This window comes from Nicotiana tabacum, chromosome 13 (genome assembly GCF_000715075.1).
Source record: "Nicotiana tabacum cultivar K326 chromosome 13, ASM71507v2, whole genome shotgun sequence".
NCBI classification, from domain to species: Eukaryota; Viridiplantae; Streptophyta; class Magnoliopsida; order Solanales; family Solanaceae; genus Nicotiana; species Nicotiana tabacum.
The window spans coordinates 120676024-120748112 of record NC_134092.1 but is presented as its reverse complement, the minus strand read 5'-3'; the positions used below and the strand labels follow the sequence as shown (position 1 = coordinate 120748112).

General features: G+C 36.1%; 1 protein-coding gene and 1 non-coding gene across 2 annotated transcripts; one reads left to right on the top strand and one right to left on the bottom strand.

The window, feature by feature from the left end:
- Positions 1-43536: 43536 nt before the first annotated feature.
- On the bottom strand, positions 43537-43639 carry LOC142168539 (small nucleolar RNA R71). The gene has a single exon (XR_012698393.1). It is a non-coding gene; the product is annotated as a small nucleolar RNA R71 (small nucleolar RNA).
- Positions 43640-47646: 4007 nt separating this feature from the next.
- LOC142168331 (uncharacterized) lies at positions 47647-48560 on the top strand. Its single transcript, XM_075228999.1, has 3 exons — positions 47647-47763; positions 47962-48072; positions 48147-48560. The coding sequence occupies exons 1-3, from the start codon at positions 47647-47649 to the stop codon at positions 48558-48560; spliced, it is 642 nt and encodes a 213-aa protein (XP_075085100.1).
- The last annotated feature ends 23529 nt before the right edge of the window (positions 48561-72089 follow it).

Below are 72089 nucleotides of genomic sequence, written 5' to 3'. Positions count from 1 at the left end.
TTGGTTTGCATAATAATTTTCTTACTTAACCATTATGACTTAATATATATTTTTAATTCATTAAATCACTTAGATAGTTGATGTGGTTGGTGCAAACATCTAGTGCCGATAATTTCACAAGTTTTGTTTCCATTTTCAAAGGACAACTTCCCATTTCTAGAAATGTACGCAATTTTAATTCACGTGATTCTAGCTAGTACTTCTTTAAGAATATTACTAAAGAGATGCTCTTGCTCAAAGTTACGCCCATAAATGCGTCTGCTGCCTAGGGTCTATAGACATGCACCCCTGCTAGAGAGACATAGATTAATAGCCTATTTGACTAAGCCGGAGAAATCAACTTTTGAGAAATGTTTTTTTAAAAAATATTTTTGGAGAGAAATAATTTGTGTTTGGCTAATTACTCTGAAAAATACTTTTTAGTAATAATTTGTGTTTGACTTAACTTTTCAGAAAGTGATTTTAAGTATCAAATTATGAATAAGGACATGAATAGATTTACTTAATAGTTAATATTATAAGTAAATAAATAATCTTAAAATTTTATTATTACAGGCAAGAATTAAATCTTTTTATTTTACTTAAGTAAAATATAAAAATAAAATTTAAAAATACTTAATTCTTTTAATATAAGTTAAATATATTAAAAATCATTCAACAAATATAAAAGTATTCACCCCCTAAAGTCACTATATATTAGAAATTTATTCTAATAATAATAAAAAATATTTATGCATTAATATCCTAAGTATTAGGTTTAACAGTTATTTTGATATATACTATATTTTGTTAAGGATATTTTTGTTAATAAAAAAAGTCAAAACCGTTTCTGCTTCTGCTTTTGGAAAGAAGCTACTTTTTCTGCTTCTCAAAAACTTATTATGTTTCTTCCCAAAAGTACTTTTTGTTTTGTTTAAAAAGTATTTTTTGAAAAATTTAAGGAGTTTGGCCAAAATGAAAAAGTATTTTTAGCAGCATCGGAAGCAATTTTTATGCTTTTGGGGAGAAACTATAAATTCTAGTTTCTCAAAAAACAGAAGCAAAAAATTAATTTATTCAAGACAAATTTAACCTTATAATAAATTTATATTTTCCAAATTATATCCCTCATTAAGTTACGTTTCTTTTCTTTTCCTTTTTCTTTTTATTCTACTATACATTTCTTCTCTTTTTTACTTTAATCATATTTTTATTCTCTTTCTCCTATTCCTAAGAGTAGAATTTAAATTTATATTTAATGATGTATTTTGACATATTTAAATTTTCATGTAAACAATAAATAATACCAAACACTCAATGTTATTACTTTGGAATAACTATATTTTATATTGATTGAAATTTTTAATTTATATTTTTACTTTACGTTTTCTATTTTAATTGAATTCTTTTATAATAAATGTTTAAATTTATTTTTCTTTTATAAATAATAAAAGTTGCAAATTGAACCCTTAATGTCATTTTTCGTAATTTGATATTTAAAAATGATTTTTGAAAAGATTGGCCAAGCATAGTAAACTTGTAAAAAGCTACTCAAACGAATTGGCCAAATACAAACTGATATTTTGCAAAAATACTTTTTTAAAAAGCACTTTTCAAAAAAAATAGTTTTTGACATCTGGGCCCAACAGGCTCTAAGAGAGAGAAGCAAATGACATCCACCTAATTTGAAAATAATAATGTCACGTAAAATAGACATATAAAAGTTAAAATATTATTCTCTCTAAGGAGAAGGTATCCTAGATGAATGGCCGTTGGGAAATGTTTCTGCCAAAAAAAAAAAACAGAAGAATACAAAAATGTTGGGAAAATTATGCAGTATATCAGTTCCCAAAAATAATAGCAGGCAAAATATATCTTTTTTGTATATATAGTATATAATATATATTTGAATATTTGACTTGCGAATATTATTATTTTTTAGCGACCGGCCAAATGTGTAACTTGCACAAATATTTTGCGCCTAGTTTGAGCGTTAGTTAAATCAAGTCCAGAGTTATTGGGCCATTATAACATTGTCATATAAAAAATATAAGGCCCATTAAGACTCACCGGTCTACACGGCCCATACGGAAAATGCTTAAAGAGATTCTTGTGAAAATTTCCTTCAAACGAAAAAAGAAAAACAAAATGGGACTTTTTCGTATAGATGCGAAATTTCAAACTTATTTACACGATTTATCAATATTTTCTATTTACAGAAAGTAACTAAAGTTTTTTATAAAATATAAGTAAATTCGGTCCAAATCTATAATTTATCTACAAATTAAAATACAATATTTTTTCTATAGGATTCGGTCAAAAACTACAATTTACATACAAATTATATACAATTATCAATACTAGAAAACTAACATATTTCGTCCAAAGCATATCTACCGAACTCGGTCTGAAAGTAAGTAAGTTGGTCGCAAAAGTCAAAGAAAATATTTCTGACAATAGAAATAGTGGTCCCACAGCAAAAAAATAAAAATTTTGACCGATTTCGATCGGAAATTGGTCAATATTTGACCAAGACCTGGTCATACTTGTATATAATCTATAAAAATAGTATTTTATTAAACTTTTTCAAAATTTCCGATCGATTTCGGTTGGAATGTTGTTGTTAGATAATTATTGTTGTTGTTAGTTAATTGTTGTTGTTGTTGTTGTTAGTTAGTTAGTTAATTATTGTTGTTGTTGATTAATTATGGTTGAATGACACCAATGTAATGCTGTCATTATAGGATGGATATTGGTATAGTATATATACTAAATATATATATATATATATATATATATATATATATATATATATATATATATAAGTATTAAATATTATTTATTTAAAATCTATTTATATGAATTGAATTAATATTTTAAAAATTAAAATACCGACCGAAATCGGTTGGTATTGGTCGGGTCAAACGGTCAAACATTTTTTAACTTTTCCGACCGAAATCGATCGGAAATCTCGCAATTAGACCAGCCCAGACGGGGAACTCCCCAATTTTCATCTTCTAACTCCGTTCCTTCTATCTCTCATCCATCTCCCTTCCCCACAAATTTTTGGCCTAACCACCCAAAATCAAGTCACCCACCCCCAAATAACGAAGCCTCACCTCTTCTCTCTCACGCCTAATCTGCCGCCACCACTGTTCCGCTCCTCCACCACCGCCACCACCACCACTGCCATTGTTGTTCAAGGTTAGTAATCTACCTTAATTATTAGATTTTTAATTTTTAATTTTCGGAATATAATTTTATGTAATTATTTTAGGATTTTTGTCTATTTAGGATTTGTGTGACTAAATAGGGTTTTTGAACTAAATTAGATTTAGATTTAGTATTGAACTACCTAAAATTATAATTTTTTAGGGTTTTTAGTTTGAACTACATTACATTTAGAATTAAGGTATAAATTATGATCTTAATGTATAAATTATGAACTACTTTAAATTATGAACTTATGGTTCTTAATAGAATTCAAATTAATGATATAACTATCTTAAATTATGAACCTTGAGTTAATATAATTGAATTAGTCTAATTGAATGGCTTAACTAATTTATTGTCTAGCGAGTCTAATTATATGATTAATGATAGAAATTTAGGATTTATTAATTTAGGAGATAATATTGTTCTATTAGTGTTTATTGCTTTTAAAAAATTAGGCTTAACTAATTATGCTAGATTAATTGAGTGTGCTGACAAATTATAATTTATTATGCAACTTAATTCTATAAATTAATTTAAATTATGATTAATATAACATGTAATTTATTTGGTTAATTATTGTTGTTGTTGTTAGATAATTGTTGTTGTTGTTGTTAGTTAGTTAATTGTTGTTGTTAGTTAGTTAATTGTTGTTGTTGCTGTTGTTAGTTAATTATTGTTGTTGTTAGTTAGTTAATTATTATTGTTATTGATTAATTATGGTTGAACGACAGCAGTGTAATGATGCCATTATAGTATGGATATTGATTGTAATTGACAGGTGATGTAGCTTAAAAGCATGCATTTTTTGTTCACTTTTTACCTAGAAAATCGACCGAAATCGGTCGAAAATATCATTTGTTTGCCCAGAAATTCAAACTTTCCGACCGAATTCGGCCGGAAATTTCAAATGAAATCTCCAGTTTTTTGAAATTTCCGACCGAATTCGGTCGGAAATTATGAATTTAAATTTATTTAAATAAATTAATAATTTATTACAATTTATAAATAATTATATATTTAAATAAAATTATTATTTATTTAAAATTCCGATTGATTTCGGTCGGTATTTGAAAATTAAATAAATAAAAATTTATTTAATACCAACCGATTTCGGTTGGTAAATGAAGTTTGACAGTCAGTCAACGCTTTAAATAAACCGACCGATTTCGGTCGGAAAATTTCGACCGATTTTTGTCGCAACACGTTAGCGACCATCATTTTTTCGACTAATTAAAAGCGGTCGAAAATCGGTCGTTTTTTTTTCCAGTTTCCTACCGATTTCGATCGGTTTTCATGAACGAATTTAAGCAGTTTTTTAGTAGTGTATGTTAGTTGTATATATTTTATATGCTGTTTCTACACCCAACATACAAAATGTATACAATTTATTTATGTATTATTTTTCGAGTTTCAATATGAAATTTTAACAAAAATCATCTCGAATCTTCACCAAAATCTCTGAAAATTGAGATATATGAACTCCAAATGATATTTCCAATCATTTACAACAACACCCAATCCAAACAAATAATAATTTCACAAAATTTAATTTTTCAATTCAATGCTTCGAAATGTTTTAATGGTTGTTAATGGCTATTCACTAAAGAGATGGTGATAAGAAACTTTATATCTTAACTGTTTGAGTTAATTTAATTCAAATAAACTTCTTTTTTTCTTTTGAAAACTTTCAAACCAATTGATTTTGGAAACGCCATTGCCATTAGTAATGAGTGGATCCTTCATTGAGAGAGATGAGTGAAATGGGGAGGAAAGAAGAGGGAGAGAAAATGGGTGACATTGAAGTATAGTGCATTATTTTGCATATAATTGGTAAATTGTATATTTGTAATTAAGTTAAAAGTTTAATATTGAAGGTAAATAAATTTTAAAACTAGTATAGAAATGTAAAAATCTCAAAGAAAACGTTACTGCGTGTTTGTTAGACGCATTTTATTTTGATGGAATCAGACTTTTGTTCCAAGTTCTAAGCTATTATATTTTTTTCTTTTGTAACATTCAGCTAATTATTGTAAGAAAAAAATGCAATTAAACATGGACAATATCTTAGTTGGCTTTCAAGGGACTCGTGACCCTTAAACAAACAGTAAACTACTAAGGTGACAATCAGGTGATCATATATTTTTATTATTTATTGTGAAAGAAATTAGTATTTTTTGCAATAAAACTTATTAGATTCAACCCTTTTCACATATTAAGAAAAAAGGAGCAAGTTAGTATTTTAGGAATTGAATGAATGGGTCAATAATTTGTGCATTTAAATTATACTGTTGAATCAAATCTCTTACTTTCTTAAGAGTAACAATTTGTGTTTAAAGGGAAAATTCCCTTACCAACTAATCACTAATGACAATTATATTTAAAAAGGTGAGAAATATTATTTTAATACTAATTCAAATAGAATTTGCAGGGGAATTTTAGATAGTGTTTGAACATAGATTTGGTTGAAATTTTTAAAAACAGTTTTTGAAGCTGTGTTGAAAACAAATTTTTGGAAGTTGAAGTTGTGTTTGAATATGCATTTTATTAAAAAAAAAAATTGAAGTTTTGTGAGCGGAAGAAATATTTTTGCCTAAAAAAAAACTTGAAAAAATTATTTTTTTTCCTCAAAAGCTGATCATATCCCATGAACAAATTGTATTTTTAATAAATTTTGAAAAAAAAATAGCCAAAATCTATAGTCAAACGAGAGCTTAATAATCCAATTAGTTAACAACCAGAATTTTCACGTTCTTGGTGAGGTATGATTTCCCATCTCGTAATTCATTTCCCATTTCCCATTTCCCATTTCCCATCTTAAAAAATAGTGACTGTAGTGTTAGATAATGACCCAAAAATTAAATATCAGTTTAAACTAGAATTATACTGGTACAATATTAAACAAAGATGAAAATTTCAATTTAGACTAGAATTTTGACCTTGTACGACGACTTACAAGTCAAGCAACTGTCTCAGATAAATTGAGGCTTTTATCTTTAATATCTTGTACCAAAATACGCCATATTTCAGCTGAAATTGATTACCAAGTGGGAGAGAGATATTCAATTGAGTCCTAATTGTGATCACTTCCGTCTATATTTTAGGTTAATTACACTAAACATCTTTATTATATGACTCAATTTCGAATGTATTCTTGCATTTTAAAATCAAACACTTACGTCTTTTATACTATGAAAATTTTACACTTACATCCTCTGTGAGGTATATTTATAACTATCTTGAAAATCTTATAGACTATTGGGATATTTACAAAAATACTATAAAAAATCCCATAATCTTTTGGCATATTAAGACATAAAATAATATCGTGATCAAAGGATCACATTCTTATTGATAAGCATATACTTCAAGAAGAAGATCCTCGACTTTTATGGAGATCAAATAAATCCAAAGGAGGTTTGTCACATCCTATGTTCGAAAAATACGTTGATTCAATTCCTGAATCACGGAGAACAATCCAAAAGAAGAATCAAACGAACAAATAGAATTGTACCCATAAAGGCTTGTATATCAATAAAATTAATTTTTCTTCAAAAAAAAGAAGAAGGTATATTCATAATTAAGTATATAAATTTCGATTCTCCATCTCATAATTTCCTCTTCTCATTTTTATTCATTTAAGGAGATAGAAAGTAGAGGCGGAGTCAGGATTTCAAACTTATGAATTCAGGTTTTTTATCGTTTTAAGTTATTGAGCTTTAAATTAATAATTTATATATATTTAATAAATTTTTAAGATAAATACAACGTTCGAATCAAAGCTACTATATTCGACTGAACCCGCTTCCGACACTCTAGTTTCGTCCGTGATAGAAAAAGTGTGTTATGAACTTACGATCGTTAAATCGACCTAATTGCGGTCCAGTGCCCTTTATTGACGCTGCCCAAAACTTGGTCTAATTTCAGTCGGCCAGTCATTAGGTCCGTACTGCAGTAGTTGAGGGGAAAGGTACTAATGGGCCATTGGCTGCTACCAGTCCTGTCAACGACCACTAATTTTTGGTGTATTGTAACAAAGTTATTATAAACAAAAAAACAAGGAATTCCTATCGTTTTATTCTACACGTCACTTTCAGATAACACGTTTTTTTCAGTTTTCAATATTTCCTTTCGAGGCCCGACAAATTTGAATTTACCCCGTATAAGATTCATTAACAGCTTGTTTGGATGGTTGTTATTAGCCGCAGATTTAAGATTTAAACTTTATGAGTTCAATGTTTGAGTTTTTTAGTATTGAACTCATTATATTTTTAAAGTTATGGGTTCATAACTACTATTTGTTGCAATGTTAATAAATTTTTACATATAAATTATGCCCCGCATCAAAAGTATTGGGTTCAGATGAACCCGGTACCATAAGGCCAGATACGCCCCTGTGGTTGTTATGACAACAACAACAACAACCCGGTAAAATCCCACGAGTGTGGTTTGAGGAGGATAACGTGTACGCAAACCTTACCCCTACTCGAGGGAGTAAGAGACTGTTTCCAATAAACCCTCGGCTTAAGAAGACGAAAAGAGACACCATATCAGTACCATCAACAACAAACCAAGAAATTTAGTCATTATGTATCGTTTCATAATATATTATATAGTATTGTATCGTTTTGATGTATACGATATTTGGATAGATTGTATTGTTTGACGTCGTTTCATGATGTCATGCACTAACAATATGAAAAATAAACTTGTAATATTGTAAAGAAAAACTAAGGCACGAGATAAAATTATTATATAAAATGGTAGGATAAAAGATAAAACAGGATTATTTAATAATAAGGAAGGGCAAGATGAGAGAAAAAAAATAAGTAACGAAGCAACCACATCAAATCGATTGTTCCATAAAATGACATTTTTTGTCGTTACGTAGCAAGAGATTTAATAATATGATATAATAAAATTTAAGTAATAATCAAAATAAATATTATATTTAAAGTAATCATACAATACAATATAATATATAACAATCATCCAAACAAGCTGTAAAGGATAAAACACTTTCTACTGAAAACAATTTATTCCTAAATTCGAATTAGAAATCTCTAATTAAAGGCGAACAAATTATATCTATCTCAATTCTCACCGTAGTGTTTGGTGATTTCTAGATAGCACGTCATCCTTGTATTTCTTGTACTTTTCGGAAAAATTAGTTTGACTTTTAAGATGACACGTCGGATTTTTGGTATCTAGTATATAAAGTATTTTTTAAAATCATATTATGGAATGTACTAATTCAAAGATAACGTATAAATATGAGATATCTTGTTAACTTCATTATTTTTAAATCGGCGAACGTCCAAATATATCCTTGTACTTTTAAAAATGGTTTAAGAATACCTCTCGTTATATTATTGAGTTATTTATACCCATCCAGTCATACTTTAGGTTCAAATATACCTCTCATTTAAACGGATGGACACATATCATCGTTCTGTTGGCCAATTCTAAATATCTCCTAATTAATTAAAAAAACATATGACCTATACCCGAAAAGTAATTTTCTAAAGCAATTTTTTTTTGTAAAAAACTAGAAAAAACTGAAATTGTTTTTACTAAAAACTGAAAAAAACGAATTTTTTTTTCCAGTTTTTACAAAAAAGCTGCTTTAAAAAAACTGAAAATTATTTTCTAAAATAATATTTTTATAAAAATTGAAAAAAAAACTGAAAAGTAATTTTCTAAAGCAATTAAAAACTGGAAAAACTAAAAAAAATTTAACTAAAAACTGAAAAAATAAGAAAATATTTATTTTTTCAGTTTTTATAAAAACATTGCTTTAGAAAATTGCTTTTCAGTTTTTTTTAGTTTTTACAAAAAATATTGCTTTAGAAATTATTTTTTATTTTTTTAAAGCAATATTTTTCTAAAAACTGGAAAAAAATATTTTCGATTTTTTCAGTTTTTAGTAAAAAATACATTCAATTTTTTCCAGTTTTTACAAAAATATTGCTTTAGAAAATTGATTTTCAGTTTTTACAAAAATATTATTTTAGAAAATATTTTTTAGTTTTTTTAAAATAATTTTTGTAAAAACTGGAAAAAAAATATTTTTTATTTATTTTCAGTTTTTAGTAAAAACAATTTAGTTTTTTTTTAAGTTTTTACAAAAAAATATTGCTTTTGAAAATTGATTCTCGGGTATGGGTAATGAGTCTTTTTAATTAATTAGGAGATATTTAGAATTGGCCAAGAGGACGATGACACGTGTCCCTCCGTTTAGATGATGGATATATTTGAACCAAAAGTATGACTGCATGAATATGAATAACCCAATAGTATAACGATAGGTATATTTGGCCCTTTTCCGTTTTTAAATAGACAAATATTAGTGTATCATTTGTCTAGTACGATTGATTTATGATAAGAAAACAAGATAAATATTCGTGTTTTAAAAATTATGACTTCCTCGTTTTGTATCTCGACTGCTAAACTGCTAATTGATGATTTCTTAATATTGTGACATCTTAATATCAATCAACACAGAAATCACGTGTGAAGTTTTTCTTTCTTCTTCCATCTAATTTCGACATCTTAATATCAATCAACACAGAAATCACGTGTGAAGTTTTTCTTTCTTCTTCCATCTAATTTCGATATTTTTTAATCTTAAATATACAGCATAAAAAGTTATACAAAAATGTTAAACATTGTCGATTTCTGAATAATTGTTATTCGATTAAAATGCAATAACTTTCTTTTCTAACTAATGGAGATAGAATTTAAAAAATGCACAAAAATGACTTATTTATTCTCTTAATATTGTTGAAACAAAATAAATGCTAGCTTTTATTACTGTATATTAAGAGGAGTTACTTGTTTGCACAATAGAGGCCGCAAATTAGGTAGAAAACACACATTTTGCTGTTTGTAAGATTTTTGCAATTATATAATCGCAATTCTAATGATTAAAAATGATGAATTATCATTATATGGTTTTGTGTGTGTGTTTGAGAGAGAGAGAACGCGGGGGGGTTGTCCTTGCATTCACAAGCAAATCAGTAGTAAATAACGGATTTGCTAATAAACAGACGATGATTTTTGCATTCACAAAAATTAACTTTCATTTTACAAATTTTGGAAAATTTTAACTCATATTTTTAGTAGTTATATAGCTTCCTTAAACTTGTAAGTTATTACTTGTCTTGTCTTGATTTTGTTTTTCAAACTATTATATCTCCCTAGAGCCGTCAAAATGGGCTTGACTTATTAGGCCAGCCCAACCCAGCCCGCTACTTGGGTGTCACGACCCAATTTACTCTTCTTATTACGTCGTGACGGCACCAAGTCTCTACGACTAGGTAAACCTAATATTTTTGCGGAATAATGAAATGAAAACATAAATTTAACAACATAACTGGGTACTATGCCGCTTGGCATGTACAAAAACCAACTATTCAAAAATAAATACACAGTAATCCCCAAACCCGGAACATCGTGAATCACAAACTACAGAAGAAAAATTTAGTGTCTCTATACATCAGAGTCTAACAAAAGAAAAATACAGAAGATAATGGACATGTGAAAGAGTAGAAGGGGACTCCGAGGTCTGCGGACGCGACAGATATACCTTGAAGTCTCCAAAACTGTCTCGGCTCACTGACAGTGCGGCTGATAAGGAGCACCTGGATCTGCACACGAAAAACATGTGCAGAGAGTAGCATGAGTACACTACAATCGGTACCCAGTAAGTGCTAAGCCTAACCTCGGTCGAGTAGTGACGAGGTCAGGTCAGGACCCTACTGGTATATATAATAACAAAGCAAGGCAAGAATAAAATATCGCAGTAAAATAAAGACTGAAATTTAACAAGAAAGAATTCATAGAAGATAACAACTCAGTACACAGAAATACAATGGGGGATCTCTCGAGATACCGTCTCGTGGTCCCAAACGTAAATGTGTAGGGGATCTCCCGGAATACCGTTTCGTAGTCCCAAAGTAAATATGCAAGACATGAGGATCTTCCGGAATACCGTTTCGTAGTCCCAAAATAAATATGCAGTATAGAGGAATCTCCCGAAATACCGTTCCGTAGTCCCAAAGTAAATATGCAAGACAGGGGGATCTCCCGGAATACCATTCCGTAGTCCCAAAATAAATATACAGTACAGGGGGATCTCCCGAAATATTGTTCCGTAGTCCCAAAGTAAATATGAAGCTCAACCAACAGAAATAACACTTACAGCAGGAAAAAAACTACAATTGAGACTAAGTTCAAATCAAGGAAAAACAGGAATTTCACTAAAACATGCTGCATGGAGTTCAGACAAACAATTAAGGCAAATAGGTATGCTATTTTAGTCTAACAGGATACTACACATGTTGATAAGACTCAAATAAGAAGGAAAAACGGGTTATTACTTAGTAAAAATCGGATTTTTACAATAATTAGCCCGTGTACGTACTCGTCACCCCACGTACACGGCACTCACATATCAAAATAGTACCAAATCCTAAGGGGATTTCTCCCACATAAAATTAGGCAAGTCACTTACCTCGAACCGAGCTCAATCAATCGGTAAGAATGCCTTTTTCATGAATATCCGACTCTGAATATCTCGAATCTAGCCAAAATAATTCGATAAAGTCAATAAAAATTATACGAATCAATTTCATAGGAAAATATTATATTTTTCAATAAAAATCCGAAATTAACTCAAAAATCGCCCGTGGGACCCACATCTCGAAATCCGGAGAAACTCACAAAATTCGATAACCCATTCAATTACGACTCCAACCATACTAGTTTCACTCAAATCCGAATCCAAATCGACACCGAAATCTCAAAAATTCGTTTCTATGAATTTCTAAAGTTTTTCCCAAATTTCAATCTCAAAATACTAATTAAATGGTGAAAACAAATGATGGATTAGGGTAATCTAACCATAATTGAGTTAAGAATATTTACCCCGATGTTTTCTCTGAAAAATCTCCCAAATATTGCCTCTCCCCAAGCTCCGATTTGTCAAAAATGGAAAATGGGGCGAAGTCCTCTGCTTTATAACTTACAGTTCTGTCCAGGCTTCCCTCGACCCTCGATCCTCAGCCTTCGGTCCTGCCCCCGAATTTCCAACAGAATAAAAATTGCAGCAGCTGTTTAAGTCCAACTTTTGATCCGTTAACCATCCGAAACTCACCCGAGGTCCTCGGGACCTCAACCAAATATACCAACAAGTCCTAAAATATCATACAAACTTAGTTGAAACCTCAAATCACATCAAATAATGCTAAAATCACAATTCACACCCCAATTAAAACTTAATGAAACTTAAGAATTTCCAACTTCTAGATTCGATGTCGAAACCTATCAAATCAAGTCCGATTGACCTCAAATTTTGCACATAAGTCATAATGACATAACGAAGTTATGAAACTTTTCAGAACTAGATTCCGACCCCGATATTAAAAGCTCAACTCCCCGGTCAAACTTCCACACTTCAATTCTTATTTTATCCATTTTAAGCCTATTTTAACTACGGACTTTCAAATAAAATTCCGAACACGCCCCTAAGTCTAAAATCACCATACGGAGCTGTTGGAATCATCAAAATTCTATTCCGGAGTCGTTTGCACATAAGTCGACATCTAATCACTATTTAAACTTAAGCTTTAAAACTTAGAACTAAGTGTTCCAATTCATTCCAAAACCTCATTGGACCCGAACCGACTACCCCGACAAGTTACATAACAGTTATAAAGCACAAAATGAGTAGTCAATAGGGGAGTGGGGCTACAACTTTTAAAATAACTGACCAAGTCGTTACATCCTCCCCCTCTTAAAATAATCGTTCGTCCTCGAACGAGCATAGAGACATACGTGAAGTGGTGAAAAGATGAGGATAACGGCTGCGCATATCCTGCTCGGTCTCCCAAGTTGCCTCCTCGACCGGATAACCCCTCCACTGAACCTTCACGGAATCAATGTCCTTTAACCTCAACTTTCGAACCTGCCTGTCCAAAATAGTCAGTGGTTCCTCAACATAAGATAGATCCTTGTCCAGCTGAACTGAACTGAAGTCTAACACATGAGACGGATCGCCGTGATACTTCCGGAGCATGGAAACATGGAACACTGGATGAACTGCAGAGAGACTAGGTGGTAGTGCAAGTCTGTAAGACATCTCCCCAACTCTCTCAAGAATCTCAAACGATCCAATATACCTAGGGTTCAACTTGTCCTTCTTCTCGAACCTCATAACACCCTTCATAGGCGAAACCCGGAGCAAGACCCGCTCGCCAACCATGAATGCAACATCACGAACCTTTCGATCCGCATAACTCTTCTGTCTAGATTGGGATGTACGAAGTCGATCCTGAATCAATTTAACCTTTTCCAAAGCATCTTGAACCAGGCCTGTACCTAATAGCCTAGCCTCGCCCGACTCAAACAAACCCACCAGAGACCGACATCACCTCCCATACAAGGCCTCATACGGAGCCATATGAATGCTTGACTTGTAGTTGTTGTTTAGGAAAACTCCACAAGTGGCAAGAACTGATCCCAAGCACCCCCAAAATCTATCACACACGCATGAAGCATATCCTCTAGTATCTGAATAGTGCGCTCGGACTATCCATCCGTCTGAGGGTAAAATGTTATGCTCAACTCAACCCGAGTACCCAACTCATGCTGTACAGCTCTCCAGAACCGTGATGTAAATTGCGTACCCCGGTCAGATATGATGGATACCGGTACGCCATGAAGTCTGACGATCTCGCGGACATAAATTCGAGCCAACTGCTCGGAAGAATATGTAGTCATCACAGAAATGAAATGAGCTGACTTAGTCAGCCTGTCCACAATCACCCAAACTGCATCAAACTTTCGCTGAGTCCGTGGGAGTCCAACAACGAAATCTATAGTGATTCGCTCCCATTTCCACTCCGGAATCTCTATCTTCTGAAGAAACCCACTTGGCCACTGATGCTCATACTTTACATGCTGGCAATTTAGACATCGGGCCACATATTCTACTATGTTCTTCTTCATCCTCCTCCACCAGTAATGATGTCTCAAGTCCTGATACATCTTTGCGGCACCAGGATGAATAGAGTACCGCGAACTGTAAGCCTCTTGGAGATTCAACTCACACAAACCATCTACATTGGGCACACATAGCTTGCCCTGCATCCTCAATGCACTATCATCTCCAATAGTGACATCTCTACCATCACCTCTCCGAACCCTATCCTGAAGGACGAGCAGATGGGGGTCATCATACTGACGCTCCCTGATACGATCATAAAGAGAAAATCGAGAGGCCTCACAAGCCAATACTCGACTCGAAGAATTCCACTGAGTCTAGCCAAAATTCACACTTTGAAAATTTTGCATATAACTTCGTCTCTCAAGGTCTGAAGTGCAGTTCTCAGGTGCTGCTCGTGATCCTCCTGAGTCTGAGAGTACACCAGAATGTCGTCAATAAATACAATGACGAATAAGTCAAGATAAGGCCGGAACACACTATGCATCAAGTGCATAAAAGCTGCTGGGGCATTGCCAGCCCAAAAGACATAACAAGAAACTCATAGTGACTATATCTGGTCCTGAAAGCAGTCTTCGAGATATCTGGCTCCCGAATCTTCAACTGATGATAGCCTGAGCGTAAGTCAATCTTGGAAAACACTTTGTCACCCTGTAACTGATCAAATAAGTCATCAATACAAGGCAATGGATACCTGTTCTTCAATGTGACTTTGTTCAATTAGCGGTAGTCAATACACATCCGTATAGAACCATCTTTCTTCTTCACAAATAAGACAGGAGCACCCCAAGGTAACACACTGGGCCGAATGAAGCCCTTATCAAGAAACTCATGTAACTGCTCCTTCAACTCCTTCAACTCAAGAGGAGCCATATGATATGGAAGAATAGAGATGGGCTGAGTGCCCGATAACAAATCAATGCCAAAATCAATATCTCTGTCGGGCGGCATGCCCGGAAGATTAGCTGGAAACACATCTGGAAAGTCCCTCACTACTGGAACTAACTCAACTGTAGGGGTATCAATACTGACATCTCTCACATAAACTAGATACGCATCATACCCCTTCTCAACCATTCATTGAGCTTTAATAAATGAAATAACTCTGCTGGGAGTATACTCTAAGGTAACTCTTCATTCTAATCGTAGAAATCCTGGTATAGCAAGCGTCACGGTCTTAGCGTGACAATTAAGAATAGCATAATGGGGCGACAACTAGCCCATGCCCAAAATAATATCAAAGTCTACCATTTTGAGCAATAATAAATCGGCTCTGGTCTCAAAACCACTAAGACCAATGAAACACGACCGATACACGCGGTCCACAACAAGAGAATCTCCCACAGGAGTAGACACATAAATAGGGGAACTCAAAGAATCCCGAGATACGCCTAAATACGGGGCAAAATAAGAGGACACATAGGAATATATAGAGCATGGGTCAAATAATACCGACGCATCTCTATGACAGACCGTAACAATACCTGTAATGACAGAATCAAAAGCAACTGCCTCTGTACGAGCAAGAAGGGTATAATATCTAGCCTGGCCTCCCCATCTAGGGCGATATCTACCTCCCCGACCTCCATCTCGGGCTGGCTGTGCAGGTGGGGTGGCAGCTAGTGCTGTAATCATAGCCTGAGGACCCGGTGGAGCACACTGTGGCTGAGAAGTCTGTGGCGGTGCACCCCTTCTGAACCTGGGATAATCCTTCACCATATGGCGAGTGTCACCACACTCAAAACAAGCTCTAGGAGGGCGTAACTGGCTCGGGCCAGGTCTGCTGGACTGGTCGCTAGGAACACCCCGTGCAGGAGGCACACTAGATAATGGCGGTGCATAATAAGGCTCCTGGGGCCTAGAAGGAGCTGGAACACCGCTGGCGGCCGGAAGAGTTGAATGAACGAGGCGACTCACATAACCCCTACCATGTTGAGCTGCTGGGGCACGAGCATCGGAATAAGAACCAGTCTCTCGAGACCTCTTGGCCTCCCTCTCCTCTCTATCCCGGGCAAGCATGCCCTTTAATCTCCTGACAATATTCACAACCTGCTGATAAGAAATATCCATCTCCAACTCCTTGGACAAACTAATCCGGATACTAGGGTGGAGTCCCTCAATAAACAGTTGAACCCTCTCTCGAACTGTGGCAACCAAGGCTAGTGCATGTCGGGCCAAATCACTGAAACAGACTGCATACTCTGACACAGTCATGGATCCCTGGCGTAGCTGCTCAAACTCCATGCGCCATGAGTCCCTGAGGCTCTGAGGGACATACTCTCTCAAAAACATGTCCGAGAACTGAGTCCATGTAAGTGAAGCTGCCTCAGCTAGACTACTTAACTCATAAGCACGCCACCACTGATAGGCTACTCCTCTAAGCTAGAATGTAGTAAAAGAAACCCCGCTCGTCTCCGCTACACCCATAGTACGGAGAATACGATGACACTCCTCCAGAAAACCCTGAGAATCATCTGTAGCCAATCCGCTGAAGGTAGGTGGGTGGTACTTCTTGTACTTCTCAAGTCTGAGATGTTCCACCTCAGAAACTGCTACCCTAACCTCGGGCTGAGCTGGAGCTACCGACTGCGTTGGTACAATTTCTGGAACCTGGTCGACTTGAACCCGCTGCTCTGGAGTACCAGCAACGGGAGTTTGTGCTCCTCCCCCGGCTTGAGATATGGCAGGAGCAAGTGGTGTCAATCCAGCCTGAGCTAAGATGCTGAACATGCTCAGAAACTGGGTTAGAGTCTCCTGGAGGGCTGGTGCAGAAATAGGTACCTCAGGTGTCTGCCCTCCAGTTGGAGCTACTTGGGGCTCCTCTGTAGCAGCTCGTGCGGGTGCCCTGGCTGCACCACGTGGACTTCCTCGGCCTCTACCCCGGCCCCGGCCTCTCGCAGCTCTAGCAGGGGGCGCGCGTGCCTGGTCATCAGATCCGCTCATACGTGTCCTCACCATCTATGAGAGAATAGAATACAGAAGTTTAGAATTTTTTTTTTGAAGTCAATAAATTTTCGCACGACAAGGAATCAAAGTAGTGAAATTTTCATAACAGTTCCATATCCTCCCGAAGATAAGTACAGACGTCTCCGTACTGATCTGCGAGACTCTAATAAATCGGCGTGTGACTCACGACACCTACGAACCTAGAACTCTGATACCATCTTGTCACGACCCAACTTCCCTTCCTTATTACATCGTGACGGCACCTAGTCTCTACGACTAGGTAAGCCAAACATTTTTGCGGAATAATGAAATGAAAACATAAATTTAACAACATAACTGGGTACCATGCCGCTTGGCATGTACAATAACCAACTATTCAAAAATCAAATACACAGTAATACCAAAACCCGAAACATCGTGAATCATAAACTACAGAAGAAAAATCTAGTGTCTCTATACATCAGCGTCTAACAAAAGAAAAATACAGAAGATAATGGACATGTGAAAGATTAGAAGGGGACTCCGAGGTCTGCGGACGCGACAGATATACCTTGAAGTCTCCAAAGCTGTCTCGGCTCACTGACAGTGCGGCTGATAAGGAGCACCTGGATCTGCACACGAAAAATATGTGCAGGGAGTAGCATGAGTACACCACAATCGGTACCCAGTAAGTGCCAAGCCTAAACTCGGTCAAGTAGTGACGAGGTCAGGTTAGGACCCTACTGGTATATATAATAACAAAGCAAGGCAAGAATAAAATATCGCAGTAAAATAAAGACTGAAATTTAACAAGAAAGAATTCATAGAAGATAACAGCTCAGTATACAGAAATACAACAGAGGATCTCCCGAGATACCATCTCGTAGTCCCAAACGTAAATGTGCAGGGGGGATCTCCCGGAATACCATTCCGTAGTCCCAAAGTAAATATGCAAGACAGGGGGATCTCCCGGAATACCGTTCCGTAGTCCCAAAATAAATATACAGTACAGGAGGATCTGCCGGAATACTGTTCCGTAGTCCCAAAGTAAATATGCAAGACAAGGGGATCTCCCGGAATTCCGTTCTGTAGTCCCAAAATAAATATGCAGTATAGGGGGATCTCCCAGAATACTGTTCCGTAGTCCCAAAGTAAATATGCATCTCAACCAACAGAAATAATAGTTACAACAGGAAAAAACTACAATTGAGACTAAGTTCAAGTCAAGGAAAAATATGAATTTCACTAAAATATGCTACACGGAGTTCAGATAATTAATTAACGCAAGTAGACATGCTATTTTAATCTAACAGGATACTACACATGTTGATAAGACTCAAATAAGAAGGAAAAACAGGTTATTACGTAGTAGAAATTGTGTTTTTACAACAATTAGCGTGTGTACGTACTCGTCACCCCACGTAAATGGCGCTCACATATCAAAACAATACCAAATCCTAAGGGGATTTCCCTCACACAAAATTAGGCTAGCCACTTACCTCGAACCAAGCTCAATCAATCGGTAAGACTACCTTTTCCACGAATATCTGACTTTGAATGGCACGAATCTAGCCAAAATAATTCGATACAGTCAACAAAAATTATACAAATCAATTTCATAAGAAAATACTATATTTTTCAATAAAACTCCGAAATTAACTCAAAAATTGCCAGTGGGGCCAATGTCTCGGAATCTGGCGAAACTTATAAAATCCGATAACCCATTCAATTACGAGTCCAACCATACCAGTTTCACCCAAATCCGACTCCAAATCGATACCGAAATCTCAAAAATTTATTTCTATGAATTTCTAATTTTTCCCCCAAATTTCAATCTCAAAACACTAATTAAATGGTAAAAACAAATGATGGATTTGGGTAATCTAATCATAATTGAGTTAAGAACACTTGTCCCGATATTTTCTCTGAAAAATCTCCCAAAAATCGCCTCTCCCCAAGCTCCAATTTGTCAAAAATGGAAAATGGGGGGAAGTCCCCTGCTTTATAACTTACAGTTCTGTTCAGGCTGCCCTTGACCCTCGGCCCTCAACCCTCGGCCCTCGATCCTCGGCCTTCGGTCCTCGATCCTCGGCCTTCGGCCCTCGATCCTCGGCCTTCGGCCCTCGATCCTCGGCCTTCGGTCATCGGTCATCGGGCTTCGGTACTCGGTCTTCAGTCCTGCCCCCGAATTTCCAGCAGAATAAAAATTGCAGCAGCTGTTTAAGTCCAACTTTTGATCCGAGGCCCTCGGGACCTCGGGATCTCAACCTAATACACCAACAAGTCCTAAAACATCATACGAACTTAGTTGAAACCTCAAATCACATTAAACAACGCTAAAATCACAATTTACACCCCAATTCAAGCTTAATGAAACTTAAAAATTTCCAACTTCTATATTCGATGTCGAAACCTATCAAATCATGTCCGATTGACCTCAAATTTTGCACACAAGTCATAATGACATAACAGAGCTATGAAAATTTTCAGAACTGGATTCCGACCCCGATATCAAAAAGTCAACTCTCCGGTCAAACTTCCAAACTTAAATTCCTATTTTAGCCATTTCAGGTCTATTTTAACTACAGACTTCCAAATAAAATTTCGAACACGCCCCTACATTCAAAATCATTATATAGATCTGTTGGAATCATCAAAATTCTATTCCAAGGTCGTTTGCACATAAGTCGACATCCAGTCAATATTTGAACTTAAGCTTTAAAACTTGGAACTAAGTGTTCCAATTCATTCCAAAACCTCACCGGACCCGAACCGACTACCCCGACAAGTTACATAACAGTTATAAAGCACAGAATGAGTAGTAAATAGGGGAGTGAGGCTACAACTTTTCAAACAACTGGCCGGGTCGTTACATCGGGTAGGGTTGGACTAAAATTTTTTGAGCTCATTTAAAACTGAGGCTTATAAGTCCGACCCAAGTCAGCCCGCTGGCCCTTGAGGCTTGACCGAGGCTGGGCATGGGCCGGCCCGTGGGCCAAAAATTAATTAAATTCAAATTAAGTAACTATTAAATATTTAATATTTTAAAAAAGTAAAAACTAAAAAAACTATTAACTATAATCCTCATTCCCCAACCCTAGATTTACCCTTCCATATCAACTAGAATTTAGATTTTTAACATGCATGTAATATGATAAAATTAGTTTTTCTTTTGCTTAATTAATAACGAACTCGAAAAGTTTTAGGTGGCCAATAATAATCTTTTTTCAAAAAAAAAAAATTACTTTAAGTGGCCAATGATCAGTTTGAATTACTTTAATATATTATTAATATTTAAACTGCTCTTCAGTATAGAAACAGATCAATTTTAAATGCACAAAAAAAGAATTGACCACTAGAAAATTTCAGGAATTTTAAAAAATTTATGGACTCTAATGAAATCAACAAATGATGTTAATTCTAAATTAAATAACTTCGACATATAAACTTATTGAAGCAATCCGTGAATCTGAAGAAAATGAAAGAAAAGCATTACGAAAATATTTATGTAACTTTAAAAAAGAAGAGCTAGAGATATAGAAAATTTGTATTTTAATTACTAGATTCCTCGTCAAATATCAAGCTTTTTGTACGCTCTAATCAATCAGAAGTTGTTTACATGATTTATCGACTATGTCACGAAAAAATATTTTAGGATTTAAAGAAATTATTTTTTTCTAAAAATTATTGAAGGGCCGGCCCGCAACCTTCTTAGGGCTGGGTTGGGCTGGCTATTTCAAGGCTCATTCATGTGGCGGGCCGGCCCGTCCTAGTACACCAAATTTAAAAGTCCACGAGACTTGGGCTGGGATGACCCTTTTTGACAATTCTATATCTCACCAATTAAATTTCATATTCCGCTCATATGTTTGTCCACTTAAAAGCATCTTACTAGTAGATTTATTCAATATTTTTGAAAAGGTATTTCAGCCCGCCCTGCGCATAATTTTAAACTCACATCGCTACGCATAGCCTTAAACCCGTACCGCGTTGTACCCACACCGTCCTGTTTGCCCTCCCTATTCAACTCTTATAAATCACCATTTGAATATCGTTATTCCCTTTCGATATTTAGCTTTGATTATATCGGCTGGTTTGTTATCATCAAAATTAATGTGTGAAATTGATCCTATGATATAATTAAGATCTAATAAACCCTACAAAATATACTAGATCTCTAATGCCACTCTTCTCATTTTCATTGTCCATGTAAGTTTTTTAAATATAAATTAAATATAATAGGTTGATATTTTACAAAAATAGAAAGTCTTGCCAACCTACTACCCATTTTTGGAATTTCACCAAAAAAGCTTTATATCTTTGCTTTAAGTGCGATGAAATTAAAGAATTTCTCTTATAGGGGACCAAGTCCATTGTAGCCCCTCCCCCCCCCCCCAAACCCCCCTCCCTCTTTTTTTTTTCTAACTTTTGTACTGTAGCCAATCTGTATATGTAATTAAATTCGAGTTCTTCTTTTGCATTGATTTATTTTAGTTACTATTTCCATGCGATGTATGTAAAATAGCAATTCAGATGAATCTATTGTTGTGACTACTGTTATATTCCTCCATTTTAACTTAGTAATCATTTACAAACTTATTATAGTAAAAGTAAGGGGAGTGCATTTTGTGTATTAGCTAGGCAAAATGTGATGAGTTAATGCTCTAAATTGTCAATTCAAGCACAAACACATGTGCCAATTCTTGATTCACGAGCTTATACCTAAATTAGAATATGATATCAATAAATTGAGATTTGATAAAACATCCAAATTGAGCAGAAACTATGTTTTACTATTCCAATTTTATCGGATCAGAAAGGAACTATCACTTATTGGAATTCGAATGTGCTTTAATTTCAAGTTGCAAATAGGATTACAATATGAAAGATAAAATCCTAGATTTGCCAATTCTTGATACACGAGCTTATACCTAAATTAGAATGTGATACTAATACATAGAGATTTCCCGATAAATATCCAAGTTGAGTTACTATGTATCACGAGCCAAAATTCAACTAGTCGTGATGATACCTAACCCAATCCGCTAGGTAAGCTAATTACCAACTAACCAATTCCAATAAAATTAATAAGGCAACTAATTAAAAGAAAATATATAAAACTAATATATTTTCCCAAGAACTGGTAGTATAAATCATAAGCTTCTAAGAATAGAGTATACAAAGCTGGTATGAAGTAATACATTATCTGTTTGAAAAGTACATAAATAGAATTTTATGAATCTAAGGCTACCATGAACAAGAGGTAGTTACAACCGAAACGCAGGTACATCTTCAGATCCAGCTTCCAACGAACATAACAACATCATCAGCCAACATCTGCATGCAAGGTGCAGAAGTGTAGTATGAGTACAACCGACCCCATGTATTCAATAAGTAACAAACCTAACCTTAGGTTGAAAGTAGTGACGAGCTTGTACCAAGGTCGGGTCCCAACTTCAATAACTAATAATAGTTCATAACAACATAAAACAAGTAATACTAGAAGTAACTCAACAATCAAATGCTCAACAAAAACATGATTTCTGAAAATAGTTCTGCCTTTTAAATACATCAATGAAAACCCAAATCGTTTACCGAAGTTGCCAAAAATATGAATAAGTTTGAAAACAATAGTTTTCCCAAAATTCTTTCAATAATAAATAAGATATTTCATTTTCTTTCCAGATAGCCAGTGTAAAACAAATGCATCACTATGCCCATCTGTCAACATGTGTGAAAAATTATAAATGATGTGATACCGTACAACATGAGGAAAATACATCTCTATGCCTGTATGTCATGCGTGCATGTCAATGCAATGTATCTCAGAGATGAACTCATGTTCTCACACTCTCAGAATACTCAATCTCACTTTCTCACACATTCCACTCATCATGCCCAATCACTCGGTACTGTATATGACCAATTCGGCCTAGGGAAGATCCATCCCGGAATATACACATCAACTGATCATCAGTCACTCAGTACCGAGTAGGGCCAATCCAGCCCGTGGAGAATATCCATCTTCAGGTATATAATACTTCGGACAAGATCCATGTTCAGGGAAGATTCATCCCTCAATAATATTAGCCGCGCTCACTGGGGGTGTGTGTGCAGACTCCGGAGGGGCTCCTTCAGCCCAAGTGCTATAAATCGCACGGACAACTCACGTGCTATATAAAGCCTATAAGGCCTTCTGCAGGCGGGCAGCCCCGATCCACATAATAATAATATATACAAAGCCAACATGGCCTGCTTCCGCGTGCACCCCGATCCCAAAAATATCCTCACAGTCAGGCCCTTGGCCTCCCTCAGTCATCAATCTCTCCAGTTTCTCTCTCATGGGCTCACAATATCATGAAAATAGCCCGAAAATGATGATATGATATATTAATAAATAACAATAGAGATTGAGATATGATATGCAATGAAATGAATATGACTGAGTATAAAATTTCAATTTTAAACAAATAATTCACAGCAATATGACCTCTGTGGGTCTCAATAATACTGGCACATAGCCTCAACATGATTTTTAATATGATTCTCAGCTAAATTTCTTCAACATATAAAACTGCATAGAAAATGCCAAGATTATTTGGCTACAAAATTCTACGGAAATAATTACGTCACAATTTCTATGGTGCACGCCCACACGCCCGTCACCTAGTATGTGCGTCACCTTAAAATAATTCACACAATACGTATATTCAGGGTTCATACCTTCAGCTCCAAGATTAAAAGAGTTACATACCTCGAACAAGACGAATCCAATTCCAAGCAAGCTAAACAATGCTCCAAAAATTCCATTCTGCGCTTATCAACTTCCGAACGGCTCGAATCTAGTCACAATTAATTTGATTCAATCAATTCAAATTATAGGAATTAATTCCATATGAAAATACTAATTTTTAACAAAATCCGAAATTGCACTCAAAAATCGCTCGTGGGGCTCACGTCTAGGAACCCGGCAAAAGTTACAAAATATGAACGCCCATCCAACCACGAGTCCAACCATATAAATTTCACCAAATTCCGACATCAACTCGACCCTCAAATCTCCAATTAAAGTCTTTGAAGATTTCTATCATTTTCAACCCAATCTTTACCCATTTGAACTCAATAATCTTTCCACAAACCTTATTGGTACGTGTATGTATAAATGATACTTTTACACCCAAGAATCATACTCTTAATCTCCCATCTTTTACCCTAAAAATCAAAATTGAAGAATTGGAGGAAAAAATTCTTACCTCTTTGAGGCCCTAGCAAGATCCTTGTGAAATCTTCAAATCTTGAACAACAATTGATGAACAATTAACTAAGTCTTCACTTTCTCTCTCTAAGATGCTCTCACCGCTCTCTAAAATATCAGATTTTTGCTCTAAAAGAGCCCCCTTGCCTCAATATATCGAAATAGGGTCGGGTCAAAAATTTAAAAAATTGAAGCCTCGACGCAGATCTGCGATCACAAAACACGTATGCAGTCCGCAAACTGACCGCATAATTAAAGCTCCAAAACGATGGTCGCCTGAATAGGTCTGCGGTGATTATGCGGTCCGCATACCTATTCTGCGGTTGCATAATACACCGCAGAACAGGTCTGCGGACACATAAAGCACCGCAAATTTATTCAAATCTTGCCTCACATCTGCTTCACTCTGCGTGATTCTGCGGTCCGCAGCGTGATTCTGCGGTCGCATAATGGACCGCAGAAATATATTTCTCTGCCACAAATTTTTCCTTTGTACTAGTTGATCTACCTCGGCACCACAAAACCTTAATTTTCTTAGCAAAGTTCTCCAGGGTCGTTAAACATAAGTCAACATCCGGTCAACCTTTTCAAATTAAATTCTACACCTTGGAACTAGGTGTTCCAAATCATTCCAAAACCTCACCAGACCCGAACCAATTACCCCCGGCAAGTCACATAACAAATGTAAAGCATAAATTGAGCAGTAAATGGGGGAACGAGGTTGTAAAACGACTGGTCAGGTCGTTATACTATGTTTTATTATTTCTATTTTATCGGATGTCCCACATGAAAAACACAATCAGACCTCTCTATAATATTCATCCTTTATAACAACACTTCACTATAACAACTAAGTTTTCTTTGGAACCAATTTTTTTTATGTTATACATGTTATAATATATGTTCTATATAACGATACTTTACTATAGAAGTGATAAATGGTCAAAAGTGCATGATTTTGAGTGTACTTTCATCTCATTTGTCGTGTGAGTTGCGGGAGATTACGTAATTTTTGAAGTGAATTATAGTCATTACGTAATTCTTATTTGTAGGAGTGAGCTTGGATGATAATGGATCAAAAGATATCAAATTATTGCAAAAAGAAGAAAAATAGAAGGATTGGGAGCTCATCTATTCTCATGCGTGGCATGAAAATGAACGCACAAAGAGAAAAGTAAAGGCACAAAACAACGAAGTGAAGAAAAGAAACGGATCACTTCGCGAAATAGAAGAATTTCAAAAGCTGAATCCGCGTCCATGGGCGCGCGACGCGCGGAGCCAAACGTGGATTCCAGCTGCTCCCATCCGAAGTTGGATTGAAAAGTTTTGCCCCTCATCAACCCTAAGTGATATAAATACATCAAAGAATGACTTTAAAAGGGTTAGACAATACCTTTGAAGGCAATAATAAGCAAGGAGCAAGGCGGAAGATTCGGGAACGAGTTTTTATCTTTCTTCTCCTTTTTTCTATTATTGGTTATGAATTATTATACTGTAGTTATGCAAACAATTATGAGTAACTAAACTATTTATTCTAGGGTTTGATGGAACCTCTTGGAGAGTGAATTTTTGTTGCTTTAATATAAGTTTGCCATTGGATTTTTTCTACTTGTTCAACTACATGATTATTGTGGTTGATTGAGGGCCCCTCAATTGACTATGCCTATTTAGTGTGCATTACTTGGAAAATGGAACATATTTAGGTAGCTATTGAATAACATCACTCCTAACGTATATGAGGGATCAATACGAAGGTTTTAAAGGTAGGGTTCGGAATAACGAAACCTTGGTGTGAACTTAGTGAGCGGTGAACTAATGCCATCTAGTGTAGTTCGGAAGAATATATTGTTGTAGTTGCTCAGAAGAGAATTATGATACCTAAAGTGCTCACAATCGGTTGAGAATATCTAGGAGAATTTATAGGAGACGTAGCGGGGTGGATTCTGATAAGAAGGGAAATTCTAAACCTAGACCTCTCCAATCTTGTCTACAACATTTGCTTTGTTAGTAATAAAATTATAGCTTTTTAGTTAACTTGATTTTAGTTAGTAAATAGTCAACTCATTATTCAATATTTTTGAAAGTTGATTACTTGAATTCTTGCGGAACTAGCAGTTGTGATTAGTAGGTTAATTCTCTGTGGGATTCAACTCAGGACCTGTAAACTAGATTATATTTGCAATGACCGCTTAGTCCTTTTTATAAGTCATAGTTGGGCGTGATCAAATTTTGGCACCGTTGCCGAAGAATTAATGGTGTTATTAATTATAGCCAGAACAATTGCTAGGATTCTAATATTAGTCAATTTTCTTCATTTTAAATTCATTATATTGAAAGTCTAACTTTTGTAGTTGTGTGTGTTACAGGTGCATGCCTAGGAAATCTTCAAGAACCGATGAATTGTTTGAAGCATTACCGGATCCTGAGAAAGCTTTCAAGGCATTAAATTGTGCAAACAAGAAGGACAAACGACAACAAAACCTAACAGAACAGATCGAAATAGACACGGGGGACGTCATAGGTGACCAAAACAACCGAAACAATGGGAATAAGCCCAACAATTAGGGTGTCACACCTCTTGTGCCAGAAACGTCCTTTAACAACCCGACCGGTCATTTTGAGAGTGGTAGTCTCGATCACCTATTTATTTCTCCCTCTATATCATTTTATGGTTACTTGACTTGCTGGGGTGCTTGGTGTCGGGTTCGGGAGTGTTTCGGAGTGGAATGTGATACGTAGTCCCTAAATTGAAAGTTAAAGTCATAGGAGTCTACCATAGTTCATATTGTGTAAAGACGACTCCGGAATGGAGTTTTGATGGTTCCAATAGCTTCGTATGGTAATTTTGGTCTTTGAAGCGTGTCCGGATGTTGATTTGGAGTTCCGTAAGTCATTTCGCCGTTAATTGGCAAAAGTTAGAAAGTTGGAAGATTTTGGAAGGTTTGACTGGGAGTGGACATTTTGATATCGGGGTAGGATTTTGATTCAGGAAGTTGGAGTAGGTCCATAATGTCAATTATGACTTGTGTGCAAAATTTGAGGTCAATCAGACTTGATCTGATATGTTTCGACACCAGATGTAGAAGTTAGAAGTTCTAAAATTCATTAGGCTTGAATCGATGCACAATTCGTGATTTTAGCATTGTTTGATGTCATTTGAAGGCTAGACTAAGCTCGTATGATGTTTTAGGACTTGTTGGTATAATTGATTGAGGTCTCGAGGGCCTCGGATGCGATTCGGACCACGTTCGGGGCATTCAGAACATTTTTGGAGTTGCAGAAACTCTGGTTCTTGTAGTTCTGGTTTCCTCTTATGTGATTGCGGAAGAGGGGACGCGATCGCGAAGGTCTGAGATTGGCAGTAATGGTTTTTGTTCTATGCGATTGCATGAATGCATCCGCGATCACCAAGCTTGCATGAGCCAGTGAATCACGAACGCATGGCCTTTGCTGCATTCGCAGTGAAGAAAGGGAGGACCTGGGCAGTGGGCGCTTGGCTCTATGTGGTTATGTAGTGCCAACCGCATTCGTGTAGGTCTCTTGTTGGGGCAACTTACTTTTTTCTATGCGATCGCATGTGACGTAGGTCTTTTGTTGGGGCAACTTACTTTGTTCTACACGATCACATGTGAAGTTCCGCGATCGCGTAGTGTAAACACATGGGCAGTAGATTAAAATTCCAAAATCGAGGGTTTAGGTCATATTTCTCCATTTGGACTTGAGAGCTCAGATTTAGGCGATATTTTAGGAGGTTTTCAGAGGGATTGTTGGGGTAAGAGTTCCTAACTCGTTTTTGATTAATTTTCACTAATCTATCTTCGATTTCTTCATCTAATTAAGGATTTAGGGTTGGGAAATTGGGGGTGGGGGAATGTAAAAGTTCTTAGACCGAATATTTGGATTTTGAAAGGCTAAATGAGGTCGGATTTGGATAATTCTTGTATGGTTGGACTCGATATCGAATGGATGTTCGAATTTTATAATTTTGGTCCGGTTCCGAGTCGTGGGTCCGGGTCGACTTTTTGGAGCAATTTTTCAATTCTTTGCTAAAGTCATAATTTTATTATTTATATTAGTTTTCTATAGTTATATTTATACTATGAAATTATTTTGGCTAGATTCGAGCCGATCAGAGTTGGAAAATCGAGGAAAAAACTTTCTTATTGATTGATTGAGCGAGGTTTGAGGTAAGTGATTTGTCTAACCTTGTGTGGGGAAAATCCCCTTAGGACTTAGTATTGTTGTGACAATTTATGATATGTGAGGGCCGTATACGCGAGGTGACGAGTGCGTACACGGGCTAAATATTAAAATTCCGATTTTATCTAAGTAGTTTTCTTTTTATGCCTTAACTGAGTTACTTTAGCATGTATAGTCATCATGTTTAGCCTAATTTCGCTTGTCTACTTGTCTTAGCTCTTATTTGCAACTTTTACTACATGCTTAGTTGAATTACCAGCTTTCTTGATTCCATGTTCTTTATTTAACTGTGAGATTCTTTACTTGAAATTGCTATCCTTGAAATATCGTTGTTTCAGTTGTTTTGTTTGGTTTCCGTGATTATTGTTGAGATGATTATTTAGTTGTTGCACGAGGTTTTTGTCGTGCGGTTGTTATTGTTGCATGAGCGTTCTGTCATGCGGTTGTTATTGTTGCACGAGGTTTCCGCCGTGCCGTTATGATTATTGATACACATGCGGTGGTATAAGGTATGTGTTTTAAAAAATATGCGGTGAGATAAGGTGGGCTTGATACGCGTGGCTAGTAGGGGAACTACTAGAAGTCATGCGGTGTGATAAGGTTGGCTAAAACGCGAAATGCTATTTCGGGAAAAATAATTTTCAAAATAAATATAAAGGCTCCTGTGGTGATATAAGGAAAGATTTGTGAGATATTTACTTTTGGGACTACGAGGCGGTACCTCGAGAGTGCCCCTCCTGATTTACTCTATTTGTTGTTGTTGTTGTTGTTGTTGTTGTTGTTGTTGTTGTTGTTGTTGTTGTTGTTGTTGTTGTTGTTGTTGTTGTTATTCCTTATCTTGTAAGATTTGTGCTTTCCTTTCATGTTGTATTTGTCCTTCTTTGATTCCGTGTTATTACTTTCCGTAAATTCTCATTGTTTCACTTCTCAATCATTTCATTATATTATTATATCTTCTACCTTATTTCCTATTATTTCTAGTAGGTCCCTGACATGACCTCGTCACTACTCTACTGAGGTTAGGCTTGGTACTTACTGGGTACCGTTGTGGTATACTCATACTACGCTTCTGCATATCATTTTGTGCAAATCCAGGTAATGCCTACCAGGCCATGTATCAGTGAGCTAGTCCGTACATGGAAACTTCAAGGTACATCTGCCAACATCCGCAGACCTCGGAGTCCCCCTCTATCTTTATTACTCCCCCCGTTTCAATTTATCTGAACCCATTTAACTGGGCACAAAGTTTAAGAAAAGAGAGAAGGCTTTTGAACTTGTGGTGTATAATGAGGCACATATATTTTGTGTGGCTATAAATCATTGCATAAAGGTAAATGGTTTCCGAATAAGGAAAGTGGTCATTCTTTTTAGCACGGACTAAAAAGGAAATAAGTTCACATAAATTGAAACGGAGGGAGTATGTTATTTTCTTATCCTCATTAGACTCTGATGTATAGGGATATTTAGTATTTCTTTTTAGAGCTTGCGAATTATATCTACCGAATTTTGGGAGTTGTTTATACTTGAGTTGCAATTTTTATTTATTTCAGTTGTTGACATTTTGAGTTTTAGCTTAATATTTCAGTTATTCCGCTTATTTGTTAGGCTTACCTAGTCTTGGAGCCTAGATGCTTTCACAACATCCTACGCAAAAAAATTAGGGTCGTGACACGACCTTGTATGATTGGGCACAACCCACCGCTGAAAATCTGGCAACCGCAATTGCAGTCTCTCAGATGCAAGTAAAGTCATTTCTGTAACACCCCAAGAAATTTTGAAGTGCTTAAAGGTTATTGAGGAGTTTAACATATATTAACAACATGGATTTATTGAGAATGAGGGTTAATAGTATGAAGAACATCATTTGGACACTAAAATATATGTGCAACATATTTTGGGACGTATTAAGGATATTTAGAAGTGAGGAGAAATAGTTTGGAAGAAGTTTCAAATGTAAGTGAAAAAGATGTGCAAAGTCGCACTATTCTCGACTTTGAATGAGTATAACTTATATGTTATAAAATATTTTTCCATAGATCTTGGTCCTAAATTGTTTTTCTTTGAGTCTAGTTTTCAACAAAGTAATCCGTTCATCATTTGGATATTTATATAAAGAGTTATGGGCACTTTAGTGAAAGGTGTCTAACAGGAAAAAACTTAAATCACGAGGTAATACCTGTGATGCATGAGGTACAACTCGCGACAACATCCATCCTGCATAAAATCAGTGACGGGCAGCCTCAATGATTTGGGGATATTTTGAGTTGGGGTTTTGGGATATGTTGAAGATTGAGCTTGGGACTTTGTCTATTAATCAAGGTAAGTTTTTGGAGTACTTTTGAGTTAATTACTACTCCTAAATACTAAAAAGGGCAGCCCGGTGCATTAAGCTCCCGCTATGCGTGGGGTCCGGGGAAGGGCTGGACCACAAAGGTCTATTGTATACAGCCTTATCCTATAATTCTGCAAGAGGCTGTTTCCACGGCTCGAACCCGCGACCTCCTGGTCATATGGCAACAATTTTAATATTTGTGCCAAGGCCCCCCTTCCACTCCTAAATACTAGAATTAACATAATTCAATCTTGAAAGTTCTTAGAAATCTTCAAGTTGGTCAAGAACACCCCAAAGTTGATTTTCAAGATTTGGTCTTCCTAAGGTAATTCCAATAACTCTAACACATTTGATTATGATTGTTTATAAAAGCTTACGATATTTATTACGAGTTGTAATGATTGGAAGGTTATATTATGAAACCCTAGTTCATGGCGTGAGTAGTGCTCTTGAAGAAATGAGAGAGAAGATGAATGGTGTCATTAGAAATGGAATTAATAGATGCAATGAACCTATTGAATTATTTGTCTACTAAATTGAAAGTGACAACTAGGATTCACCCAAATTAAATTATTTAGAAATACTTATTAGTTAAGGAAGGCGATGAATAGCGACATGGCGGCATTGGGTAATTTATGTAGTATCCTTAATGACTTCAAATGCACATGAAATGCTAAGAAAGGAATTGATTAGGGGACAAAGTGAACAGTATGGGTGAATTGAGATTTTTGAAGGCTTGTAGCCAAACTGTGAGATATAAATAAGTAATGTCAATTATGTTTGGAGAAGTTTTGATGTACCTGAGGCCTTTAAATGTAGATATCGACTTTTGGATATCTTTGAGCATTTGAATCAAATTGGAGATCAGAGTATTATTTTGAAGCTTGGAGTTAAGGTAAGTTGATTAAGACTTACTCTTCTTGAGGTATTTTCTCTAAAATCATGCTTGGGTTAATACGTGAGATTGCTTGTAAATGTGCATCCTTACTTGTGGGGACAAGCGGGGAAGGATGTCATCATATGTTTTGAGTTGTGTTGCATATAAACAATCTTGTTATTTTATAAAACAAAAATCTTATTCTTAAAGACTTGACGGCAAATGACGCTTGAGGCAAATATTATAAGTTTTATTTAAACTTATGTATTGAAAAGGATATAAAATGTTTGAGTGCTAAAGATGTGTTTTCATGAAAGGTATTTCTTTTTAAACTTGATTAATAAATTCCATTTGATATATCTTTAAAAGATGGGTAATAAATTACTAAGGGTTTTAACATGAAAAATATTTTGTATTTGATTTTGTTCAAATTGTTTAGTTTGGCCATGAGCTATGATTGAATAAAATAGATCCTTTGAGGCTACTACGCTATGAATCTATTTTTGAAATATTAAATATTTTGGGAGTTACTTCTGTTCACCGAGATTGGCTTCAGATATATCGTGTTCGTCGTCATGAAACTACACGTGCCAGTGTAGGCGTAGATGACCACTTTATGGTATCTACGAAAGAGTGCTATTCCTCGAGAGGGTACTATTTTGTGCTATTATTAAATGGCTGAGTCGATTCGTACGTCACTACGATAGACGACTTGGGCAAGTAGGGTATATAATACTTGCCGCTAGGTACATAACCTAGTTAATTTTCTTGTGTCGGTGATGGTATAGTATACCCACTGAAAAGATAAAAGTTATTTTATTATGTTTAGGCCTAAGGAGCCGGAAGTGATTTCAGTGACTTAATGTAATTGAAATAATTTTATATGATTGATATAGATATTTTAGAAGTTTATATCATAGTTTATATTTCAATCGTCTTTTATTTAAAATAAAAATTAGCATGAATTGATATAATTATTATCGTTTCATATCAATTATTGGTTGCATTAATTTTGTAAAGAATTGTCTCAGTAGCTTGAGTTAGAGAGAGTCTATGACACTTATTGAGTACCATGGTGGTGTACTCAGTCCTCAGGGGCCCTCTCCAGGGCCTTACTTATACATATTTCAGGATGAGGTGTGACACGTGACATATGGACAGAGCTAGGATGACTCTCTTCCTGAGGTATATGGTGAGGCTCCACTTTATTCCGTGGTAGCTATCATATTGTTCTCATTTCTTTTAGTTAGGAATTGTCTTAAATGTTTACATCTATTCTTTAGTAGAGGCTCCATAAATAGTTATGTTAGGTGGTATAATGGGATTGTACACAACATATATGAAATAATATATATTTTATTTTGATTTCATTATTCTTATGAAATGCTTTATGTATGGTTTTGGATATGAAAAATATTTCATAATTTGATTTGAAAATGTATAAACTTTCTAATGGCTTCCACAAAAAATTATTTATTTATGCATATAGTTGAGGTGTATCATATGAGTTGGTTCGCTCGGGTCGGGTAGTGTGCCAAGTGCCGGTCACCTGAATTTGGGTCATGACAAACTTGGTATCAGAGCACTAAGTTCTAAGTCGATTCCTAGGAAGTCTATAAAGCCGTGTCAAGTAGAGTCCCTCTTATCGGTGTGTCGCTGACCACACTTATATCGGGGAGGATACAAGGACATTTTAGGAAGTTTTACTTTCTTCTCACTCTAGATCGTGCTTTTATGCCTGAGATGAGAGACGTAATTCTTGATCCATATTAATTACTTAACATGATAAATATAGAGACGACGAGCGCAAAGCTCAAGGTTTAAGTTGAGACACCAGCTGCTTGAGAAGTAACCAGAAAATATTGGACTGTCCATAAATAAAACGATAAGTTAAGATTGAGAATAAAGAGGAAATAATACAGTAAATGTGTACATTGGTAGCGAATAAGAGCCATCGAATACTGAGAGCTCGTGGAAAGAAAAAAAAAGATGTGATGATGTCAGCTACTACTGTCATAATTTTGCCAGGATTTTTGAAGGGTTATTCTAAAGGATGTGAATAAGGACACTTGAAAGGAATGGGAACTTAGATTATAATTCAAATTATTGACCAAGATATATATATGACAATTCACTATGACAATAACCATCAACTAGTGTAGCAAAGGTATGGAAGAGGAAACACCATATCCCAAAGGTAAATAAAAATATTGCACCTCAAACTATTGTGATGAGATATCGAGATATGATATGAATCTATTTGGTAAGGTAATGGAGACAAGATCACAACGACTACTTTATGACATTAAGTTTGAGAGTGAGAGGTAACCGGAGAAAAAATAAAATAAAAATAGTCTTGGATATCAGAAAGAAATAAATATAATGAATAAGCATAAGTCGTGGGTATTGAAGTACGTCGTGTGCAAAGGATAAGTATGGGGAATCTCGAGGACTTCCTAAGTGGCATAAATGGTATGAAGAAAAATTAATATCCAATGGCATGTATGAAGGCATGTGGAAATAATACACATGAATCAAAATGGGCAAGTAAACAAAGTGTTAAGGTATAAAATACACAATTGGCGTAACCTTGGATGTTACAAGAAGAAACATAGATGACCAAAGAAGGCAAGATGATGTGAAATGACAATCTTGAGTTTTTTCAGTCGAGGTATATTGCATTTTTGATCTTTTGAACTGATGGGAATTGGAAATTTTCAATGATAAGCTCTAAAAGACCTCTATATGTGCTAAGTGAAGCGGTTAATCGTCGGATGGATCTTTATGAATTAAGAGGAATAGATATTTGAGACAACGTATGCGGCTAAGTTATAGTTTATGACATGTTGTCAATATTACATACGTAGCTTAAGGCTCAAAAACTTGAAAACGGTAATGGTACGTGTTTGGAGTTGAGAAGTAAAAAGTGATTCAAGGATACATAGGGATGTGATGTGAATCCCCAATCTATTATGTATGTGGACGAGGTCGAAGATACATTGGAGATACAAAAGTAACTACAATATGAAAGATCGGATACCCACAAACTAAATTTCATGAATAGTGGAGAATATACAAATATATATCAATTGCATGAAATATATCGATGTAAAGATGTGGTATTGGCTATTGCTAGGAAAGTTTATGTCATGTGATGACATAAGAAAGTGAGACCCAATGGGCATAACGTCTTTATCAAAAGTATTAGCCTAATATACGGGATATCAGAAGAATAAATTTTTTTGGAAGGACCTAACAACAAGAAGTATAATTTCAAAGATTTATCCCATAGAACCTGATATGTAGCTTGAAAAACTAAAAGGTGGCATAAAGATGGATGATATGTTTCTTACAATTAGCATCATGAAAATAATATATGTTGTGAAAGGTTGTCTAATGATATGTGAGTTTAGACTGATGGAGTAGTACATGTTAAACACATCTAAGGATTGAAGGGCACAAGACAATCGTACTTTCTAGAAATGTATTAAAGCATGGGCTGGAGGGAGAAATATTTAAAGAGATTTCTACGATAAAGTAAGCGCGAAAAGTGAAGTGATAACTATATTGATGTCGTAAGGGCAGTAAATAATGACAATTAACAACATGAACTACGTTGTAAGTGCCACGATACTTAAGAATGATGAGGAACAAAGAAAGCTCTTCGAACATAAGCACTTCATCATATTATCAGAATGGAAGGCAATACAAGTGAAATGATGAAATATAACTTAAGGATTGAAGAAAAAAAATTGAAAATGGCGAAATGAGATTTCTAATTGGGGGATAAATAGCCCGTAAAAGCAGGTGAGTATGTAAATGGTCCGAGAATATTTATCCGAAATTGCAGTTAAAGACTCTGAGTGATAAGTAAGATATTTCATTTACTCCTAAGTGGGGGAGCGTCTGAATAAACAAATATCACCTTAAAAGTGATGATTTATAAAAAAAAAGGTTATAGTTACTAAAAAATGACGAATGAGCTATTACCGGTAACCTTTGTGATCAGAAGGGTACAATTATCATGAAGTGCTTGTATGATAATTACAAGCTCATTACGAGTAATAGTTACGATATTTTGCATCAAGGATGTTAAAAGTTATGTCTGATAGTCAAAGATTTAATGGGCAACTCGAATGTATTCCTACAACTTGGGGACATCTGCGATTTGAATTAAATCTAAGTATTAGCGGAGAACAAAAAAGTACTTTGAATTGTACGTGGGATTAAGTGAAATAAAAAGGTATTTTAATGTGTGCACACTTAGCACGAGATAAAATAGAAAAGGGTAGTGTAATATGCATTCCTGAATGAGAAGAGACTCTTATATACAAAAATAAAGTATGTCAGTAAAAAGTACGGGTTCAAAGAAGAGCGCTAATATTAAAAGGGTGCAAGTACCATCGTGATAACGATAACTCTTGGCTGTTGAAAGCTTACGAGTTACGGTAGCATGTATATGGTGCACATGGAAGTAAATGTAATCCTAAAATTTTAGTAGAAAAATATCACAAGATACTCAATGGTGTCAAGAAATTGGTTAACGTTAAGAAATAAAACTGGAACACGGATGTCCACGAGTAGGTGAAAAACTAGTGTCATGAAATTGAACGAAGTGAGTTGAATTTTTTTAGAGCAAACTTATTGGTAACAATAATTATTAAGTTATGAATCTAACATGAGCTCTAAAGGTACGAGCGAAGGGGGGGATATGAAATTATCATATGATGGATAAATCTGAGACAAATATCTTATTAGTTTTTGAAAGGAATAAAATAACATTCTAAAATAATTTTGATGATTAGAGAATATTAAAAGTCTTAAGTGGGAAAACCTTTCCGGGAAACAGGATTCATAAAAGACAACATATTAATTTGAAAGTATTCGTTATGATAAAATTTCGAGACTATGAGTCGGAATGGATAAGTTTGCAGGTACCAAGTGGGCGATATAACTTCGCTCTCACCAAGCATGAGCCATAGCTTCGAGGAAGCTGAGAATTTAGGCAGCATGGAAATGTGACATTCTATATTATCCAAAAAAATTGAAATTTGTAAAAGTTCCAATCATAGAGAGATTTTAGTTTACTTCAAGATACTTTTCAGGTAAAACTTGACGTATTCATGATGAAATATTACACATATATTTAGTAGTGATATGGGTACTATGTCGAGTGGCTATTATTAATATTGAGCAGTATGCAGGTATGTAAATATTCAAAGTACAAAAGTATATATTTGACGCACTTATGGTATATGTAAGGTCGTGTGGGGCCTAAATAGTTCATCATGTTCTTTATTGCTAGTTGTTGAGCTATATTGTTATTGGTGCCCGTATGGGGGGCTTGTTCTGGATAGGTTAAAGTTTTTGGATAGTCCTAGTTATAGGGAAAACTTTGCCGAAATTTTAAAGAATTTAAAGAGTTAGCCAAATTTTGAGGCCACAAGTAAGTTGAGATTTTGGAAAGAAGAAGCAAGACCCATATAAAGTCATAAGTATATATGAATATGATTTGGGGCAAAAGGATGATAACTATATGCCTAAGAACGACTTAGATAATATTCGAGGACGAATGTTCTTAATTGGTGGAGTCATTTCTGTAACATCCCAAGAAATTTTGAAGTGCTTAAAGGTTATTAAGGAGTTTTACATATATTAACAATATGGATTTATTGAGAATAAGGGTTAATAGTAAGAAGAACATTATTTGGACACTAAAATATATGTGCAACATGTTTTGTGACGTATTAAGGATGTTTCGAAGTGATGAGAAATAGTTTGGAAGAGTTACAAATATAAGTGAAAAAGATGTTCAAAGTCGCAGATCACTCGACTATGAATGAGTATAACTTGTATGTTATAAAATGTTTTCCCATAGATCTTGATCCTAAATTGTATCTCTTTGAGTCTAGTTTTCAACGAAGTAAACCTTCATCATTTGGATATTTATCTAACGATTTATGAGCATATTAGTGAAAGATGTCCAGCAGAAAAAAAACTTAAATCACAAGGTACAACCTGTGATGCGAGAGGTACAACTCACGACAAAAGCCAACCTGCATAAAACCAGTGACGGGCAACCTCATCTTTTGGTGGATATTTTGAGTTGGGGTTTTGGGATCAGAGGCGTATCCAGGTTGATGGATATAGGTTTACGTGAACTCATACTCCTCTCCCTAAACTATATATAACAATATTATATTTTTTTAAAATTACTTAAATATATGTGCGTGAACCCATGCTCAAAGACTCCTATGGTGCAATTATTATTGGGTGTATCTCTACAATTAAAATTGACGGTTCAAATCTCACTTTGAATGGTCATGATTACTGCACGGAGTATAGATATACATATATATGAAAATTACTAAAATTTCAAAAAGAATATAGTTTTAAACCTATAATTTCAAACGTATATTGAGTTCAAGGTAAGAGACTAAAGTTAAACTCTATCAAAAGTAAATTTTAGATACAACTTTTCACAACAGGGCATCCATCTTCTTGAAATCTTGGATCCGCCTATGTTTGGGATAAGTTGAAGATTGAGTTTGGGACTTTGTCTACTAATCAAGGTAAGTTTTTGGAGTACTTTTGAGCTAATTACTACTTCTAAATACTAGTATTAATATAATTCAATCTCGAAAGTTCTTAGAAATCCTCAAGTTGGTCAAGAACAACCCAAAGTTGATTTTCAAGATTTGGTCTTCCTAAGGTAATTCCAACCACTCTAACATATTGATTATGATTGTTTATTAAAGCTTACAATATTTATTACGAGTTTGTAATGGTTGGAAGGTTAGATTATTAAACTCTAGTTCATGACGTGAATAGTGCTCTTGAAAAAATGAGGGAGAAGATGAATAGTGTCCTTAGAAATGGAATTAGTAGATGCAATGAACCTAATGAATCATTTGTATGCTAAATTGAAAGTGACAACTAGGATTCACCCGAATTAAATTTTTTAGAAATACTTATTAGTTAAGGAAGGCGATGAATAGTGGTCTGGCGGCGTTGGGTAATTAATGTAGTATCCTTTATGACTTCAAATGCACATGAAATACTAAGAAAGAAATTGATTAGGGAAAAAATGAACTGTCTGGGTGAATTGAGATTCTTGAAAGCTTGTAGGCAAACTATGAGGCCTAAATAAGTAATGTCAATTATGTTTGGAGAAGTTTTGATGTACTTGAGGCCTTTAAATGTAGCTATCGACTTTTGGATATCGTTGAGCATTTGAATCAAATTGGAGATCAGAGTATTATTTTGAAGCTTGGAGTTAAGGTAAACTAATTAAAACTTACCATTTTTGAGGTATTTTCTCTAAAATCATGCTTGAGTTAATACATGGGATTGCTTGTAAATGTGCACCCGTACTTGTGGGGACAAGCAGGGAAGGATGTCATCATATGTTTTGAGTTGTGTTGCATATAAACAATCTTGTTATTTTATAAAATAATAATCTTATTTTTAAAGACTTGACGGCAAATGATGGCTAAGGCAAATATTATAAGTTTTATTTAAACTTATGTAACGACCCGACCGGTTATTTTGTCTTATAGATCCCCATTCCCCTAAATAAGACTCCTTGTAGATGCTTTTACTGTGTTATGACTTACGAGGATGGTTAGTTCGGGATTTGAAAGGGTTCGGGTTGAAATCGGAACACTTGGTTCCTTAATGTTGGCTAAATAAGCTAAGTTTGACTTTGGTCAATGTTCTTAGTAAACGACCTCAGAATCGGGATTTGACGGTTCCAATAGGTTTGTATAATGATTTTGGACTTGGGTGTACGTTCGGATCGGGGTTTGGACGACCCGGGAACGTTTCGGCGCTTAATAGTGAAAGTTGACTATTTGAAGGTTTTAAAGTTTTTTTATTTTAGTTTGGATTAGGTTTTGGTCTTATCGAGGCCCGTTTGAAATTCTGAGCAAGGGAATAGTTTTGTATGGTGATTTAAGACTTGCACGCAAAATTTGGTGTCATTCCGAGTAGTTTAAGTATGTTTCGGCGCGCTTCGAGTAAGTTGAAGAACTTGACGTTCCTAAGTTGATTCAATTTGGTTTGAGGTGATATTATTAGTTTGATGTTGTTTTATGCATTCCGAAGGTTCGAGCGAATTCGTTTTATGATTTAAGGCTTGTTGGTATGTTCGGATAGGGCCTCGGGGGCCCCGGATGCCATTCGGACGATGTGCGGATTGAGTAAAGACTCAAAAAGGGCTGTTGGTGCACCAGTTCTGCTGTGCCCGCACCTGCGAGCTTTGGGCCGCAGGTGCGTGGGGTGGGTCAGAGAAGAGGCTTTGGAACGTTTGGCCATGAACTGCAGATACGGGATTTCGTGCGCACCTGCGAACGCACAGGTGCGATTGGGGAGGATCCCGTCCGGAAAAGTGGCCCTCGCTGGGCTTGAGGAACTCCGCAGAAGTGGACCTAGCACCGCAAATGCGGCAAAGGCAACATAGGTACGAAAAACGCTGAAGGCAGAACTTTATTTAAGTCGGGGTTGAGCATTTGGGGTTCATTTATTGCACTTCTTTGGGCAATTTTGGAGCTGGTTAGAGAGGGATTTTCACTAGCTATTTTAGGTAAGTAATTTCTATCTAATGTGAGTTAAATACATAGTTTATGGGTAGATTGTACCATGTAAATTAGAGAAACTTGTGGGTTTAGATGAAAAACCTAGGTTTTGATAAAAATGAGATTTAACCACGAAAAATAGTTATGGAATTGAGTGAGAATTATACATTTGAGTTAGTGAGGTTAAGGGTAACAACTTTATTCGAAAATTTCCGAAATCCGGGTACATGGGCCAGGGTTGGGTAATCACTCTAATGGTTAGAATATGAACTTTTGAACATATATTGATCGATTTTCACCACATTTGACTAGTTTCGGATTTTCGACGTCGAGATTGAGGCCTTAGAGTGGAAATTGAGGCCGGAAAGTGAGCTTTGAGACAAGGTAAGTCTCTTGTCTAACCTTGTAAGAGGGAATTCTCCCCATAGGTGATTTAAATTATTATTTGCTTCTAATTGTGGGAGCTACATACATACAAGGTGACGAGAGTCCGTGCGTAGCTACTATTCATGCTAATGTCCGGGTAGTCTAGGACCCAAATCATGGATTACTTGAAATGTTGGCACCCTACTTGTTAATTAAAGTGCCTAAATTATTTAGAACTTGTCAATTAAATTGTGGAAGGACATTAATGGAATTTGTGGTACCTTGTATATTAGCCTTTAATAACGGTTGAGTCAAATGCTTATAAAATATCCTCTCTTCTTGTGGAGAGGGCCGAATGCCTCGGCATTAGATAGATGCATCTATGGTTTATGCCGCTCAACCCTCGACAGTGTACACATTATTCTGGATCGGGTCGTACGACCTCGGCATAAATTGTGCTTAATAATAGTTGGTGCCTAACCATACCTTATATTATGTTGTGGTTTGAAAGGTTTACGTTTTGTAAAGAAAGTGATCTATCCGGGATTATTAAGAATTGTGGAAGAACTATTTGCTCTTGTTTGTTAATGAATTATTATTATTACTTACATTACTCATGTTATTTAGAAATTCTTTTATTCATATTGTTAGCCCATAGTAAGTATTGAAGTCGACCCCTCGTCACTACTTCTTCGAGGTTAGACTTGATACTTACTGGGTACATATTGCTTATGTACTCACGCTACACTTATGCACTAACCGTGCAGGATCCGAGGCAGATGCATCTGGTGGTCCTACCGGCGCGCGTCCCAGATATCCCAAGGCCTAGTGGTGAGTTGCTTCCCGAGCAGTTTTGCAGTCCCTAGAGTCTCTCTTTTGTATTTATATTCCGTCTACTCTATTTCGGACAGTAGCTAGAGTTTTGTATATTCTACTAGTTGCTCATAAACTTGTGACATCATGTCCTTGAAATTATGCTAGTAGACACATGTTGATTTTGATTATCTATTTCCTCTCATTTACTCTTAAATTGTCTATTACTCACTTTGATGAAATTTTTCGCTTTCTATTTGTTCAATAATTAAAAATCAACTATTTCTAAATTGTTAAAAGAAACACTCATGTGATTAGTTCACTATAGGCTTGCCTAGCGGTAATGTTGGGCGCCATCATGACCTACAGGGGAAACCGGGGCATGACAACTTATGTATTGAAAAGGATATAAAATAGTTGAGTACTAAAGATGTGTTTTCATGAAAGGTATTTCTTTTTAAACTTGATTTATAAATACCATTTGATGTATCTTTAAAAGATGGGTAATAAATTACTAAGCGCTTTAACATGAAAAATATTTTGCATTTGATTTTGTTCAAATTGTTTAGTTTATCCATGAGCTTTGATTGAATAAAATAGATCCTTTGAGGCTACTACGCTATGAATCAATTTTTGGAATATTAAATATTTTGGGAGTTACTTGTGTTCACCGAGATTGGCTTCGGATATATCGTGTTCGTCGTCATGAAACTACATGTGCCGGTGTAGGCATAGATGGCCACTTTGTGGTATAGACTACGATAGAGTGCTCTTGCTCGAGAGGGTACTACTTTGTGCTATTATTAACATGGCTGAGTCGATTCGTATGGCACTACGATGAGACGACCTGAGCAAGTATGGTATATGATACTTGCCGCTAGGTACATAACCTAGTTGATTTTCTTGTGTCGGTGATGGTATAGTACTCCCACTAAAACGATAAAAAGTTATTTTATTATGTTTAAGCATAAGGAGCCGGAAGTGATTTCAGTGTCTCATTGCAATTAAAATAATTTCATCTGATTGATATAGATATTTTAGAAGTTTATATCATGGTTTTTATTTCACTCGTCTTTTATTTAAAATAAAAAAAAAACATGAATTGATATAACTATTATCGTTTCATATCAAATATTGGTTGCATTAATTTTATAAAGACTTGTCTCAGTAGCTTGAGTTAGAGAGAGTCTATGACATTTATTGAGTACCATGGTTGTGTACTCAGCCCTCAGGGACTCTCTCCAGGGCCTTGCTTACTTTACATATTTCAGGAAGAGGTGTGACACGTGACATATGGACAGAGCTAGGATGACTTTCTTTCTGAGGTATATGGTGAGGCTCCACTTTATTTCGTGGTAGCTTTCATATTGTTCTCATTTTCTTTTAGTTAGGAGTTTTCTTAAGTGTTTACATCTATTTTTTAGTAGAGGCTCCATAGATAGTTATGTTAGGTGGTATGATGGGATTGTACACCCCATATATGAAATAGGTTATATTTTATTTTGATTTCATTATTCTTATGAAATGCTTTATGTATGGTTTTGGATATGAAAAATATTTCATAATTTGATTTGAAAATGTATAAAATTTTCTAATTGTTTCCACAATAAATTATTTATTTATGCATATGGTTGGGGTGTATCACATGGGTTGGTTCGCTCGGGTCGGGTAGTATGCCGAGTGCCGATCACTTGGATTTGGGTCGTGACAATTCCAAATCACAAACAACATGCTACATCTGCTGCAGAATAAGGGACTGTTCTCCGGGTCTTACATTGAAGATCCACATCAACATCTAAATTGTTTTTGTCAATTTGTGTCACTCAAAGGCAACCGAATATGACACATGAAGCAATCAGACTATTATTGTTTCCATTCTCAATGACTGGAGAAGCTCATACTTGGCTTAATTCGCTCCCCATAAACTCCTTCACCACTTGGGATAAAGTAGTCAAGCAGATTTTGAATAAGTTCTACTCACCCAATAAGACTGCCAAGCAAGTTGATGAGATATTGAGCTTCATGCAGAAGCTGAAACACTACAAGAAACGTGGGAGAGGTTCAAAGGGATGCTGGTTAAGTGTCCACATCATGGCATTCAGAATCAGAAGTTGGGACAAAGGTTTTACATGGGATTGGAAGATAGCTTGAAGGCCAATATTGATGCTTCGGTAGGTGGAGCATTTTTGAGCAAATCATTTAGAGAGTGTATGGTTTTGCTAGATAAAATGGCTCAAAACTCAGGATGGATGACAAGAGACACTACAATCACCCCTCTAGTTCACACAGTAGCTTTAAACAATTCCATAGCCGAGAATATGGCCACTATGATGACGCAAATGAGAATCCTCACCAAGAAGATTGATGAATCAGGCCAGAAACAAGTACACATAGTTGACACGACTAATGGGGGCTTATGTTCACCATACATTAACCAACCATGTGGGCAACTATGGAGGCCAAAGGTAAGGTGGTTAGAATTGGGTGCAGCAGAATCAACAATATAGACCAGCACAATAGCAGTACAATAACAACAATAATTCTAAAGCTATGCAACCACAGGGCCAAGTTGTGCCTTACCAAAGGCAACATGGATACAATCAGCAAAATCAACAGCTAGCTTATCAACAACCTCAAGAAAAATAGATAGTGAGACAAGATGATGGGTTGTCTGAAATTAAAGGAATGTTGCAATAACTGATTGGGTCCAATGAAAAAATGCAAGAGAAGGTTGAAGCACATGACTCAGTGATAAAAGGAATTGATATTCAATTAGGGAAAATATCTATCGCTCTGAATAATCGTCCCCAAGGGACGTTACCTGCAGACACACATGTCATCTGAAAGAGCAGGGCCCGAAGCAACTTATGGTGGTGGGTCTAAAAAATGGTAGAGATCTTGATCTAGAGCAAGATATTGCTCGCGAAAGCCGACCAACTGAGATACTTGTGCCGTACCAATTGAGGTAGATGGTTTAACAGAGTTAACAAAGGTAACGATACAACATGCACAAGAGGAAACAAGCAAAGAAAAAGAGGTTGCAAAGAAGACTGAGAAAGTGCAAGAAAAGGCATCAGAAAAAGTGTCGGAGCAGGATCTAACTCAAGTCACAGGAAGGAATCGACCTCCAACACCGTTCCCGCAGAGGTTGGCTAAATATCAGAAGGATGAGCAGTACAAAAGATTCATGGAAATGTTGAAACAAATTCAGGTAAACATTCCTCTAATTGATGCTTTGAGGGAGATGTCCGGTTATGCAAAAATGATGAAGGACTTGATATCTCGCAAGTTCGACTTTCAAGACTTGGCAACTGTGACATTGACTCAGACCTGTAGTGATGTTATGACATGACCTATAGCTGAGAAGCTATCCAACCCTGGAAGCTTCACAATTTTATGCACCATAGGTAGCTATGCGTTGACCAAAGCGTTGTGTAACTTGGGGGCTAGCATAAATCTGATACCATTGGCTATCTATAAAAAGTTAGGCATTGGAAGAGCAAGGCCCACATCCATGTTACTGCAGCTAGCTGACCGAACGGTGAAAAGGCCATCAGGTATACTTGACGATGTATTTGTGCAAGTTGGAAAGTTTGTGTTTCCAGCAGATTTTGTCATTCTAGACTGCCAGGTTGATGAGAAGATTTCCATAATTTTGGGAATGTCGTTCTTGGCCACAGGAAGAACTCTGATTGATTGTGAAACCGAGGAGCTGAAAATGAGGCTAAATAAAGAAGAAATAACATTTAATGTGCAAATGTCTATGTCGCGACTCAGTGAGTTTGCAAATTGCTCTTCGATAGAAGTTGTGGATGTGATCATAGAGGAAGATGATGAGGCACTTAATGCAAAAGACCCTCTGGCAGCCTGCCTCATGAACTTAGAAGAGGTAAATGGTGAGGACTTGGCGGAGTGGGTATTGGCTCTTGAAGGCCAAGGGTACTAAAAAAGGGAGCTCGAATTTGAGTCTTTACACTTAGAAGAAAAAAAGACCCCTCCAATTAAGCCATTGATCGAAGAGCCACCACAATTGGAACTAAAACCGCTACCATCTCACCTCAGGTACGCTTTCTTGGGACCTAACTCGACTTTATCTATTATTATCTCATCTAGTTTTTTTAGATGTGTATGTAGAATAGCTTTTGCATGTGTTAATAGAGTGCAGTACTGCAATTGGTTGGACCATTGCAGATATCGAGGGTATCAGCCCGAACTTTTGTATGCATAAGATTCTACTGGAAGATGCCCACAATCCTGCCAAAGAACATCAAAGAAGGTTGAATCCCAATATAAAAGAAGTCGTGAAGAAGGAGGTGATCAAGTGGTTAGATGCGGGAATCATTTTTTCTATCTCTGACAACAACTGGGTTAGCCCAGTTCAGTGTGTGCCAAAGAAAGGTGGAATGACTATTGTGCAAAACGAAAACAATGAGTTAATCTCAACAAGATAGTCATGGGATGGAGAATTATTTTACTTTGTCGTTCAATGATCAGATGCTAGATAGATTGGCAAAGAGTCCCACTTTTGCTTCTTGGATGGATACTCGGGGTATAATCAGATCTTTATTGCCTCGAAGGATAGAGAGAAAATGTCATTCACCTATTCATATGGCATTTATGCTTTTCGGAGAATGCCGTTTGGCCTATGAAATGCACCCGCCACATTCCAAAAGTGCATGTTGGCCATCTTCACAGGTTTGGTAGAGGACATAATGGAGGATTTCATGGATGATTTCTCAGTGGTGGGGAACTCGTTCGATGACTGCCTTAGAAATCTGAAAAGAGTGATGCAAAGATGTACGCAGACTAATCTCGTGCTAAACTGGGAAAATATCATTTTATGGTACATGAAGGTATAGTCTTAGGACACCTAGTGTCAAGTAATGGTATTGAGGTAGACTATACTAAGGTTGATGTAATAGAGAAGTTTCCACCACCCACTTCCGTCAAGGCAATAAGAAGTTTCCTTGGTCACGCCGGTTTATAAAAGATTTTTTCAAGATTGCTAACCATTTGTGTAGATTGCTTGAAAAAGATCACCCTTTTATGTTTTCTGATGGCTGCAGGGCAGCTTTTGAGGAATTGAAGAAGAGGCTGGTGTCTGCACCTATCATAGTTGCACTTGAATTTTAGCAACCATTTGAGTTAATGTGCAATACAAACGATTATGTTATGAGAGTAGTGCTGGGGCAGCAAAGGAGAAGGTCATGCACCTAATCTACTATGCAAGTAGAATCCTGATTGGTGCCCAACTAAACTACACAGTGACCCAGAAGAAGATATTAGCAGTGGTGTTCATATTTGACAAATTCAGGTCATACCTGATAGGCCATCTTCACAGGTATGGTAGAGGACATAATAGAGGATTTCATGGATGATTTCTCAGTGGTGGGGAACTCGTTCGATGACTACCTTAGGAATCTGAAAAGAGTGATGCAAAGATGTATGCAGACTAATCTGGTGCTAAACTGGGAAAAGTGTCATTTTATGGTACATGAAGGTATAGTCTTAGGACACCTAGTGTCAAGTAAGGGCATTGAGGTGGGCTGTATTAAGGTTGATGTAATAGAGAAGTTTCCACCACCCACTTCCGTCAAGGCAATAAGAAGTTTCCTTGGTCACGCTGGTTTATAAAAGATTTTTTCAAGATTACTAACCCTTTGTGTAGATTGCTTGAAAAAGATCAACCTTTTGTCTTTTCTGATGACTGCAGGGTAGCTTTTGAGGAATTGGAGAAGAGGTTGGTGTCTGCACCTATCATAGTTGCACTTGAATGGGAGCAACCATTTGAGCTAATGTGCAATGCAAGCGATTATGCTGTGAGAGTAGTGCTGGGGCAGCGAAGGAGAAGGTCATGCACCTAATCTACTATGCAAGTAGAATCCTGAGTGGTGCCCAACTAAACTACACAGTGACTGAGAAGGAGATGCTAGCAGTGTTGTTCGCATTTGACAAATTCAGGTCATACCTGATAGGCTCGAAGGTAATTGTTTATACTGACCATGCTACTCTCAAGTACCTAATTGAGAAGAAGGAGTCAAAGTCGCTCTTGATTCGATGGGTGCTACTGCTGCAAGAATTCGATAAATCCGTGACCGAAAGGGAATGGAGAACCAAGTGGCCGATCACTTGTCCAGGTTGGAAGGAGCAGAGAAGATTGTTGAGGTAGAAGAGATCGTGGAAACTTTTCCGGATGAAAAGCTATTGGCCACAAGCCTTGAGGTAGTGCCATGGTATGCAGATATTGCAAACTGCCTGGAGAGAGGTATTATCCCCCATGACCTATCCTTTGTACAAAAGAAAAATTTCTTCCATGATTGTTGCATGTACTTTTGGGATGAGCCTTAACTGGTCAGGATTTGTGTTGATAACATGATCCGAAGATTTATTTTCGAGATAAAACAATCTTCTATTTTGCAGGCTTGTCACGCATCCCCATATAGTGGCCATTTTGGGGGAGTAAGGACAGCTGCGAAAGTGCTAGAGCTGGGCTTCTACTGGCCGACATTGTTCAAAGATGCACACTTCTGGGTGAAGGGTTTGATGAATGTCAACGGACCAGGAATATTTCTCGCTGACATGAGATGCCCATGAACTCAATTCAGGAGGTGGAAGTATTTGATGTATGGGGAATCGATTTCATGGGGCCTTTTGTCAGCTCATATGGCAACAAGTACTTACTCGTAGTTATGGACTATGTGTCAAAATTGGTAGAAGCTATGACACTCCCTAAAAATTATGCAAAGGGGGTCATTGGTTTTTTGAGAAAGAATATATTTACCCGGTTTGGCACTGCAAGGGCAATAGTCAGTGATAGAGGTACTCACTTCTGCAATCAAGCCTTCACAAAGTTGTTAGAAAAATATGGAGTACTCCACAAGGTTGACACCCCATATCATCCACAAACGAGTGGGCAAGTGGAGGTTTGGAACAGAGAGATAAAAAGTGTTTTGACAAAGACCGTGAATGCTACAAGAATGGATTGGGCGAGAAAGTTAGATGATGCACTCTGGATATGATGAGGGAGTTTCTGACACCCACTCTACTATTGATCATTTATTGTATGTTTCTATGATATTGTACAACTGGGATAGTGCACTCTCTTAAGTGTGGGGTGGGGGTGTCAGAATTTGATTTTTGTGGCATGTGTTTAATTTTAAGTGATATATTTTGTTATGATCACACTTTAGGCCATTGTAATTGTATAATTGTAGTTAGCTTTTTATTGGCGTAATCCCGAGTTTTCTTTAAACCATGGTTCTTTCCCGAGGATGATATTTTATTGAACCGGGTAGTCTTAGGTAGTTTTTCCTTCTCAAACTTTGTAAAAGAATTTGTGGACTTTTCCCGACGATGGATTGCCTAAACAGTTTTCTTGAGGGTTTAAAGTCTAAAGAAAAAAATATACAAAATGATTTTTTTTCTCTTCTTTTCCTTTGTTTGTTTTAAACTGATATTGGAATGGGAAGAGATTGAGTATTGTGCTTCATGACATATTTTATATCGGGGCTTAGACCTGGAGCATTTGTGCTTAGTACTTTCCTCATAATTCTTGTGAGTATGTTCCTTGAGAATATATGTGACTTTACTCTGACTCTTGAGCTCATCTTTTGACTCTTGTTATATACGTCCTATATGGTTCAGTTTTATGATGACTGTGCTTAGATGATTTAACTTGAGAGTTGGGTCTAAGCCGTCTTGAGTAGGTCATGTACATTGTGCGAGGTGAGAAGCTTGAGTTGTAATTTGTGCCATCCCGAGTTAGTCTAGAACTTGCCCCGTGTGTGAATCGAAGTGAAATAATTAAGTATCATTAGGCTAGGAGATGATATAGGTATTTATTTGATTGACCATTGATCCATTTTTATCCACTAGTGCTAATATTATCCATAGTCAACCCTTTTTGATCTTGTAGTCCTTTTTCTTGGCGCCCACATTACAAGCTAAATACCCTTTGTTCTTAATCAAATCTTGTTCACCCTTTACCTCCGAAAGAACTTAAGTCGCTATAAGAGTAAAGAGAGAAATCCAAATTCCAACTAGCCGTGATGGTACCTAACCGAACCCGCTAGGTAAGCCAGTTAACAATAAACCAATTCAAATGAGATTCATTAAGAGAAGAAATAGTAATACAGTTGAACTATTAGACAAAGAATTCTCAAGGACTGGTAGTACAAGTCATGAGCCACTAAGACTTAATTTTTTACAAAACTGAATTGAAATAGTTACAACATCTGTTTGAAATGTAAATGAACAGAATCCAGATCTAATGCTACCAAGGACAAGTGATAGCCATAACTGGAATGCAGGTACATCTTCAATGTCAGTCCTCGCTGTACACAGCAACATCAACACAAAGATCTGCACGCAAGGTGCAGAAGTGTAGTATGATTATAACCGACCCCATGTACTCAATAAGTATCCTAACTAACCTCGGTGAGATAAAAGAAGCAATAACTATAGATGATACTTGCTAACACCTGTGTCGTTCAATATTTCCAACAAGTATAGAATCAAATCAGGAACAATCTCAGGTAAAATCATTTTTGATGCTCACAATTCTTGGTTTTTAAGTGTTCTGCTCAGTCAACAATCCAACATATATGGAAGATATGCAAGTAAATCAGGTAATCAGTCAAGGGATATGCATGTAAAGATAAAATGCATTAACCAAATATCAGCACGTTGCGGCACACAACCCGATCCAATAACGGTCACTAGCTCACCCAGAGCTCACATCAATATCAACTACACGGACAACTCACGTGTTATAGTATCAATATCTGGATCCGCACGGACAACTCACGTGCTATAGTATCAATATCCTCACAAACAGGCCCCCGGCTGCACGGACAACTCACGTGCTATAGTATCAATATCTGGATCCGCATGGACAACTTACGTGCTGCACAGATAACTCACATGCTATATTATCATCTAGATCCGCATAGATAATTCACGTGTTGCACAGACAACTCACGTGCTATAGTATCAATATTTGGATCCGCACGGACAACTCACGTGTTGTACGGACAACTCGCATGCTAATATCACAACCCGCCCACCGTGGTCACAGGTATCCAGTCCAATCATATCACACAGAAGCAAATATAAAAGAACACATGTATATGATGGATAAAATATCAGATTTCATGCTCCTGGACTGGTATAATTACATGCTAAAGTGTAGGCATATGCAATGTGTACTATCATAACTCAAATCGACAATTTATCACAGAAATAGCAATTACCAAGTTTTATTTAGGGATTTAGCCTCTTCGTAACCACAAACATGGATCAAATAGTTCATAACAATGATACAATTATGAGATACATTGTAGCTTAAAGCTTAACAGTTAACTCTAGGCATATCATAGCCTAAGCACTACCCGAGCATGGATAAATACCCCGATTCTCGCACATGGGTTCAAACCCCACACATATGTGCACCCATAGCACGTAGCTATCACAAATAATTTAGGCAACTAGTGCCTCAACCAAGTTTAGATAGGATTCTTACCTCAAACAAGCAAAATTCAATACCGAGCAAGCCAGACAATACTCTAGAAATGCCATCTCGTGCGTACCGACCTCCGAACGACTCAAAACTAGCCAAAAGTAACTCAAATACATCAAATAATGCCTAAGGAAACAATTCAAAATTATAAAGGTCGAATCTTTAATCAACACCCCGAAGTCAACTAAAATGTCAAACCCGGGCTCGCACCTCGGAACCCGAAAAAACTCATAAAATCCAATAACTCATTCAATTATGAGTCCAACCATACTAGTTTTACTCAAATCCAACTCCAAATCAACGTTCGAAACTCAACAATTTACTCTATGAAACTTTAGGCAACCCCCCCCCCCCAATTTCTCTTTTGAAATCATCATTCAAATGCCAAAATCGAGGATATATTCATGAAATATAATCACAAGCGAGTCAAGAATGTTACCCTAATTCACGTGGTGAAATCCCTCGCCCAAGTCGCCCAAGTCGCCCAAACCAAGCTCCAAAATCCGAAAATGATGAAAAAAACCAAAGATCTCGAATTATAGGTTCTGCCCAGCGGTGCTCGCATTTGCGAACAAATTTCCGCTTTTGCAGACTCGCGCGTGTGACAAAACATCTCGCTCCTGCGAAAGAGCACTGCCAACCAGCCCATCGCACCTTCGGAAAATCTCCGCTTCTGCGCAAATGCAGGTGCGAACAAACTTCACGCACCTGAACTGTCTCTCGCTTCTGCACCATATATGCGCCTTCACAGATGAGAAAACTCCGTATTTGCGAACTCCTGCCCCCAGCACAGTATCCGCTTCTACGATGCCATTGCCATTTTTGCGGCTCTGCAGGTGTGGTCACACTAGACCCAGCAAGGCCAGTCATCACACATGAATGAGAGATGATCCGAAACATGTCCGTAACTCACCCTGGCCCTTCTGGACCCCGTCCGAATATACGAACAGGTCTCATAACATAACATGGACCTACTCGAGGCCTCAAATTACACATAACAACATCAAAACAATGAATCGCACCTCAAATCAAACTTAATGAACTTTAAATTTTCAATTTCCAAATCCCGTGCCGAAACTTATCAAATCAACCCGAAATGAACCCAAATTTTGCACACAAGTCTCAAATAACATAACGAAACTATTCCAATTCTTGCAACCACAATCCGAATGGATAACTCACGTGTTGCACAGACAACTCACGTGCTATAGTATCAATATATGAATCCGCACGGACAACTCACGTACTATAGTATCAATATCTGAATCCACAAGGACAACTCATGTGCTTCACCGACAACTCACGTGCTATAGTATCAATATCTGGATCCGCATGGACAACTCACGTGCTAATATCACAATTCGCCGGGTGTGGTCACAGGCATCCAGTCCAATCATATCACACAAAATCAAATATACAAGAACACATGTATATGATGGATAAAATATCAGATTCCATGCTCTTGGACCGGTATAATTACATGCTAAAGTGTAGTCATGTGCATTGTGTGCTATCATAGCTCAAATCGGCAATTTATCACATAAATAGCAATTACCAAATTTTATTCAGGGATTTAGCCTCTTCGAAACCTCAAACATGGATCAAATAGTACATAACAATGATACAATTATGAGATACATTGTAGCTTAAAGTTTAACAGTCAACTTTTGGCGTATCATAGCCTAAGCACTACCCGAGCATGGATAAATACCCCGATTCTCGCACATGGGTTCAAACCCCACACATATGTGCACCCATAGCACGTAGCTATCACAAATAATTTAGGCAACTAGTGCCTCAACCAAGTTTAGATAGGATTCTTACCTCAAACAAGCAAAATTCAATACCGAGCAAGCCAGACAATACTCTAGAAATTCCATCCCGTGCGTATCGACCTCCGAACTACTCAAAACTAGCCAAAAGTAACTCAAATATATCAAATAATGCCTAAGAAAACAATTCCAAATAAAAAAGGTTGAATCTTTAATCAAAACCCCGAAGTTAACCAAAATGTCAAACCCGGGCTCGCACCTCGGAACCCGAAAAAACTCATAAAATCCGACAACCCATTCAATTACGAGTCCAACCATACTAGTTTCACTCAAATCCAATTCCGAATCAACGTTCGAAACTCAAAAATTCACTCTATGAAACTTTAGGCAAAACCCCCAAAGTTTTCTTTTGAAATCATCAACCAAATGCCAAAATCGAGGATAGATTCATGAAATATAATCACAAGCGAGTCAATAATGCTTACCCCAATTCATATGGTGAAATCCCTCTCCCAAGTCGCCCAAACCAAGCTCCAAAATCCGAAAATGATGAAAGAAACCAAAGACCTCGAATTATAGGTTCTACCTAGTGAAGCTCGCATTTGAGAACAAATTTTTGCTTTTGCAGACTCGCGTGTCCAACCAAAAATCTTGCTCCTACGGAAGAGGACTGCCAACCAGCCCATCGCGCCTGCGGAAAATCTAAGCTTCTGCGCAAATGCATGTGCGAACAAACTTCACGCACCTGCACTGCCTCTCGTTTTTGCATCCTCATGCGCCGCATCTGCACCTTCGCAGATGCGAAGAAAACTCCGCATTTGCAGACTCCTGCCTCCAGTAAAGTCTCCGCTTCTGCTATGACACTACCATTTTTGCGGCTCCGCACCGCGCCCATGGCTCTGCAGGTGCGGTCATACTAGATCCAGCAAGGCTATCCATCACACATGAATGAAAAATGATCTGAAACACGTCCGTAACTCACTCGGGCCCCTCGGGACCCGTCCGAATATACAAACAAGTCTCATAACATAACACGGACCTATTTTAGGCCTCAAATCACACATAACATCATCGAAATGACGAATCGCACCTCAAATCAAATTTAATGAACTTTAAATTTTTAATTTCCAAATCTCATGTCGAAACTTATCAAATCAACCCGGAATGAAACCAAATTTTGCACACAAGTCTCAAATAACATAACGAAGCTATTCCAATTCCCAAAACCATAATCTGAATCTCATATCCTCAAAGTCAACTCTCGGTCAAACTTATGAACTTTTCAAACCTTCAAATTTCCAACTTCCGCCAATTAGAGCTGAAACCTTCTAAAAATATCCAAATACAAATCCGGGTATATGCCCGAGTCCAAAATTATCATCTTGACCTAACGGAACCATCAAAACTCCAATCCGAGGTTAAATACTAAAAAAAATAAACTTGGTCAACTCTTCCAATTCTAAAGCTTCAATCACAACTATTCCAACTCTAAAGTTTCAATCAAAAAATTCATTCTTCCAAATCGATTCTGAATAACCTAAAAATCAAAACTGACGATTCACACAAGTTATAATACATCATGCAATGTTGCTCAAGACTTCAAATAGCTGAACAAAATACATATACTCAAAATGACTAGATGGTTCGTTACAGAGACCGGGTAGCTTTTGATTGGAATCATAGGAAGGCCAGAAGGCCCGTTGTATTTAAATGAATTACTAGAAGGAAACACCAAAATTAAGGAGAGTGTTAAAAAAAGATTTTGAGGTACACCTCCCATCTATTGATCCGAGCTAGTGAGAGCATATACATGATGATATGCTTAAAGAAGAAGGGCCTAATCGTGTATTGGTCTGTGGCATGACATTGACTTGGTCATGATGAGAAGGTATTTGAAAGTGAAGTGTAGTGTATTAAAGTGCTTAGGAGGGATAATCACTATTTTTACAAAATATATCCTACTCGTCCCTTAGCCTACATTAAAACCTATGAAGTCCTACTTGATCCGAGTCTGGGCGAACTTAAATTAGTCAAGTCTTACACTACGGGCAAGCCTATGGTACGAACTTGGGTGGCATATGAGTTATTTTTGCGAGAGTGAGCAAATTTTTTCAATTTGAGAGTCCTTAAAATATACTTAAACTAATGTTTGAGTGTGTGGACTACTGTCTCTTTTTGGTTTGTTGGTGAGGGCACATAATTTGCAAAGGATTGGTAAAGCCTTGGTTTTTGAGTTGGCACAAGAAGCGAGTCTTAGTTTGGGATGTATCGGAGTCAAATTTTAAGGCTAGGATGTTAGAGAGAGTCACACAATTCTTTTAATTAGTCTTGGCATGACATAAAGCTTGAGGAAAAGTATGAATAGTGCTTATGCTAGGTTCTAAGCGCTGGTATAAACCATTGTCATTGGCGTGAGGCTTGAGCAGCTTTGGAAAGTTGTTTCTTGCCAATGTGCATAAGTTTATTCGCTCGAGGATGAGCAAAAGTCTAAGTGTGGGGTGATGATAAATGGTCAAAAGTGCATGATTTTGAGTGTACTTTCATCTTATTTGTCGTGTGAGTTGTGGGAGATTACATGATTTTTGAAGTAAATTATACTCCTTACGTATTTCTTATTTGTAGGAGTGAGCTTGGATGATAATGGATCAAAATATATCAAATTGTTGCAAAAGGGAGAAAAATAAAAGGATTGGGAGCTCGTCTATTCTCGTGCGTGGCATGAAAACGGACGCAAAAAAGGAGAAAAGTGAAGGCACAAAACAATAAAGTGAATAAAAGGCACGGATCGCTTCGCGAAATGGAAGAATTTCAAAAGCTGAATTTGAGTCCATGGGCGCGACGTGCGGAGGCAGACGCGAATTCCAGCTTCTCCCATCTGAAGTTGGATTGAAAAGTTCTGCTCCTCATCAACCCTAAGTGATATAAATACATCAAAGAATGGCTTTTAAAGGTTAGACAACATCTTTGAAGGCAAGAACAAGCAAGGAGCAAGGCGGAAGATGAAACGAGTTTTTATCTTTCTTCTCCCTTTTTCTGTTATTGGTGATGAATTCTTATATTGTAGTTATGCAAATAGTTATGAGTAGCTAAACTCTTTATTCTAAGGTGTAATGACTCGACCGGTCGTTTTGAGTATTTACGCTCCTTTCAACTATTTAAAGTCTTGAATAGCTACATGTGATGTATTATAACGTATGTGAATCGTCGATTTTGGTTTTCAAGTGTTTCGAAATTAGTTCGGAAGAATAAATTTCATGTTTGAAAAGAGTTGACCAAGTTTGACTTTTTAGTATTTGACATCGGAATGAAGTTTTGATGGTTCCGTTAGGTCTGGATGGTGATTTTGGACTCGGCCATATGCCTAGAATTTCATTTGGATATTTCTTGAAGGTTTCGACATCAATTGGCGAAAGCTGGAAACTTGAAAGTTTGGAATGTTCATAAGTTTGACCAAAAGTTGACTTTGATGATATCGAGCTTGGATTTCGATTACGGAAATTTGAATAACTTCGTTATGTCATTTACGACTTGTGTGCAAAATTTGAGGTCATTCCGGATTGATTTGATATGTTTCGGCACGAGTTATAGAATTTGGAAATTATATCTATCTATATATATATATATATATATATATATATATATATATATATATATATATATATATATATATATATATATATATATATAAAGATTTATATGATAGACAACCTATCAGATGAAAGATCTTCGAGTCTAGTTTCTAACACTTCCAACCGTTCGTCATTTGGACATTTCTACAAGAAGTTATGACCAGGGGCCGCATCTGAAAGAAGAGCTGGCAGTGAAGTGCTACCATAACATCCGGGGCCGCGTCCGAAACCCAGAAATCTGGGCTTATATTCAAGGTTCATTTTCCTCACATTATTTTGACGAATTTTGGAGATAATCTCCACTCACTCAAGACCACCAACTCCTATCTTACCTATCCCCATTATCTTAGTATGAAATTCCATTATTTCTACACTAGTATTGATGAAATCTATACATAAAATACTTAGATCTTCAAGATATTTCTTCAAGAACTCAAAGGAGGATTTTGCAAGATTTATTCCAAAGAGGTAATCCTATACCCTTAGACTTACATGTACGTATTTATTATGAAAAGATGAGTATGAATTAAGTATGGGAACTCATGGTATGGTGATTGGAAGCCATAAATTTCCAATTTAAATACATAACCATGGTAGACATTGAAAGGTGATTAATTGATGTAATTTTGTTGGTTGGGTGTGGATGAATGGTCACGCATGTGATGACTGAAAGTTATAAATTATTGGTAAATGGTGGTAGTTGGATGAACTAATTCCATGGTTAAGAGATGTAGAGATTTATGCACTCTAGGTGTTTGATAAAATGCCTAAATGACCTAAAAACTAGAAATATTACTAATATTGGTCCAATTGAATTATGTTGATGTAGATTGAAGTTGTAAGAGTAGTTGGAGGTTTTAATATCACTAAAGAGCTGAATCAAGAAAGCTCAGTTTGTAGTGATTTTTGTCGAGGGATTTTCAAGGAAATATTCATCTGGATCCGAGCCATTCGGAGTTGGATAATCGCGGAAAAGGCTTACTAGTGGATTGAGTTAAAGTGTTTTGAGATAAGTAACATTTCTAAACTTGGAGCTGAGGATATAAACCACGAAAATACGTGTTATATGATTTGTTTGGGGGTGACGCACATGCTAGGTGACGGGCGTGTATGCGTGCACTGTAGAAACTGTGACGTAATTGATTTTGTGGAACTGTGTAGTCAAATAATCTTGGCATTGTCCATGTACTTTCATGTGTTAAGGAAATCCAGCTGAGAATCATGTTAAAAATTATGTTGAGGCTATATGCCGGTATTATTGAGACCCACAGAGGTCATGTTATTGTTGAATTATTTGTTTAAATTATAATTCCTAACTCAGTCATATACATTCATTACATATCATATCTCAGTCTCTGTTATTATTTATTGATATATCATATCATCATTTTTGGGCTAGTTTCATGACATTGCGAGCTCGAGAGACTAGAGAGATTTATGACTGAGTAAGGTCGAGGACCTGATTGTGAGGATAATTATGGGATCGGGTGGCACGCCGCATCACGCCATATTGGCTTTATATACTTTATTATTATATGGATCGGGCAGCATGCTGCAGCAGGCCTTATAAGATTTATTGTTATGGGATCGGGTTGCATGCCGCAGCAGGCCTAAATGGCATATTATAGCGCTTGGGCTGAAGGAGCCCCTACGGAGTCTGCACTCCCCATAGTGAGCGCATATGACATTATATTTGGGATAGATTTCTCAGGGCATGGAGTTGTCTTATTTATTTATGTTTGGGATGGACTTCGCAAGGCATGGAGTTGCCTTATTTATTTCTTTATATTTGGGATGGAGTTCCCTGGGATGGATTAGCATGTACAGTACTGAGTGACTGAATGTCAGTTATTATGTATAAATATTTGGGATGGATCTTCCCTGGGCTGGATTGGCCATATACAGTACTGAGTGACTGTGTGCAAGTTGTCATTTATATTTGGGCTGAATCTGCCCTGTACAGTGCCGAATGACTGAGTGTACTGAATATTGAGCGTGATGAATGGAAATGCGAGATAGTGAAATTGAGTACTCTGAGAGTGTGAGTACATGAGTTCATCATTGTGATGCATTGCATTAAACATGCATACTTGATATGTAGACATAGAGAAGTATTTTTCCTCATGCCATCTGATAATGAAATTTCTTATCTGTCGTTAAAGTTTTTGAGAAAAATCATGGATTTCAGACTTACTCATATTTTCGATGATTTTCGTCAAAAGATTTGAGTTTTACTGTTATACTTGAGAAAAAATTGTTAATTTTTCGGAATTATATACGAGATGGGCATTTTATTATTGAGTTATTACTTGTGTTGCTTTAAATGTATTGTTATGAGATGTTATTGGTTATTGGTGTGGACTCTGACATTGGTACAAGCTCGTCACTACTTTCAACCTAAGGTTAGGTTTGTTACTTATTGAGTACATGGGGTCGGTTATACTCATACTACACTTTTGCACCTTGCGTACAAATTTTGGATGTTGATGTTGCTATACATGGCGGGAGCTAGCATTGAAGATGTACCTGCGATCCAGTCACAACTGCCTCTTGTTCGAGGTAGCTTTAGAATTTTTAAATCTGGTCATGTATATTTCAAACATGTGACATATTTTTATTTCGCACCATCTTTGTAAATTCTAATTTTAGAAGTTCATGATTTATACTACCAGTCTTTGGGGGGTGTATTAGAGTCAGTTATATATTAATTGAATCGGATTGTTGTTATTTGTCTTACCTAGCGGGTGAGGTTATGTGCGGATTTTGGGTCATGACATAAGGTTTGGTGGAACCTCTTGGAGGATGAATTTTTGTTGCGTTTAATATAAGTTTGTCATTGGATTTTCCCTACTTGTTCAATTACGTGATTATGGTGGTTGATGGAAGGGCCCTCAATTGACTATGTCTATTTAGTGTGTATTACTTGGAAAAGAATACATATTTAGGTAGTTATTGAACAACATCACTCCTAATGTATATGAGGGATCAATACGGAGGGTTTAAAGGTGGGATTAGGAATAACGAAACCTTGGTGTGAACTTAGTGAGCAGTGAACTAATGCCAGCTAGCGTAGTTCGGAAGAATACGTCTAGTATATTGTTGTAGTTGCTCGGAAGAGAATTACGACACCTAAAGTGCTCACAATCGGTAGAGAATATCTAGGCGAATTTATAGGAGACGTAGCGGGGTGGATTCCGATAAGAGGGGAAATCGTAACCCTAAACCTTTCCAATCTTGTCTACAACATTTGCTTTGTTAGTAATAAAATTATAACTTTTTAATTACCTTGCTTTTAGTTAGTAAACACTCAACTCATTATTCAATATTTCTTAAAGTTGATTACTTTATGTCACGATCCAAAATCCAACTAGTCGTGATGGCAACTAACCCAACCCGCTAGGTAAGCCAATTATCAACTATCCAATTCCAATAACAATTATTAAAGTAATTTAAGTAAAGAAAAATCTGAATCTTATACATTCACCAAGAACTGGTAGTACAAATCATGAGCTTCTAAGAATAGAGTATACAAAGCTCGTATGAAGTAAATACATCATCTGTTTGAAAAGTACATAAACAGAGTTTTATGAATCTAAGGCTACCATGAACAAGAGGCAGCAACAATATGCAGGTAGATCTTCAGATCCAGCTCCCAACGAACACAGCAAAATCAGCAACCAACATCTGTACGCAAGGCACAAAAGTGTAGTATGAGTACAACCGACCCCATGTACTTAATAAGTAACAAACCTAACCTTAGGTTGAAAGTAGTGACAAGCTTGTACCATGGTCAGAGTCCAACTCCAATAACCAACAACAGTTCATAACAACATAGAGCAAGTAATAGAAGAAGTAACTCAAAGAATAAATGCTCAGCTAAATCATGACTTTTGAAAATAGTTCTGCTTTTCAAGTGTAACAGTGAAAATCCCAAGTCGTTTACCGAAGTTGCCAAAATATGAATAAGTTGAAAATAATAATTTTCCCAAAAATTCTTTTAATAATAAATAATATGTTTCATTTTCTTTCCAGCTAGCCAGTGTAAAACCAATGCATCACTATGCCCATATATCAACATGTGTGAGAAGTCATGAATGACGTGATACCGTACAACATGAGAAAAATACATCTCTATGCATGTATGTCATGTGTGCATGTCAATGCAATGTATCTCAGAGATGAACTCATGTACTCATACTCTCAGAGTACTCAATCGCACTTTCTCACACATTCCACTCTTCATGCTCAATCACTCGGTACTGTATATGGCTAATCCTACCCAGGGAAGATCAATCCCGGAATATACACATCAACTGATCATCAGTCACTCAGTACCTAGTAGGGCCAATCCAGTCCATGGAGAAGATCCATCTCCAGGTATAAAATGCTTCGGACAAGATCCGTGTCTAGGAAAGTTCCATCCCTCAATAATATCAACCGCGCTCACTAGGGGTGTGTGCAGACTCCGGAGGAGCTCCTTCAGCCCAAGCGCTATAATCCACATGGACAACTCACGTGCCATAGTATCAATATCAGAATCAATCAGGCCCTCGGCCTCACTCAGTCATCAATCTCTCTGGTCTCTCTCTCACGGGCTCACAATGTTCTGATATTAGCCCAAAAATAATGATATGATACATCAATAAATAACAATAGAGACTGAGATATGATATGCATATGAATGCGTATGACTGAGTATATAATGCAATAAAAGCAGATAACTCAACAGTAGAAATGACCTCAGTGGGTCCCACACAGAATAAGTATGTATCCTAAACATGGCTTCTAACATGAATCACATCTTGATAACTCTAGTACGTAGAGATTTCATGATTTCAGATAAGTTCAGATAACTACACAGTACCATAGAAATAACGGAATCACTGTTCACACGGTGCACGCCCACACGCCCGTCACCTAGCATATGCATCACCTCAACACCAAATACATAACACATATATTCAGGGTTCATACCCCCCAGCTCCAAGATTAGAAGAGTTACTTACCTCGAACAAGACGAATCCAATGTCGAGCAAGCTAAACAATACTCCAGAAATCCCTTTCTGCACGTATCAACTTCTGAACGGCTTGAATCTAGCCACAATTAATTTGATTCAGTCCACACAAATATAGGAATTAATTCCATAACAAAATGCTAATTTTTCCCACAAAAATTCGAAATTACACTCCAAAAATCACTCATGGGGCGCACATCTCAGAATCCGACGAAACTCACAAAATCTGACAACCCATCCAATTATAAGTTCAACCATACTAATTTCACTCAATTTCGACTCCAAATCGATGTTTAAAACTCAAAAATTCTTTTTTATGAAATTATAGGAATTTTCTTCGATTTCTCTTGAAGATTCGATAATGTTACACCAAAAATGAAGATTAATTCATGAAATATAATCACAAAGGAGTCAAGAACACTTACCCCAAATTATGTGGAAAATTTCCTCTCTAAAATCGCCCAATCCGAGCTCCAAAATTCGAAAATGGGTGAAAATATCGAACCCTCGAATTTAAAGGGTTCTGCCCAGCACTTTCGCAGATGCGGACAAGAGGTCTCACCTGCGACCCTCGCTTCTGCAGAAAAATCTCGCTTCTGCGAGAACAGCTTGGCCAGCCATGATCGCTTCTGCGGTGCCTAGGACCGTATCTGCGGTCGCGCTTTTGCGCAAAATTTGCCGCACCTGCGAAGACCCCAGGCCAGCCCCAGTCCCGCATCTGCGCCAACCTCTCCGCACTTGCGGTCAAGACCCTCGCAGGTGCGATCACATCAGAGGCAGCAGTTCCAGCATTTTCCTTAAATCCGAATTTGATCTATTAACCATCAGAAACTCACCCGAGGCCCCCAGGACCTCAACCCAATATACCGACAAGTCCTAAAACATACCACGGACCTACTCAAGGCCTCAAATCACATCAAAACGACGAATCGCACCTCAAATCAAAATCAATGAATTTTGAACTTTCAAATTCTATATCTTGTGCCGAAACACATCAAATCAATCCAGAATGACTTCAAATTTTGCACACAAGTCACATTTCACATTATGGACCTATTCTAATTTTCAAAATCGGATTCCGACCCCGATATCAAAAAGTCAACCCCTCGGTCAAACTTCCTAAAATTCAACTTTCGCTATTTCAAGCCAAATTCTACTACGGACCTCCAAATAATTTTTCGGACATGCTTCTAAGTCTAAAATCACCATACTGAGCTATTGGAATCATCAAAATTCAAATTCGAGGTTGTTTACACATATGTCGACATCCGGTCGACTTTGCTAACCTAAGCTTTCCATTACTAATCTAAGTATCTCAATTCATTTCGAAATCTCTCCGGACCCGAACTAACTAATCTGATAGGTCATAATACAGCTATAAAGCACAAATAGAGCATTAAATGGGGAAACGAGGCTGTAATACTCAAAATGACCGGCCCGTTCGTTACACTTTATTCTTGCGGAACTAGCAGTTGTGATTAGTAGGTTAATTCCCTGTTGGATTCGACTCCGGACTTGTAAACCGGATTATATTTACAACGACCGCTTAATCCTTTTTATAAGGCATAGTTGGGTGTGATCAAGAAGCCAAAAATAATCGAAACAAACGAGACTGTTATAGAATGGTTTGAGTGTATCACTTATTGGAATTCAAATGTGCTTTAATTTCATGTCGAAAACGATATTATAATATGAGAACAAAACCGTAGATGTCACATATTGGTGAGACTGTTGATGAAAAACCAAACATGTAAGAAAGAACGTATAAGCGCATGGTGAAAAATAAGAAGGGATAATTAAGAGGAGTTAAGTCTGTCTATTTTTATTTATGTGACACAATATGATTACAGAAGCCAACTTATATAAAGTTGTTACGTTTATAATTTGTAAGATGATTAATTACAATGAAAAAGATAACCATTCTTATTAATATTCTATTCATAAAATAAATATTCCAAATTGATATTTATCTTCAATTAAACATATCAGTAAAATAAAACCTCACTAATTGAAACAAGAAAAATTAATAGATTCAGAGAAAAATAATAAATGACTTTTTCTTAAAAGTTTTATTTTACATTAAATTAAATTCAACAAAATGACTAGTACTTGAGTCCTATGCTATGTATTTGGTAAGATGTAATTTTTCTTTCTCACCAATTGAATAATATATGTTTTTTTAAAGTTAATTAAAAAAAAATTCTCTCTTGTTGTGGAACCATAGTTAACTTAATTAACATAATGAACCAAAACTTTGAGTAAATAACTAATGGACCCTAAATATTAAATAACTACTATCTTGGTAACTGCAGACCACTAATTTAAAATTTGCATAGTACAATATTTCGTTGACAATCACAAACGGTCTTGTAAACATGTGATCTTCATTGTAATCATAAAGCATCTTCTTAATTTCTGTGCTATTTTAATGTTTAGTCTATAAATAATGACTAATATATCAGTCACTTATTGTCGCTTAATCTATAGACTCATTTTATAAGAAAAAAATATTTGTAATGTATGAACAAATTTTTGACATTTTCTATTCTATAATTTTACTTTTTTGATCTGGGGGTGAATTTTTATTTTTATTTTTTTACGAAAAAATTGGCTAAACTTTACTCATTCAATTTATAACTAGTTTAGCATTAAAGAATAATTAACTGATTGACCGATTAAAAAATTAATTTATCTAGTAATTCAATTGCATATAAGAAACTAGGCACTCTTCAAAACTGTTAAGAGTAAATATTTTACCCTCTTGGTAGATAAAAATGAGGTTGTGAGTTCGAGTCACCTCAAGAGCAAGGTGAGGAGTTCTTGGAGGGAAGGATGCCGAGGGTCATTTGGAAACAGCCTCTCTACTCCAGGTAGGGGTAAGGTCTGCGTACACACTATCCTCCACAGACCCCACTAGTGGGATTATACTGAGTTGTTGTTGTTGTTGTTGTTGTTGTAGATAAAAATGAGTGGGAAATAGATAAAAACGAGTGGGAAGAAGGTAAATGACAAGCATGTCATCGAGCAATATCAATCCCGTGCCAATATTCACCTCGTTTCAATTTATGTGGTAAAATTTGAATATGCATAAAATTTAAAAAAAAGGATATTTGTGATTATAAACATATAATAATATTTGTGTAATTATAAAAATTTTAAAATTTGTGATCTTAACATTCTATAATATTTTTATTGCAATAAAGTTTCTTATTAAATATAAAATTTAAGTAAAATTATTTTCATATATAAAATATCACCGTTATTTTTGGATGAATTAAAGGATCATGGATGGCTCAAGCGGAAGGCTAATAAAGCACTTTGTTTTAGGCTCCCAAACTTTTGGGGCCCAAAAAATTTGCAATAGATTTTCTAATTTTATTTCGGCTTAATATTACAATTCGTAGAAAAAAAGTATAAAATATCTATTAAAAAGGATAAAAAGACCGTCTACTTTTAAAAATATTTTAGAATTTGAATTAAATTATTTAAATTGTCATTAGTAATATTTTTTATAACAAGATCCGAGATAACGTATTGCAAATACATGGCTAACATCTTATTAACTTGAATTAATCTTTCACAATATAAATTTAATATTACTATTATATATTTATTGTGAACTTAAAGGCTTTATATCTTATAAAAGTACTATGCTATAAATAAAAAAGGAAAAGTCTCTTATTTAAATTGGGTTTTATGCCACTAGTTTTCACTGTGAAGGATAATTTTGTTATGTAAATTATAACACATCGAATATATCTTATCAAACAAATAAATATAAATTGGTTGTGGGTCCTATTTTATTTTAGAGTTGATACATAATTATTTTCAAATTCTTATTTATTATTAATGTAACTTTAGCTTTATCTTACGTGAACAACATATCATTCTCAACAACTTACATTTTTTTTCAAATATAAAATATTCTAAACATTAAGCTTACAATAATACTAAAGTCTAGCAACGTCAGCCATATATTTTTGTGCGAAACTCTTTCAATATAATATGTGCTCTCTTTCAATATAATATGTGCTTTCACGTGTATTTTTGCTTACGTTACATTTATGTCTTTTCATTCATCACCATGTTAATATTTTCTTAGACATAAAATTGACAATCACATTTAAGGAATATAAAAGGGGATCTAAAACTTTGACATCACTGTGTTCTTTGACAATGACCAAAATGACAATCACATGTTAGTTAAATACATCTTGATTTATTTATATCTCTCACAAGTTCATAATTAATTAAGGGATACAAATACATTAGTCGTTATTTTTGAACTTTACAGATCCATTTATGTAGCTTTGTTAGATGAAAGTGATTTGGGCCCTTCATTTAATTAGTTGGGCATTTTTTCGACAAATATATAATGGAGGAGTGCTGCAAATTTGTTCCGTAAAACGTCAGTGAATTATTCTTGATGAACTGGGCTCCGAAAGTCTGATCTAATCGAATCAGTCAATGAATGTTTTACACAACAAGAAATTTCATATACACATATTATATTCATTTTGGAAAATTGAACAAGAATTATAATATCTCAATCTACCTTAACCAGACTAATTCTATGTTGATTGCGAGTCAGCCGTCTACATAGCTTTTCCTTTTTCAGCAGCTTTTCAAATGTTCAAGAATTGATTTTTACTTGATCGTCTTTGTGGCTCTATCTTGACTTTTCATTGGTCGATCAAGGATCTTTATTATATTGAGTAAGTATTTTTAACTAACTAGGTTACGCAATTGTGAGGATATTGTTGTTTTTACATTCTTATTCCAAAATTAGTGCATCTCTGATTATTATTATTTTACTGTTCAACTTTAATTTTCTTTTGTTCGTTACGACTTCAATTCCCCCTCCCGGGTCCCATACTTTCTTAGAAATCAAAGTGTGTGACAGGTTTTAGAGCGATGAAATTGATTTAAAAGAACTTTGCCAAAATTATTTTCGCGTTCAATTCTACATTTAGAAGGATTTTATTTTCTTTTTTCTACTCTAACGATTTATGACCTCCTATTAAATAAGAGAAAATTATTTATATTTAGTAATTTAATAAAAGAATGATGAAAAGTTGCTTATAGCCTATAGGTGTTGTTATCCTAATGGTTCTAATGCACTTACAAAATGGTAAGGTGGTAGAGTCATGGGACAAATGGTTAAAAGTTTTCAATAAGTTATTTAGTAATGTACTTATCCTAGATATCTCTCTTATGTTTCATTTTCTGTCTTTCTTCTCTAACTAGATACAAAACATCCTTCATGTACGTATAGCTTAAAATACTACTCATTTGTCACATACTATGTGAAAGTATTTGATTGAATATGAGGTTTAAAAAATTAAAGAAGTTTTGATATCTAAGTCAAACATATTTATATTGCCAAAATTATCCTGTTAAAGGCGTGATGGTGAAAAATTTAGATATCTTTTTATTTTCTCTGTCATTATTAAAGAATGAACTTTCTTTATTAAAATAAATAAACCATACTATAAGAGTAAAATTGGATGCTATAAACGAAAAATTCCAAAAAGGTAATTGTATTTTTTTCGAAATAGCTTAAAAAAGAAAGATTATCACATCAATGAAACATGTGATCATTAGATGTATTATTTCCTGAGAATAATGTTTCTTTTCTTCGATGATTTAAATGGAAGGTAGTTTTCTCTAAATTTTACTTGGCACGTGTAACGATGTTTCTTATTTTGTCTTTACTTTGCCACATGTACGTCCTTTTTGCATCCTCACTTGCACTTGGAAAATATTTGCACAATATCTGATTTACAGATAACATTTGATGTCGTGTATGTTCTAAATTCTAATTAGCTAATGTCTAACCTAATCATTAAGTCATGATTATTATTTTTTCATCTGGGTAACTGCATTGTATGTATTAAGTGCCACGAAATTAAAGAATTTCTCTTAAGACCTAATTTTCTTTTCATATTCGGGTAGCCCCTCTTTTTTAATTTTGTTACAATAACGTAGCCTATCTTATTTTTCTTCCATATTTCTTATTCATTCCTTTCCTCTCTCATTAATTTCTTCTTAATTACAGTATGTAGTAATTAAATTCGTGTTATTCACTATATATGTATCTTAAAAAGTAATGCTAGGCCTAGAAGGCGTGATTTTGTTTCCTTCTTTGCATTATTTATTCATTTAGAAACTTACCATGGTAACAATTAGGGGGAATGTTTTTTTGTGTATAATAAGGGAATATGTGACAGTATATGGTTAATTAATGTTCTAAATTAGTTAATTTATGTACAAACACATGTGACAATTCTTGATGCACGAGCTTAATTATACCACGATTAGAATATGATGACAATAAATAGAGCAGTGGTGCCAAAAGATGCAAGCTTAATCAGATCCAACACGACCTTACATGTTTACCTTAATTACATTTAAATGTGCTTTATTTAATTTCAAGTTGGGTAAAACTACTATTACTAATTTGAATTCAAATGTACTCTAACTTCAAGTTGACTAAAAACTAATAACATACTATTTGATTTCAAATATGCTGTAATTTCAACTCGCAAATGAGATTAGAATACTTGGACAAAAACACTAGGTGCAATTAAATGCGCATGGGTGGAGAGTCTGCATGCGTCGTGTACCAAAGGTAACGTCTATTTTGACATGTAACACCTGGCTTTCGCCTTCTCCTTGCTAGATGATTGAAAACCAAACATGTAAGAAGTGTGCAATTAAAAATAAAAATGTGACGAAAATTGATTTTGGAGGTCAATTATTAATGTAAAACTGTGATGTTTATGATTTCTAAAATTATGATTATGATGATAAAGGTACCATTCTTATTGATATTCCAATCCATATTTAATTTCTCAAGCTTCTCTTTTTAACATTTCTGATTAATCTTTCAAGTAAAAATATAGTCCTTTCAGCCTAAAAAGTCTCCTAAAATAAAAGGCAGAGTAGTTCAAATATTGTTTCTTTCTAACATTGGCACATAGAGAGAGAAGCGATTATTGCTTTCACCTCGAAAACTACCTAATGAGAAAGTGTTAGATACAAAAGTACATTGAACACCCAAAAAAATGTGTGACAAATAACAAATTAGGTATAGTCGAAAGCAAGAAGTTATTGATTTTATTATTTTGTCTCTGACTTCAAAAGGGTAAATTATCTTACATAACTGTGACTAAACGAGTATTTCGTAAGATGCAATTTTCTTCCTTCCAAATTGAATAAATATGTATTTTGACATAAATTGAGAAACCTTTTTCTCCAATCATGGTTCTCGAAAGAAATCTTCTAATGGAGCCGTAGTTAGTTTAATTAACATAACGACTGAAAACTTTGAGCAAATAAATATAGAGCCCCAATTAACTATATATTTTAGCATCTCCAGAATACAGGACTCCACAAATCAAATATTAGCAAACTATATATTACTCCCTCACTTTACTTTTAGTTGTCAAGTATTCTAAAAATAAATTTTCATTTTTACTTGTCACTTTTCGTATATCAAGAGAAAAATAATTTATTTTTTCCGTTTTGCCCTTAGCATTAATTACTCATTCTAAATCACTTTCCAAATCCATTAAGACTATACACCAATTAATATGGGTATCATGATAAATTATGTATTTTATTTATTATTTTTTAAGGGGTGTGCAAAGTCAATATTGGATAAGTAAAAGTAAACGTAAGGAGTATTATATTTCATTGGAAATGACAAAAGGCTCTTGCAAACATGTGATCTTACTAAAATCATAGAGCATCTTCCGTTAGGCTTGCTTCATAATTATTAATCTTCTTAATTTTTGTGCTATTTTATTATTAATAATAACTAAGGTATCCTTTACCATCAACAATACTTAATAGTAATGTTTAATCTATTAACAATGACTTAGGTATCCGTGTCCTAGTTAATCTTTTAAACTAATTTCATCTACTTGGAGTTAAACAATTTTGTAGGGGTTTGTTCAATCTTATTAGATAGATATAATACACTGTTTATCCGAAAAACATTACTGTTGAATTTGTTCATGGTTTCTAGACAAGTGAATTAATTTGATCCAAAAGGTAATGAAATAACTTATGAAATGTAAAATACTTAGCCTTATAATATAGGTGAAATAGGAGAGCTAATAAGTTCGGGAACAAGGTTTTCGGGCACAACGATGATGAGATCAAAAGCGAGAGAGAAAATTATATTAAAATACTGTATAGAATATAGTATAAGGTAGCCAGAAAATTCGTCCTCTTACAATGATAGTTGAGGTCACTACTTATAGCTACGTCTAGGAAAGGAGGTCCTAGGATCATGCCCTTCTTTAATGTCAATTACGAGGGCCATTGATGAAGATGTAACGTTAGACATAAATGCCAAATTTCTTGTAACGGGCTATCATCCTTAATGCTGCAAAATATTTCATATTAAATGTTACCAGGCGTAAAGCATTTAATACTCCTTTTATTATCGTTATTTCTTCTGGTGACAAGCGGAATAGCTACATTCGGTGGCCATCTCCATCTTGTGTTCCACATGTCCTTTATTTAAGCGGTCACGTGTCATGTCGTATTTTTTCCTATACAGATAGTCCCCCTGCTTTCCGATGACATCACTTTGTGTTACTGGGAAGCTGGTAGAAACACTCTTTTGGCAGGAATTACTATAATTCCTTTTGAAGGCCACTGTAGTTGATTAGACGCATGTGTCTCCGCATTTAATACCCCGAATACTTGTCTTCCCATGATTTAGCACGCCTTTTGCCGATTATTGAGGTAATCAAGGTCATAAATTTAGCCGCCAAAATTTTAGTTATACGCATCATCCTTCTCTTATGTACTTCATAATCTCTCAAACTTCTACTTTACATCTTTACTTCCCAACTTTTCTCTGATCTTACTCAAACCAGAAACTTTCCTTCCTTCTATTCCAATGGCTTCCTCTTCAAAACGTGCTAGTTCTTAAAAGGGAAAGAACAAAACCGAGGATTTCGTTCCTTCAACTGTGGGTTCCATCATCCCAAGAAGGCTTAGTACTTTGAAGGATATTGAAGAGAAACTTCCTACTGCTAACCCTCGCACATGGGCTGTTTGTTAGTAGGTACCCTCATTCTATTCACCCTTCCAGTATTCCTACTGTGAAAGAGGACTGCCGATGTTATGAGTTGGACATCATTGCTCCTGACCTATCGGAGCGAGTGACCCTTCCCAGGAAAAGTTTTACATATTTTTTCACGTATCCCTTTACTTTGGGTGCATTTTATTTGAGCGGATAGCTTGATTCCGTGATTGCGAAGTTTTTCCTTCGCTACCAAGTGTGTTTGACACAGGTAAGTCCTTCAGTGTGGAGGACGGTTGCCTGCCTCCGACGCCTGTGCCTAGAAACTGGACAGAAGCTAACCCTAGCTCATATGATGAATCTCTATTCCCTCAAAATCTTTCGTGGGGAAATGATAAACCTTTGCAAGCGTGGCCACCATGCTTTGCTGTCTAGCGTGGACGACGACAATAACCGTGGGTGGATGGAACGGTTCGTTGCAGTTGCCACCAGTGACATTATTCCAACAACGGCATCATCCTCTCCGGTTGCTTGGAACCGCTCTCGTAAGTTCTCTTTAATACATCTTTTCTTACTAAATATTTTTTCACACTTGTATTGATCCTTCAGAAACAGCCTCTCTAACCTCCGGGGTAGGGGTAAGGTCTGCGTACACTCTACCCTCCCCAGACCCCTCTTATGGGAACTCACTGGGTTGTTGTTGTTGTTGTTGTTGTATTGATCCTTCAACCTTCGTTTGTTACAGCGACTCGATGGATCCCACCGATGATAGAAGGCTTGGACCAGTAGGTTCAGAAGATCTTGGACATCACAACGCCCGAAACCCGTTTGTGGAGAGAACTGTCCATTAAATATGGGTGAAATGCCAAAAATTATGGTAACTTTAATTTATCTCGTTTCCACTTTTTGTATGTGAAGAACTTGGTTGAACCCTTCTGACTTACTCACAAAATCAGGTCTATCTGCAGGCTCAGTTGATGTCTCCGAGAAGGATATTTTGGCTGACCCTGCTGATGCGGCGAGGCTGCTTCAGGAGGCACTTACTCGAACATGCGTCTCTGTGCCTGCTTCGGGCACAAGTGTTTCTTCACGGAGTGCCCAGCCAGAGAACAAACAACCAAAAAGAAGACGTTCCTCTGTGACCAGGGAAAATAATAAGAGGGCAAAGTTTGATGCCCCTGAGTCATCTCCGGTGGCGATAGTGACTGGTCCTCCTTCCGGTCCGGTCATAGACACTATGATGATCGACGATGATGAAGAAGCTAGTGATGGGGGAGCTTCAATACCTAGAAGGATACGATCCTCATCATCTCAACAGGATGCTCGACCTATTGAGACAATTGCAACAGCTGAAGATGATGTCTCAACACTTTGGGGAGAATTTGATTTGGTAGATAATGCCAATTCCCACTCTCGTACCCCAATTTCTGTAACCGGTACTGCGAGGATGAATACCGGGTCCATGCCTTCTTTGGTTGGAGAGCATCAAATAACCAGCACTACATTTGATGCAGTTGCTTCTCACTCTTCCACTCCATCATGTCCATCTCCACCTTCACCATCACCAGCAAC

Excerpts from the sequence above, each read along its gene's own strand:
- LOC142168331 (XM_075228999.1), top strand. The coding sequence starts at position 47,647 with ATGGAGAACCAAGTGGCCGATCACTTGTCCAGGTTGGAAGGAGCAGAG. Across the intron at positions 47,764-47,961 it reads TATTGGCCACAAGCCTTGAG|GCTTGTCACGCATCCCCATA; the intron begins GTAGTGCCATGG and ends TCTATTTTGCAG. Across the intron at positions 48,073-48,146 it reads TCAAAGATGCACACTTCTGG|GAGGTGGAAGTATTTGATGT; the intron begins GTGAAGGGTTTG and ends AACTCAATTCAG.